This window comes from Asparagus officinalis, chromosome 3 (assembly GCF_001876935.1).
Source record: "Asparagus officinalis chromosome 3, Aspof.V1, whole genome shotgun sequence".
Taxonomy (NCBI): Eukaryota; Viridiplantae; Streptophyta; class Magnoliopsida; order Asparagales; family Asparagaceae; genus Asparagus; species Asparagus officinalis.
The window spans coordinates 862748-924718 of NC_033796.1; the positions used below are offsets into that span (position 1 = coordinate 862748).

Consider the following 61971-nt stretch of genomic DNA (forward strand, 5'->3'; position numbering starts at 1 on the left):
GACATTCCTAAAACTGCCTTTAGAACACACAGTGGCCACTATGAATTTTTGGTAATGCCTTTTGGGCTCACTAATGCTCCTTCAACTTTTCAAGCCCTGATGAATACTATTTTTAAAGACTTCCTCAGGAAGTTTATTTTGGTTTTCTTTGATGATATATTGGTCTACAGCAAAGGGTGGCATGATCATCTGTCTCATCTAAGGCAGGTATTTCAGATAATGAGGAATCATAAACTAGTGGCCAAAATATCTAAATGCAGCTTTGGACAGACACAAGTGGAATATTTGGGTCATATTGTGTCTCAGGATGGGGTTGGTGTGGATCCAAGGAAAATTGAAGCTATTGTGGACTGGCCAAGACCCAAAACACTGAAAGGATTGAGAGGGTTCCTAGGATTAGCAGGGTACTACAGAAAATTCATCAAGAATTTTGGATTTATAGCTCAGCCCTTGACACAGTTGTTGAAGAAAGGAGCCTTTGGTTGGGGGGAAAATGCTGAGAAAGCCTTTGAGGCTTTAAAGAATTCTTTAACCCATCCACCAGTCTTAGCAATGCCAGATTTTAATCTAACTTTTATTATTGAGTGTGATGCTTCAGGTTCAGGGATTGGTGCAGTATTGATGCAAAATGAGAGACCTATTTCCTATTTTAGCTCTGCATTGAAGGGGAGGAACATTACACTGTCGACCTATGAGAAGGAGCTCTTAGCCCTTATCCTTTCTACAAAGAGATGGCAACAGTACCTCTTGGGAAGAAGTTTTGTGATTAGGACTGATCATCAAAGTCTTAAGTATCTACTGGAGCAAAGAATTCACACTGGAATCCAGAATAAATGGCTTGCTAAGCTCCATGGTTATGACTACAGGGTAGAATATAAGCCAGGAAGACTAAATAGAGCAGCAGATGGATTGTCAAGAATCCAGGAAACTGAAGAAGATGCCTCACCTCAGGAAGTGGAAGCTTCAGCCATTACCATTCTTAACAATGATTGGTTGGAAGAAATCAAGCATATGTACTCCACAGATGAGTATTTTGCAGAGCTTGATGCCAAATTATGCAAGGGACAGTTGGAGGATAACAAATATCACAAGAAGGAAGGGATGTATTATTATAAAGGAAAATTTCTGATTAGTCCTACAGCTCAAAATATTAAAACATCCTTACTTAAAGAGCATCACGACAGCCCTATAGCAGGTCATTCTGGAATTGTCAGGACCTTACACAGATTGCGGAGATCTTTCTATTGGAAGGGGATGAAGAAAGATGTTCAGAGATATGTACAAGCTTGTGATGTTTGTCAAAGAGCTAAGGGGGAAAATGTGGCATCTCCAGGACTTCTACCAGTTGTTGAAGAAAGGAGCCTTGTGGGGGAAAATGCTGAGAAAGCCTTTGAGGCTTAAAGAATCTTTAACACATGCCACAGTCAGTGCTTAGCAATGGCCAAGATTTTAAGACTTAATTTTATTACTTGAGTGTAGATCTTCAGCGTTTCAGCGATTGGTGGCAGTTTGATGGAAAATGAGAGACCTATTTCCTATTTTTAGCTCTGGCATTGAAGGGGAGGGAACATTAGCACTGTCGACCCTATGGAAGAGGAGCTCTTAGGCCGCGTTATCCTTTCTACAAAGATGATGGGCAGCAGTAACCTCTTGGGAGAAGTTTTGTGATTAGAACTGATCATGCAAGTCTTAAGTGAATCTTACTGGAGCAAAGAATTCACACTGGAATCCAGAATATAATGGTGCTAAGGCTCCATGGTTATGACTACAGGGTAGAATATTAAGCCAGAAGACTAAAATAGAGCAGCAGATGGATGTCAAAGATCGCAGGAAACTGACAGAAGATGCCTCACCTCAGGAAGTGGAAAGCTTCAGCATTACATTCTTACATGATTGGTTGGAAGAAATCAAGCATATGTACTCCACAGATGAGTATTTTGCAGAGGCTGATGCCAAATTATGCAGGGACAGTTGGAGGATAACAAATATCACAAGAAGGAAGGGATGTATTATTATAAAGGAAATTTCTGATTAGTCCTACAGCTCAAAATATTAAAACATCCTTACTTAAAGAGCATTCACGACAGCCCTATAGCAGGTCATTCTGGAATTGTCAGGACCTTGCACAGATTGCGGAGATCTTTCTATTGGAAGGGGATGAAAGAAAAGATGTTCAGAGATATGTACAAGCTTGTGATGTTTGTCAAAGAGCTAAGGGGGAAATGTGGCATCTCCAGGACTTCTACAGCCGACTTCCAATTCCAGATTATGTTTTGGGAAGATCTATCTATGGATTTTATTACTCATCTTCCAAAAAGTGGGGACAAAACTGTTATCTTTGTAGTTTGTTGACAGCTTTCTAAATATCCGCATTTCTTCCCTCTTTCACATCGCTACACTGCTCAGATAGTTGCTCAGGTCTCTTTGAAGGGGTATTCAAGTTGCATGGGATGCAAATCTATTGTCAGTGATAGAGACTCCCTGTTTACAAGCGTTATTTTGGGAGAGCAATTATTTCAAATTACAAGGAAGCCAGCTGAAATTTAGTACAGCATATCACCCACAAACGGATGGACAGACTGAGGTTAGCTAACAAAAAATTGGAAGAGCTACTTAAGATGCTTTTGTTCTCACAAACCCAAAGAATGGAGTAAGGTGGTTAACCTTGGCTGAATTTTGGTACAACACTACATGGAAAATTTCTAACACAGTCTACTCCTTTTGAAGTAGTATATGGTAGGCCTCCTCCTTCTTGCTTTCATATGTCCTAAGAGCTGCAGGTTGAGGCGTGGATGAAGTCCTTTCTCAGAGATATAGCCTTGCAGTTCATTAAAGATAGTTTTGAAAAATACAGCTGAACAAATGAAGAGACATGCTGACAAACAGCAGGAGTTACAGAAGTTTTGAAGTGGGAGAATGGGTTTTCCTTAAGCTACAACCATATAGCAAGTCAGTGTGTCTTCATACAAAACCCACAAGCTCTCTCCAAAGTTTTATGGACCATACCAAATCTAGAGAAAATTGGTGAAGTAGCTTATAAACTGGATTTACCTGATCAGGCAAAAATTCATCCAGTTTTTCATGTGTCACAATTGAAGAAAGGATTGGAACTGATCGTTGTTGTCCAGGTTGATATTCCCAATTATGTAGCAGAAATTGTTGATGAACCTGAAGCAAATTTTGGATAGGAGTCAATTATCAAGGGTAAACAGGTTGTGTATCTGAAGTTTCTCATTAAATGGAAGCACGTAGTTCTTTGGATCCACCTGGGAACCATATTGGGACCGTGGTTAAGAAATTTCCTTCTTTTGACTTGAGGCAAGGTCCAATTTAAGTGGGAGGATTTGTCAGGTGCTGATATTTGTCAGGTGGCTGCTGCAGATGCTGCTGCTGGAATACAGAAAATGAATCATTCAATAGATGCTGAAGATGAGAGCTGGGGAACCCAAGGAAATGTCTATCGGAGCTGAGATGGAATTACAGGAGTTGAAGCTAGGATTGAGCAAAGTGGACTGATATGCAAAAGCTTGACTGATACGGGGTTGATTTGCAAAGACCGCAGGTTATTGGACATGAGTTGTTTTAGTTCCAGGACTTAGTGTATAAATGGATTAGTAGTTAGTCGTTACTTGAATTCAGTTAGTCTGCTAGACAGTTGCCAGCACAACACTGTACGTGCACGTGCACAGGCCAAGTTTCAGCTGTAAATTGTATAAAAGAGAAGGTTGTAAAAGATCAAAATGAGGAAGAATGAGAATCTTTTCTTCTCCTAAATTTTGAACCTGTTTCTTGCTTCCTCACTCAATTCTTTCCTTCACTGTTTCAATTTTCTGTTCTATCTGTATCAAGACCAATCATGGCTAGAAATAGCAATTTGAGGTCCAATAGAGGTTCTAGAACCTCTCAGCCACTTCTACTGAAAAGGTACCGCCTTTTTATCTATCGGATGATTTAATTTCTGTTGCGGATCAAAGATCATTTCTTGTTACTAAAAAGGAAAAAAAGAAGAAGAAAGAATACAAGTCGTTCTTTGCTGTTTTGTAATTCGGTGAAACCTGTTATACGAGTGATCATGTGCAAGACTCATTTCTAATTTACGCCACACGCGTGATCGTTGTTTGCTTTCACTCGGGGTTTGATATGGATACAAGAGGCAGTCCCCATATACGCGTGATCGTTTGTTACTTCAGAATATATTTAACTTTTTACACTTTCGATTGTTTTCATCCCTTTCCGTTGTGTAACACTAACACCCTGTCTGGCTTGGTTTGCCCCTGGGTGGTTTTGGGGTGGAACTCGTGAAGTTCAAGTTATTGACCAACACCACTGAAGATTGTGGCAATCTAACCACTTATTTTAAAGGTCTAGAGATTACCCTGAGGTCTATCTCTAGCAATGATAAACTTACTCGAAAGTTTTTTTTTTTTTTTTTTAAATTCTCTCTAATTTACGCAAAAAGACATCCTAATCTTTAACTCACTTTTAATTCCTTCATGTAAATTTTAGCTACAAGGAGATTGGGTGATATGTGACTGAACTCTCCCCAGAACCTAAGTTCACATTAGGACTTGACCACTTTCTTTTTTTTTAATAAGATTATCTTGAGTACAAATGACATTTATGTTAGTGACAACTGATTCAAAGGAAATTTATTTCCAGAGGAGTCTTGACCGAGATGGGTGTCACTCTAAGTGACGTGTAATGGCCCCAAAAGGTAACAATCTTACACTAATCGTGTATAAGAAAGGTGCTTTGAATGTAATGTTTTCAATAATTTCAAGCAAAAAAGCATAGGAACCATGTAAAAATCTAGTAGTTAGACATGCTGGATTGGTGGTACTAGGACGATGATACATAGAAAATTCTCATATTACCTTATTATGAATGGATACTTGTGCTTGTGGCCAATTATTCAGCTCGCTAGGAGATTGAACATAGAGGGAGTATGTGGCAACCCTTGATGTGAATAGCCACACATTACTACAGTGCACCTGTTCATTTGATATTCCTCATTTAAGCCCAAGACTCAATAAGTTCAATCCTGTTGCTTTACCTGGTAGCATTAAGGGTTTGATAAACCTTCAAGTTTGGCTTCGATTTCTCCATACAGCACTAGTGGATTTCTTTTTTCCTTGAGCTCCCTCATAAACTCTAGGAGACATATGCCTGCATGGAGTTTCACCTCCTTATTAGCCTCTCTAGATGCCTGTTGTGCGATCTACCAACAATGGGTACGTGCTTCTGAAGGAGTCCCTGATTTTTTTTGTCATGCTTCTTCCAGAAGGACAACGTTTAAAGTTTTGAAGCATCTTGCATTGTAAAGGTTTTAGCATTTCATGTTTCAGGAGTGACTTGCAACTTTGTGAAGTGCTCATTTCCATTTCCCTTTTGTGCAGGGCTCTGATTTAAACTGGCCCATCCTTGAGCGTTGGTATGTTCCTTGGCAGTGGCAAACTGTTCTACTCACTATGGTTTCATGTGGAGTAAGGTATCTCATCCATCTATGTTCAAACACACTGAATGAGGGTTTCACGAGTAACTTAAGACTCTCCTCTTTTTCTTATATATCATTTCTTTTAATGATTATTATCCTAGATGGTTTTTAATCTTTGGTTGATATATAGTGGAAGAGAGTGTGAACCTTGAGTCTTTCACATAAAGATAACTCAAAAAATAAATTCATATCCAGATGCTTGAATTTGTTTTCCGCATTGCCTTGTTTTTTTATCCATTATTTTTCTTTAATTCATAGTTGTAATCCAAGGAATTTCTTCTGATATAAGGTGGTCCACCTCCATTTATAGGAGAGAGAGTTCCTCTGACAATGTTACTTGTAGTGTACTTTGAACTTGTGTCCTGACTATTACAAGTTACGTTAGTTACAACATCACTCTCCTCATTTATTCAGGAAATTGTTATCATATCTTTCGAGATTGTCATGCATTGCTGTCATTCTTAATCATTTAGTTGTCTGAATATATTGATTATTGAAAAATATTACCTGAAGATTCTCCAGACAGCTTCGCTTTGACAGGGTTGGTTGAAGCATCGGCTTTGCCTTATCTAGGTTTCCAGGGTGGTGATGTGAGTTTAGATGAGAAGGCAGAGATTCTTTTTGCCGGCCAATTGTATGTGCTAACATCCTTTTTTTTTGGGGTGTCTAAATAATAATAAATCCTTGTAGTTTCTTAAATATACCTAATCTGCTACATCTTGTTTTTTCTTTCGCTCTCTAGTACCGTGACAGCTGTTGTCCTAGGAGTTGTCTATGGCATTACCAACAGATTTCAGCCACTCCCTGATGATCTTTTTCGCTATGGTATGTTTCTTCTAGATGTAAAGTACATATTTCATGTATGAAACCTAGAATCTATTTCAATTGGCAAATTAAGCTCTTATAGTTGTCTATATGCCACAGCACACGGATTTGCTAGTTTGTTAGGTATATGTTTTGAATACGAAACAGGTTGTTTATTACCAATAGTTTATGTTAGCATGTTGATGCCATTACCATCATATCTTATTCCTATTGTGTAGTAGATGTATCTTTTTCCCCTTGATTCCATGCTAGGCCTGTCATTGCCTCTCCCATAACATTGTTAGGGGTGTGCGTACGTTCTTAGGAAGAGCCATGTCAGAGATTTTTCATGATAACTCATGAGTGAAATGTGAACATGCCATCTGTTAAATTCTCATTCTATCTCTGGATAGTCTTGACTTAATTTTATTTTGGAGAGAGGACATTGTATCAGATAAGGCCCTCATCTGTTTATGAAACTCTCATCCTTGTCAGTGTAGCATCCTCCCTTTTTCAGAGACCCTAACCACATTCCCTTGGTCTTCTAGAGGCATAATCTCCTTCTCACCGCTCACCGATACCCCCCCCCCCCAAAAAAAAAAAAAAGGAAAAAAAAAAGAAAAGAAAAAAGAAACACCCCCACACCCATCCACACACAAAATCTCCTCTCTGCCACAGGAGAAGTCTTGTTATTCTATCTTTTAAAGAACGTTATGTTTGAGTCAATTTGTAGCTCTCCATAACCCCGATCACACACACAAGTCTCCTCTCTCGCACAAAGAACATTGTGTTTGAGTCAATTTGTAGCCCTTCATAAGCCTAATCACTTTAAGGCCGAATCTGTTAATCAATATTCTGTCTCATTGGGATTCTATTTACTCTGAACCTTAGCTAAATTTCTGAAATTCAGACATCTGGATCATAGGTCTGTCACATGCTGGTTATTCCATCCAGAGAATTTTTCTCTGTTGAAGGTACTGAAGTCTTAAGACTTATTTATGATATCCAGTTCTGCCTGATCCTCTTACATAGACAATAACCAACAAGGTGAACTTGCAAGTTATGAATTGCAGAAATTAGAAAGATTTTCCAGAGGATAAGGAAACTGATGATTCGCTGCTCGTGATGGAAAATTTTCAGATTGGAAGGAACCTTTCAGTTTGCGAAATGGCTGGCTTTTATGGGCAGGGATTGGCCTTGGCGGGGCAATTATTGCTGTTGCATTAGCAGGAGCTGTCTTGACCACTTTTAATGGAGACCCACCACAAAGAGAGGTTATAGGCAGTATTCACATCATATTAAAATTTTTATTTGTGTACATTTGATAAATGTGATGGTTGCATTATGTTTTGTGGAATTAGGGCCGAGTATTCACTACTCACTGCAGCCTTAATTTGATGGCTGTTATCTAAACATATTTTTGTGCCATATTTCCCTATCAAGTTGTCATATAGTCTTGTCTGGGCAAGATTATGGCCAGTTAATTGATCATATGGTCTACTATTTCTCACTTATTACTGTATAAACTGCCAGTAATGTTGCAACCTCATTAAATTCATCTCTTGATCTGGTTATCTGCTTTGCATTTCTTGACAATAATGTTGGTAACAATTTCAAGTCCATAGGAGACAATGTAACTGTAAGAAACAACTGTACTTTAGATCTACGGCAACCCAGTCTGTTATTGAGAAAAGGAGAATAAAGGAATCACATTATCTGTGGGCTTTTAGGTTAGATGCATGCTACAAGCAATTTTAGAAGATGAAGTGGACAAGTAAAGTACTTTCATATGGCCAGCTTAGGGGTCATGACGAATGAATACAATTTTCTTACTTCTATTGTAATGTGATTATGTTTTATTTGTGACTTTTCAGGCTGATGCCCTAGTTCAGTTGTTACCCTTGATTGGCTCTTCTGGTATCAGGTATTTCTTTCTGGCTTTTCCGAGGATGTGAAAGAAAGTAATAGGGGGTGATTGTGCTGTGACTGATATTTCTGATATATTTAGTTTGTTGGCCTCTGTGGCAGTACTGCCTGTTTAATAGGCATTACAGGTGTTTTAGCACCAGTTCTGGAGGAGACTGTATTCCGGGGTTTCCTAGTGGCCTCACTGACTAAGTGGTAGCCTTCTTCTCTTTACTTGAAAATTTAAGGCTCTGAATCCTAAAATAGATATGGCAACCTCTTTAATTTAAAAAACATCCGCCACAAACTTCCTGCTAATACTGTGTAAATGACTAGTCATTTTCTGTTCTTTACTTTCTAGTCGACTGTTAGTTACCTCCAGATTCTTCAAGTGAAAACTGTGTATCTTAATATATAACATTCAGCTTGCATTTCAGTTAGGCTTGGTTGTGTTGTTATGGTGAACATGTGTAGATCTTGTTATGGTTTAATCTGTTTAGTGTTTAGACTTTTTTGTTGGCTCTTCTCAATGAATATGTGGATCCCTCTAGTTGGGTGCTCTTTTTCAGTATACTTATCAGGATATAGGATACTGTAAGAGTCCTGTCTCATTTCAGTTATATGTTAAGAGCTGTGACTCCATCCGTAAGAAGTCAATTTTGCCAATTGTGTTAGTGTGCATTTAGATGCATGGATTAGAAAACATATATAATCCTTGGTGGCTTCAGAAAAGTGCAATCTGTGATTTGTATATATCAGGTGAAGGACTGGGGTAAAAGAATCTCAGAATTCGTCAAAACCAGATACTTGAGTTTCTTTTTTATTACTTTTGAGTGTAAATTTTATGATTTTCACTTTTGATTAGATTATAGTATTTTAAGCCCACGCCTTTTTCCTAGAATTGACCAGAAAATACTCAAAACCTTGAAAATTTTAAACTTCCAACTCTAAAGCTTTCAAAATTTTACTTTTTTAAGGAACAATAAAAAAAGTGCTATGAATCATTCTATTTTACATGCTTGTTCTTCTTTGTTGTGATGCACTGATTAACTATTTTTGAAGCCTTCTAATGTTTTTCGTACTCTTTTCTTTTTATAGGTTTCCATCACCAGTTTCTATCCTTATCAGTGCAGCAGTATTTGCTCTTGCTCATCTCACACCTGGAGAATTTCCTCAGCTGTTTGCGTTGGGTAATGTTTTCAAGCTTAACAATATTCATGTAATTTCATTCATAAATTTCACGGTTTATGGACAGCAGCTGATTCTTTTAGTTATTTCCTTTATTTAACTCTCTATACACTGTGATCAGGAAACTTATTCTATATGATCAATTTTCTTGAGAAATTGGAATTTGTAAGCTTATATAAAGAGGGCCTAATAAATCATTGAATGCATTCTCTCTGTGTTGAATTGTTAAGTATCACATGTCCATAAGAGAACTTGCACATAATTTGAAGAGGAATAGACAAAAAAGATCATAGATTTTGGTGTGTGAATATCTCATTAATTTCAACTGTAGGCTAAGTTGATCTTTGTAAGATTCTTTTACATAGGTGTCATTCTTGAAAAGCTAAATACTTCATTGAAAGCTTGTAACACTGTTAAACAACTTTTAACGATATGCCCTGTTTTCCCTATAATCTCATTCCTTTCTTTTTCTCAACTTGCTAACTGTTACGTTTCTATTTGTTACTTCAGAAGGTGTCAGCATTTTGCAGCAATATAAAAAATATGCTTTTTCCTGTATGCTTTTTAAAGAGAAATAAGGAACCAACAAGTAGCTAATAATTGCAGTAAATACATGTGATTAGAATTAGACTTATAAGAACCCACTCGTCACATGAGTTAAAAAATCTGCCATGTACAGGCATGTACAATTTTCCTAGTATACTTTTCTACTTCTTTAAACTTTCCGGGTAGTCCTTCTTGGACTTCTCTCACCTTTGTATGCATTATTTTTCTGTTGCGATGGGAGGGATTTCTTCCTTTTATGTTTCCATAGATATGAGATGAAACCATCAAGAACATAGTCTATAATATCGCTTGCCTTTCTTGACATGAGATCTGCAATCTGCATTTTTTAATAAGCGGCCCAATGACTATCTTAATAAACTGGTTTAGTTAAACACAAGCCTTTTAATTCTATTCAACCTTTTGATTTCATGTTCCATGTTTATTGTACTCCATAAGGAGGTCAGATGACAAATGAAGATATCAGTTCAGGATATTATCTGTAATGATTGAAAGCTTATCTATATTTTACTCGGTTCTGCATATGAGTGCAATTACTCAAAACTATACACGTTCGTAGAGATGATTTTGTCTCAACATCTTTTCATAGAGATGTATCATAAACTAATGAGTGACTCACTTTATCATCATGTATTAAAACAGGGATTGCTCTAGGGCTTTCATATGCTCAGACTCGAAATCTTTTGACTCCCATCGTTATACATGCACTCTGGAATTCGGGTGTGATTTTACTCCTAACTTTTCTTCAGGTAAATTATTGTACATGGTTACCCATGTTTGACTTTAGTAGTGTGTGAATAATGTTGCAAAAGGTGAAATACACAAACCTGTTTAACAAAAGAAGAGACTGTTAAAATTTTGAATTCTGTGAAGGGTTAAGGAAGGTATTGTAAATATAAGCTTAGATTTGTCTGAGTCCAGAATGCTTGAATTCTACATACAATGGTCTTTTGGTGTTGGTAATTCTATGTGTACATGTAAGCCTTATCAAATGTTTCGCGATTTCTAGTAGTAATTGGAGTTTATCAAGTAATTATCAAATGCTTTCCTTAATTATTTGTCTAAGTATTTGTGCAATTGCAATTTGGAAGTATCACATAAGATAAATTCAAATACTTATTTGGTGTTTGTATAGTAAATAACTTGAGTATGAGCATTTACATATTCAATTCACTTACTTATAACATTTCTTTTTATATACATTTAATTCCTTATATTAATTATGTCATTACATAAATGATGTTATGTTTTGATTTTCTTTATATTTTTTAATATAGGTTCATTTTGAATTTCGTAGTGATGTTATGTTTTGATTTTCTTTATATTTTTTAATATAGGTTCATTTTGTATTGCGTAGTGATGTTATGTTTTGATTTTCTTAATACTTTTAATATAGGATTCAAACGTATTGCAAGAAACTTGGTGACTCAAATCAAATTCTTAATCAAACATAAATTTATGGTTTTATACATCATTATAAAGGATCAGTTTGCAACTATGAATTTAATTATTATTAAGAAAATCTAAATCTTTAATCAAATGTAAGTAAGTTTTTAATAAGATAATTATATATACGTAAACTGTAGAATATTTAAATAAAATATATTTTAGTACTCGAAGAACATATGAAGGATATTTGCACTTATAGTCAGATTCGAGAAGAAATTTTGAATTCGGATTTGGATTTGACAATTTTAATGTTCCATTTGGTTACGGTTAGGGTTATTTCTTTTACAGCCCTACTTGCAGGTTCATTGTAACTATATTACGTGCTCTTCTCAGTAAGCAGGGGTCCAACACTGACTGCTTCTAATTCTGGTGTTTTCAGCTCCAAGGATATGATTTGAGAGAGCTGTTGCAGGCATCTTGATTCTTGACATACAGCATGCCGAAGCTGCGTGTTCGATTTGGTATCGTTTGGAAAATGATTATTTACGACACGTGGGGTTACCGGGCGCACCTGAGATGATAAAGTATCAATGTAAAACTAGAGCTGGAAAGCAAAATGGGCGTGACTGGCTGCTCGCTCTTGAAAGTGCAGGTACCCGATGCAAAACAAAGATGTTTCTTCTTCTTCCTTTTCCCCTCCTCCTTTGCCAGGACTCTCGTTTGGTATCACACTGTAATTTAACATTGAGATGCTGAAGCATAGAATAGTTCAAAGTAGAGAAATGAAAGTGCTTCCTATGTTTTTAAATAGAAATTGAAGAAATTATCGGTGAAAAAGAGAAACTGTATCTGCGGTTGGTACGCGCATATGTATCTATGTGCATCTTTTGCGCGGTCATCATCGTCCATCGATCCACGGTTTAGCCTTACCCCATGACACAGTTTTTATTTGAACCGGCTGTTAACAAAAAAAGCATGCAATTTCATCTTATTACCTTCCTGAAATGACCAGCTATTTCGTCTAGCTGCAACAAAAAGCGAGGCGCTTGCAACTTGAATGAAAGTGGGTGTGAAAGTTTACCAATCCTCGTAACATTTTGCTGTTAATTGTCAAAAAGAAGTTAAAGACGCCACGATAAATGGTGAAAGAGAGTGCAAGGGCACCCCCAGTATTTTGCCACATAAATCTATTGTATATGTATATATTATCAGTCTTAAAAAAAAGGACAAAAAACAGGCAAGTAAAGAAATGAAAAGATATTTCTGTGATACTTTGCGTGTCCCCAAAAGAAAGGTGTTGAACTTGGAGGGACTAATAAATCTGTTTTATTTGAAGCATCCACCAGAATGATCTGATGCATTTCAGTGCGGGAAAATTTGCAAAATAGTCCGTTTTTGCTAATTATTTAGTAAAATAGAACGTTTTGCTAAATAATTAGCAAAATAGACATCTTTTGAAAAAAATGGTCGATTTTAAAAAACAAGACTCAGAAAACATATGAAGAACATTGGTATCAAGTTGCTCTATGGAACTTGGTAGTGATATGGACTGATCTGGCCTCTACATCACTACTCGAAAATAGAGTCTTAACCATTTTTTACCTACTCCAATGTAAATGTAGGGATCGGATCAATCCGCATCACTACCAAGTTCAATGGAGCAACTTGGTACCAAGTCACATTTATCATCAATCTAGAAGAAGAGAAGTCATTGGCACCTGGCTTAGATACTAGGTTATCGACATGATCCAAGTTCAATGTCTCAATTGAAAAGAGAGGGGAATAATGGAGAGGGAAAAAAGCAAACAATAAGAGTTTGATCAGTATTATACATTTGATATTGAGACGTGCTAATCATTGCTACAGGCCAGCATAAAGGAATCTAACCAGTAGAGTGAAAAAACAAAGACCAAAAAAAAAAAAGAAGAAAACATAATGTCAAATTCTAATATCGCAATCAGCATCTATATCCATAACTTTCAGGATTAATATTGGATTTCAAACGTATTGATCTGAGCTCATGTTATTCTCAAACGGAATTTATTTAATAGGACTAAAACGTGTAGTATACGAACCAGAACAAACCGTGTCCGTGCATGTAGAATTATGCTTAATCATACTCTAATCATACGTTGGCGCCGTATAAATCCACAGTCCCTGTCATGCTGCAAGGGGGTTTCTTTCTGAATTAATTGCAACCCAGTAACTAATTGAATTAATCCCCCCCGTGCCTTTCATAGATTCCATCACGAAATCTATTAGTCATGAGGTTTAAGATGCTTTTGGGCCCTTGTCCTTCTTGGTCTGCATAATGATTTGGAAAACAAAAAGAATAATATTATAAGGAGAAATCTTATTATTCTCGGGTAATTCAAAGGGGGGGTTGTTGTCAAAGTGATGTTTTAAAAATAACAAAAAAAATATGGCCCCAATGGACGTTTGAGTGAATTGAAAGCATCGTAGCATTTGAAGTCATGGACTTCAGAGCATTGCAAAGTGATGACTAATCTTATTGCAGTATAAATTTGGTGTTAGTAGAGAGAGAGAGAGAGAGAGAGAGAGAGAGAGAGAGATGTCATCGTACATTGAAACATGTATTGTTTTGAGTGTGAGCACTAACACCAAGCACACTAATAAATGGGAAGACTTCACAATTCATGAATTGGATTTGGGTATAGAAAATTTGTACTCAACTTGGCACATAAATTTATTACCATTATAGGCGTAATTAGACTATACTAGACATAGATGCCAGAATGCAAGTTATGTATTTCTTTGAATGGTTTAATCTAGATGCTTTTCTTATTGCTTGTTATCGAGAGTTAGGGGGTCAACAATGGTTTGGTAATGTAAAGCGCGAGGATTAGGGAGGATTTAAGCTTGATTAAGAAATACCAATTCATATGTTGATATTCTGCCCGTTCATACACGCATAACCTCCTCTTTCGGGTTCTTCAATAAAAATATGTCATTTTCTTTTTTTTTAATGCCGGTATTATTAATTGCCTCGTGCACACAAACTGTGTCATTATTAGGATTAATAAATACGAGTAGAATAAATAAATAATTTAATCATTAAAAATATCATTAGATGACCTATTTACATTTGACGAAAGGATTGGTGGTTGTAAACGGATATTAATACTGAGCATACATAATTCATAGTAGTCTAACCAATTCAAATCACTAATTCAAATCAAAGTACTCTCACCAATTCAAATTTTAAGATAACTCACTAACTATAATACCAAACAACATCAAAATGATCATGATGACTGCAATTTCCCCTGCACTAGTTAAGCAAAAGATGATCTATATTGATCAGCTGTCTATCGTTTTGACCAACTACATGGCGATCGTCGTTCAACCAATCCATTTCTCATCAAGATAAGCCCAGACTCCATGCTATCTAAATTAATTCGTAGTCCCTTCTCATTCTCCTAAATAATTGGTAAATCACGGACATATCCCTTCGTGCTATTGTGGTGTAATACTTCCATCATCTGAACCAGGTAGATATCCATGTCTAATCAAACAGGAGAAAGCAATGTAAGCTGGAGTTCTGAAGTGTAAGTGCTAATTAAAATTAGCTTAGGGTGTAGAAATAGTTACACCCTCATAATACATCATGGAGTGTGTCTGCAATTAACCATAACAATAACAAATAAGAACCTAACCTGCCCACATCTGTTACTAATACTTGTCATGAGCAGACGTTCTAATTAAAAGATTGTAGATTAGCTTTGATTTGCATCTCAAGTGCTGATGTGAACAATCAGGATAGAAAATAGAGACCAAGTATCCAATAGCTTTGATTTGCATCTCAAGTGCTGATGTGAACAATCAGGATAGAAAATAGAGACCAAGTATCCAATCGCTATCAACTGCAGTTATCAATTTTACTTCCGAAATCAACTACTGAGGGAGATTGGTACATAAACCAATCCCTGTTCTACGAAGAGAATCTTCCTGATGTGTTCTATTTCAAAAAGTACTCCGAAAATGAACATTCACACGATGATGACTATGTACATACTAAGCAAAATAGATGGGAACTAAATGTGCATACAAATCTTTACCTGATGATGACTATTCTTATTAGAGGTAATGTTATTTTCCTCTTAAGAATGCATGTATCATATATCAATCAATCAGCACCGAATCTTATCTACTTGGTAGTTTTGTATGGTACATCCTTGCCTAATCTCATTTTACGTTTCCACTATTAAAAGAAGAAAAGGAAACACGAGCATACGCTCAAAATGGAAGCTCTAATCAATCATCACGTATCGCTGTAAAGAAAATGACAGTATACACTCAGACCATTTAGCCCGCAGTCTTCATCTAAATCTTGACAACACGCTGCCATCCCAAACAATTTGCACCATACTTGGTGTTTGGAATCCAAGATATAATCCTGAACCCCAAGGTCACGTTTAATTATTTCTAACTCTACGGCGCTACGTATTCATTTATAGCAAGACTACGATTTGAGCCGACTGATGATAAATTAATCAGTTTGATTAAATGAGGTGGGTTTTCTACATTGGAAACATGGTAATTTTGAGAGGGGATGGTGATCAGAAACCAAGAGAAGAGAAAGCTTAGGTTTGAAGGGTTTGACTCATTTTTTAACTTGGGTTGCACGCCTGGGTGGTGTTGGATTTGTCCAAGCCCAAGGTCAAGCAACAGACAAGAAGGGTTCAAAACGAGGGCAACACTTGGGGAACTTAAACTAGGGTTTGGGGTCCCCATAATGGAATTTGACCCTTAACCCCACCATTAATTAGAAGCTTCTGTCCTTGTTCACCCTTTGGCAGACATGGTTAGCAAATCTTGGTCCCTAGAAAACTGCTCAAAATGGTTCCTGCCCTCTTTCTGGCTAGATTTTCCTCAAAACACAACAGCGGTAGATCCAAATGAATCCATTAACGAAACAGTTAACTAGGTTAACCTTTCTACGGACAAGAAAGTGCACGCATCAAGCATAGTAGCATACTGTGTGTAACTGTCAAGCTAGACCATAAACCCAATAGGTTAACGACTATGGCTGGGTATGTTTCATTTTATTTATAAACGGGAAGTTGGTCCTGTAGGAAATGCAATGGTGCAACATGTCGAGTCATTAACCCTTTCATCCCATTAGTATACATTCTGCATTGAAGTAATAGCACGATCGAAGAAGATAGGGAATCAGAGCACTAATGAAGAAACAGGTCTTAAGTGCAGTACGAGTGTTTTTTTGGAGAAGTCAAAGGCTTCAACTTTGCTGATATTAATTGATATAGCATTTGATTTAAGATGATCATTCATCAAATATTGAAGTTTACAGTTAGTAACCAGGTACCCTGTTCAGCTTATCTTTTCTCCCTTGATTTTCAACTACTCATCCATGTCCTTTCTGCAAAAGATTAGACCATTACACATTACTGCTGCTATACAGCCATTTCATGGAAATATGGTCTAAACAGAGGGAGATCCCCATAAATATCCATGAGTCAGATGTCCTTGACAACAGCCATTTCATTAGGTGGCCTTATTTGTAAACTTCCTGTGGTGTAAACTGATGAATTCCCAAAAACAATGAAGAAGAATGACAAGAAATATAGGTATCAATTTGATATTAATGGTCCTCCAAGCTCAAGCACTTGAATAAAAAGGCAAACATGACCGACATGTAGAACAGTAAAATTTCTACTAGAAGATTAAAACAGTAAAATATTATTTTACTCGTTAAAGGCTTAAAATTTTGTTTAATTAGCTCCATTCAAAAAGTACTTCTGCAGTCAGCTATAATATACTATTGGAAAATTTCAGACAAACCCTGATGGAGAAATGTTATTTATATAATGCTCGAGGCAGCTTAGTTGACACTCTCAAACAGATGCTTGAGTCGCCAAAATAGTACACTAATCTGTATATGGTTATAGACCATGTAGTAATACATAAAACAGATATGACTACAAATCTGTCAAATTGACAAAGGTCTCATTTAAGTATAAGTAAGTTTTTGACCCTTTGGCAGTATGTTGTATGCCAACAGAGAAGAAAGCTACAGGTGAACATCACTTTCCCATTACCTCACCTCCCCCATCAACCTTCACTTACAAAATTACTATCCAAGGACATCGATCAATTAACGCCTTAAACGGCTATAGACACCTATAGACCAAAAGTTCTAAGAAAGTTTGTCACTGTAACATTATTGGTTTAGTTAAAAGAATTGGGTATGTGCAAGTTGAACAGTTCTCATATAGAAGCCCACTTGATTTGTATTACAATACAAACTTAACGGTCTCTACATTTGTAGTGTTTAAATCATTTCCTTAAAGTTTTTTTTTTTTCATCTGGAGTTGGAGAATCTCCACAAGCTTCCACATATCCACTGAAAAGAAGAGGGCATGTATGTGAAAACAAATGAGGATTAGAAGCCCATTTGAAGGGGGGAAAAAGTTTAAGAAATATATGTCATGGAATTCTGGATCAGGAGAGACTAAAGGGATATCTCAATTGATAAAAAGAGTATATCAGAGGAATTTGAAGTGACCCTTGGGATTGAAATATACATTTAGACTATTTTATTGTGTTGGGAGGTGTAGCTGTTCAGTTCCCATGCACAGATAAATCAAGGATGATTGTACAGCAGGCGTGCCTAGAGGCTAACCTTGTCTTTATATGTATTAAAAATCTGTTTAAACTCCATTGAAAAGACATATTATAAGTGTGAAAAGGGAAGGATGAAAATCCCCATATGCTGCTAAATTTGTAGCCTTTGAGATCGTTTTCATGGGATTTTAAACAATAAAATTGGGTAGAAGGAGAAATTTTTAAGATGAATTTTGCTGATCTGGCACCTTGGTATTCCTTCTAACCAGCTGGACCGTTTGTTTATAAGAGCAACTGCTTTGGCTTCCTTCTTCGACATTAATCACAGAAGACCAAGAAGTTCGCCAGGTTATTAGGGAGCACATGAGTTCATTGAACTGAATGAGCTGTGGTCTTGTGGGAGTTTGGTTTCTTGAGCTCATCACAGATTCCTCTGAGAGTTTCAGCCATCTTATAGAAAATTTAGAGGTTTCCATTAGTTGGTCCTGTCTAGTTTTCTAGGTGATGTCGGGCTAAAAGATTTGTAGTCAAGATCTTGTAGAGAGCTCAAGTCATTCCCTTCTTAATCTTTTCCGTTTTTACACTACCACTTGAGGGTCTTGTTTAGCTTAGAAGAAAATCTTATCAAGGGAAGAAAGAGATGGATGAGAGGAGTGATATGGAGAAGGCAGATGAAGTGATGATGCCAGGTTTCAGGTTTCATCCGACAGATGAGGAACTAGTTGGATTTTATTTGAAGCGAAAGATACAGCAGAAGCCTCTTTCCATAGAGCTAATCAGGCAATTGGATATCTACAAATATGATCCATGGGACCTTCCAAGTAAGTTATAATCTATCTCTAGCATAGCTTATGTCAACTTCTTTAAAATCATTGAACTTTATCTCCCTTAGTTTTTATCTCTTTTTCTTGTCCTGTGTACATGGCTTTTATATTTCATGTCCTACTACACATGGCTGTCATCTTTATCATGTATTCTTCTTTCATAGACATTTTATAAGGCTTACGACTACTTCCCCTTCATGTTCTATTGTCGGTATAAAAAATTGATCTTTTACTTGGTAAGTGTTAACTCCTCCATATCCCTACCCCATATCCATCTGTCTGTCTATCTAACTGTCTGTGCATCTTTTACTTAATGTTCACTACTCTTTTCAATTATCCTTGAAACTGGTTCCTAGTTTAAGGGTTTTCTATCCATTAATAATATATGTCCTTTAGGTTCTTCGCATAACATATTTTTAGAAGTGTTGTTTTCAGTCCTTTTAGTGAAGATATTTTTAAAGGTGTTGTTTTCAGTCCTTTTAGGGAATCTACTACCTTAGCAAAAAGTTTATTAATAGTTTCTGCTTGATATCAAGTCAGAATATTTTCTCAAAAGTATTGGATAATAACCAAGTGTTTCTTTTTATCAGACAAGCTCAACGAGCTTTCCCAATCACAAGCCTTCTTCATTTCAAATACCTTGAGGACTTTAAGGCAAACATAGTTCAGAGTTTCGATAGAATACATCTATAAAAGAGTTTTACCATAGTTTAGTTCTCTATAGTTCCTCCTCTTAGACATGTTTAATTATCTTTGAATCTATTCGACCTTTATGATGGGTCAATAAGTTACCATGCAAATAATAGACGCAGACACTTTATTTTGTTTCCCTAACATCTTTTTCACAAATGCAGAACTGGCGACGACCGGGGAGAAGGAATGGTACTTCTACTGCCCAAGAGACAGGAAATATAGGAACAGTGCGAGACCAAACCGAGTAACTGGAGCTGGATTCTGGAAAGCCACAGGAACAGATAGACCCATTTACTCCTCTGAGGGAACCAAGTGCATTGGCCTTAAGAAATCACTAGTTTTCTACAAAGGCCGAGCTGCGAAAGGCACTAAGACAGACTGGATGATGCATGAGTTCAGGCTACCTTCACTCACTGATACATCACTGCCTAAAAGACCTTTGGACAAGAACATCCCTGTCAATGTAAGCCTTAAACTTGATGTAATTACTTCTCCAATTCAAGGAAAAACATTAAAAAGTTGTAGCGTTCCTAACGCTAAGGTATCTAGTTTCAAGGTAACTCGAGTAGTTCTAGACAAAGAAAATAAATCAGAACTGAACAAGTCTGCAAAACATTATAACTAGTTTGGACAAAGGTACATATAGGCTCAGAGCGTTAAAGCAATTCTTTACCAGGAAAATAGAAGCATAAACACATACGACCATGTGTATAGAAATGCATACTAGAAGAACACTAGAAACGGAACTTACTTTCCTCTTATTTTTTTCACTTTGATCAATCATACATAACCTTATCAGCTATGTTTCTTATATGTATTAGAAATGCTTAATTGATCACATAATTCATCAATAGAAGAACCACCTGGCTTTTCAGTCAGAAAAAAAAGTATTTATTTCGCAAGTGCATGACTTACCTGCGCATAGCAGGTTACTTGAGAGGTGAGCATGTGATAAAGGATGTGAGACACTGACCCTTCTTTGTATGATGAAACACAGGATTCCTGGGCGATCTGTAGGATCTTCAAGAAGACAAATTCCATGGCACAGAGAGCACTGTCCCAATCCTGGGTATCTCCGCTTCCTGAGACCAATGAACCGGACTTTTTCTCAGTTGCCCACACTATGAACGCCAACCAGTTTGGATCAGAGAACATCTCATGCACTACTGAATCTGGTTCATCGATTCAATTCAGCTGTAACAATGGTTTCCAGCAACAGCCAAGTGGCCTCAATTACGCTCCTCTAAATGCAACAAATTACAATAAGCCCAATAATCCAATGGACTGCAGATCATATCCCTTTCCATTTTCAGGTGTTGATATGTCCACAAACTTCATGTTCTCTGGAAGTGAAATGCCACTGGCATCCATGCTCCTTAACTTATCACCTTCAATACTTGAAGAAGTAGAAAAGTCCTCCGCAAGCATAGAATTCGGTCAGCCACAACAGTGTAATGGGTTCACTGTTGATTTGCCTACAGAGATCAATAGCAACTTGGGAAGTGGAGAAGAGAAGAAGAGTTCAAATTCGATGATTGTTAATAATAACCAGTGGAGAACCATGAGGACATTTCCCTTCAGCCTGCCATCAAATATCTCTGATGAGTGGAAGCTTAACTTGCCATGGGATTCTCCTCCGTGCCTGAGTGAGATGTCAACAAGCTTCTCCACCAACAAATTGTATACTTGATTTAGATGTAGTGTAGGGTGTGAGACTCCTTCATCTGTTAGCATTTCTGTTAGCATAAGAATCAAAAGATGGGATAGAAACTTTTTCAAATGTATTCCTGTACATCATCATAGAAATGCTTGTTAACAGCAAAGCTAACAGATTGAGAAGGAAAAGATTTTCTATGTCAAGTATTTATCTTTCCTATGACATGTTCTCTCTCTCATGTCATCTTCTCTCAAATTTCCCATTAGTTCATACCAACAGACAATCTCCTCTGTTGTTTCTTTGATTATCAGCTAAAGAGATGGGAAGATTCATGCGGAGCAGTGAAACATTTCACTCTAATCAGATCTAGCAAACTCAGTTACATAACTATGTGCACCATTGGCAATGAGATTTTCACAACCAATCAGAAGAAGCAAATTCAGTTGCATAGATACTTGAACCAAGATTTAGGCCTTTGCCTGTTCTTAAAATCCTGGCTTGTTCCGCTTCAAAAGGAATCTGGTCTCATACTAATTGCTATTAATCGCCAACAAAAGCCAATGAGATTGACAAAAAATATATAAGTATGCCATTCTTCATTCTTAGCCGAAATGCTTGAAAGAATATTCTAGTAGGACAGTGAAGAGATTCCTCCTTCAGGATTAGTACTTCTGTAAGTATATTGTTGCTCAAAAAAAACTCAAACCAGGTTCCTTGTTGATACCATCTCCTTTCATTGCATTTCTTATCCTCACAGCTTCCTCCCAGTCCCCCACCTGAGAAGAGATTTTTGAGGCAGAGATATAAGGTACTGACTCATGAGGTGCTAGCTCGTGAATCTTTCTAGCAGCTAACCTTGCTAGCTCAACATCACCATGTACTGTACAAGAACCAAGCAACGCGCTCCACACCAACCAGTCCGGTTCTACAGGCATTCTATCAATAAAATTTGCAGCCTCCTTCAGCCTACCTGATCGACCGAGTAAATCAACAACAGAAGCATAGTGATGCTGCTCTGGTTCAATCCCATAATCTTTTCTCATGGAATTAAAGTGGGCGACACCTTCATTAACCAAACCATTATGGTTACAAGCAGATAAAATACTCAAATAAGTTACTGAATCAGGTTTTACTCTGTTAAGTTTCATCTGTTGAAAGATACCCAGGGCTTCCAAACCCCTTCCATGCTCAGCATACCCATCAATGAGAGCTGTCCATGCTACCAAATCTGGTTGTTCTATCTCATCAAATACTTCATAAGAATCATCAATGCTTCCACACTTTGAGTACATTGTAACTAGAGCACTGCTCACTGCGCATTGGGACATTAACCCTCCTTTGATTCCATAAGCATGCAACTGTTTTCCCAAGTCTAGTTTTGACAAGTTAGCACACACTTGAAGAACTGATGAGCATGTTACATGGTCTAATCCAAAACCAGAAACTACCATACAATGAAATTCAGAGAGAGCTGCTTCGCTATAACCATTTGTAGAATAACCTGAGACCAAGGAGGAGCACATGGCCTGATCTTTGCATGAAATTCCGTCAAAAACTCTTCTGGAACTTTCTAATATCTTGCATCTGGAATACATAGACACAAGAGCACTAGCAACAATAGTTTCATTTCCAAGTTCATGACGAAGTGCATACGCATGGATTTGCTTCCCTTTCATCAAAAACTGAGAATCATAGCAAGCCATCAGTACAGCAGAAAGAGTAGTTTGATCAGGGTGAACTCCTTCAAGAACCATTTCCCTAAATAGCTGAAATGCCTTTTCAGCGTGCCCATGGACAGCAAAACCTGAAACCATCGAGGTCCATGATATGCTATCTCTTTCATCCATTTGTGTAAACAATTCATAACTATCTTCAATGCTTCCACATTTGGAGTACATGGTGAAGAGTGCGCTAGCTACCAGAACATCACGTAGCAACCCTGCTTTTATAGAATAAGAATGAATATTTCTTCCTAATTCTATGTCACCAACAATGCTTAGAACACTGGAGATACATTTCTTATCAGGTTTTAAATCTTCATGAAATATCCTCTTGAGGAGCTCCACCGATCTTCTCAGCATCTGATTTTGAACAAGACCAGAGATCATAGCCGACCAAGTGCTCAGGCTCTTCGTCAAGCCCATCTCCTCAAATATCTTCAATGACATTTTAAGCTCTCCAAGTCTGGCATAAGTATTGATGAAAGCCTCCTTGACTACAAAATCCATAAAAAATAACCCGTTCTTCCATGTCCAACAATGGATTTGCATTGTCTCTTTTACCATGAAAGATTTAGAGAATGCCAGGAGTACACTGGTAAGAGTGTACTTATTGACCTCTACACCATTCTGTATCATTTCTTTGAAAATTTTAACAGAACTATAAGCATCTTCGTTGTGAACAAAGCCTGAAATCATGGCAGTCCACGAAACAACATTACGTGCTGGCATCCGTGAAAACTCCCTTACTGCATCATCCATATGGCCACATTTTGCATAAAGATCAACAACACCGGTTCCTACAAAAATATCATTCTTGACATTGCATTTAAGCACCCATCCATGAATAGCTCTCCCCATCTCGAAAAGCCCAGACACAGCACAAGCACTCAATAAGCTCGAGAATGTAAATCCATTTGGCATACAAAATTCACATACCATCCTTCGAAAGAGATCCAGAGCAATCAAATTCTCCCCATTCCTCACTCCCCCAGCGATAATAGCATTCCAACAAACCACATTGCCACCATAATTCTCCCCAAACACTCTCAAGGCATCATCAAACCTACCGCTCTTTGAGAACAAATCTATTAACCCGGTAACAACATACCCGTCGGAAAAGAAGCCATTTTTCATCACAAGGGAGAAGATCTGTTCACCGAAGTTGAGGTTCTGGGATGCGGCACAAGTCGAAAGTGCATTCCCATAATCGAATTGATCTGGGTCGAGACCAGATGCTTGCTTTCCGGTTAAAGCGCTAAGAGGGTCAACGTATTCAGAGTTGAGGTTTGGTTGGGGAATTTTATCAAACTGATGGTGTGCAGATCTCGGGAAGTGATGCTTAAAAGATTTGGAGAAATGGGCATTGTTGAGATTGGTGATCTGTCTGATGGGGGGACTGTTGGATGATTGAGGAGGAGGAGGAGGACGGGGGTTTGGGCGGGGATTGAGATCGGGGTTTGTTGTCAGGGCTTCAGAGAGGGAGGAGAGAAGTTTGATTGAGGGGATTGGATCGGTTGAGGATCGCTGAAGGCAGTGATGCAAAGCTCTCATCTTGTCGCTCTCTGATATCGTTCTTTTTGTGCATCTGGTGGATTCAAATATTCAAATATCGGTTCCCGGTTGAGAAATATAGAGCTGCATGAGAAATGGTAGAAATTTAGAAGACGCTTTGCTAAATTAAAACGCATTCCATATGTTTTGCAACCTTTATTAATGATATTGGTTGTTGATATATTTCTAGTTTCATGATATGCTCTTATTCTTCTTCTCCTCCTCCTCCTCCAAATCTTTAGCATAATTTGAGGATACTGAATGAGAAATAATCATTGGATCACGATCATTTATGAAGTTCTTTTATAACTACGGAAGACTATTCTCAACTTCATAGTTTAAACCACTTCAAACTTTGGCACCTAATATTTTTTGCGACGCGTCGATACCCCCAAATTTTGAAACATTAAAAGTCTGAAATATGTAAATTTTGGGATATCAAAATTTTGGGTTGTAAAATTATATATATACACACGCGCGCACGCTGGTCTGGCGGAGATAACGAACTACCATTCCATAAAGAATGCTGACAAACTCAATGCATATAATTAATTGCATATGCATATGCTTCTTCCTTCCCAAGCATGCTACATAGTCAAAATCGATCCGAAGTTGACCAAAATGTTAGGCTTGCTCCCCAAGCTCACAAACAAGACTACACAACTCTTTAAATACTTCAGATTGGAAACCAACTTCAGAGCGGAAGCCAATATTTCTTAAGTATGCAGACAGAAGCCAAGGAGGAGGTGAAGTTGCATGGATTTTGGGCCAGTTCAGATTGCGCTATGGTTCGTCACGCACTCAAACTCAAGGGTGTGGCCTACGATTATGTGGAGGTCGATATCGACATCAGGAGCGACTCCCTCGTTCGGGTCTATGAAAATGTCCCGGTCCTTGTTGTGGATGGACAATCTGTAACCAATCCCTTGGTAATCTTTGAGTTCATCGAAGACAACTGGAAGTATCCCGCTCTTTTCCCAGAGGATCCTTACATGAAATCTCGAGTCAGATTTTGGGCTGGTTTCTTCTACAAAAAGGTTAATATAATATGGGTAGCAAGTAAGCGAATTTTACTCAAAACATCCATCGTCAAATATATGACATGCTAACAGTAGTCTGCATTTTTTCGTCGCAGTTAATGCCGACTAGTTTTGCCATCATGTTTTCAGAGGGAGAGGCACAGGAGAAGGCAACTGAAGAGTTCATAGAGCACATGAGGACGATGGAGGATGGAATTGCTGTGGACTTTGCAAACGGAGGGCCATTTATCAACGGCAAAGAACCCGGGCTGCTGGATGTGGTGATGGGCTCTTGCTCAAATGGGCTCAAGGCCCTTGGAGCCGTTCCTGGTGTGCAGATGCTTGATAAGGAGAGGATGCCGGTTCTGTCGTCGGCGATAGAGGCCTTCATCGGCTTAGAGACGAGCACGGTGATACCGTACGATGAGCTGCTGGAGCTGCACTGGGTCCTTCGAGAGATTGGCTTGGCAACGGCCTCGTCGAAAGCTTGAAATAATTAGAGACGTACTACTTCAAGAAATAATTAGAGACGTACTACTTCGATTCTGTATGCATGTGAAAATAAATGAGTTGTCTTAATGTCTTCTTAATTACTGAATAAAAACTTTACACTCCATCATAATTTCTTCTTTATTGCTGAATAAAAACTTTGCACTCCACCGATCATGATGCCTTCTGAAAAGATGTTACAGAAAATGGAGAATAAAATATTTAATTGAGATATCAAAAGTTTCCTAAAAGATTAAAGATGGGTTACACGTATTTTTTTTTATAAAAAAACATAGAGGCAGAATCAGAATAAAACCTAACCTTGATTGTGCAACAAGACAAAATCTTAATATGATTAAATAAATGTTTTTGAATTCTCTATTTGCACAAGTTGAAAGCTTAATATGATAAAATAAATGGGGTGCAATCGAACAAATAATCAAATCATATAGCGCCTATGAAGCACGGACACGCATAACATGAAGCCGTGTCGTGTCGTGTCCGTGTCGGACACACGTGTCGAACACACGTATCCTATGTATTTTTTAGGATTTGTCTAGTGTTGGCGTGTCGGATGGCCGTGTCGGATCCGTGTCCGTGCTACATAGTATAGCGCCAAATGCAGATAGTTCAAAAGACTAGGTAAATAAAAGCAGCATTTAACATATAATAATTCAAGGAACACCAAAATGTGTACTGTTGAGACCTAGAACAAATATACTCAAAAGGAAACAAACTAGAAATTCCGCGATATTTGAAGACGTTCAAGCCAAGGATAGAAGATTTGCCCAAAGATGCAACGAGTACTGTGACAAACACTACCGCACCGTTGCAGTAATATCCAAGAAATCAAAAATTCCTGCCAAGGTGAACAAAATTAAAAGGCCACTTGATTTTCCATTTCCTGGTTTTAGCTCTTTCCAGCCTGCCTTTCCTTCACCTTTTGGATCTTCAAGACTTTCTTTACAATCTTCTGCTCTTCAACCAAAAATGCTCGAATAATCCTAAACGGATACAGCCCGAGATATTTCAAGATACATAAAAAAAAGGTTAACAAAAATAAATAACTCGATGATTAAAATGCACTGACCTCTCCTTGACTGCACTTCCAGACAGAACACCACCATATGCACGGTTCACAGTCCTGCGGTTTCTAGCCAATCTGGACCTCTTGTACTCAGTAGGCCTCAGGTGAGGAATCTGTAAGAATATAATTCAGCAATTTTATTTCTGAAATAATAAGAGACATAAAAAGAACTAAAGTTATTGCACAACATCACAAGCCAATTGAATCATGTATAATCTTTAAATGCCCACTGAGAATGACAAATGCATACTGTACACTTATAGGAAGTAGGCAATCACACTTACAATATTCCAGAGAACAACAATACACATAAATGGCCGTTCTGCATATATCTACATCAGTGAGGAACATTTGAGATGTTGCATACATTGATTTAGTTTCTAAAGCACTGGAATGGAACTTAATGGCGGTTGGCTACAACTGAATACGCAACATGAACAAACCATATTACACATAGGGAGGGTAGACGGTGAGGGGTTCGAGTGTGGAAAATTTTGTAATAGTCTCTCCAAATGGAGAGGATGGCTACTCTTAATTGAGAAGACCTTCCAAAATTATAAAAATTGCTTGTAATTAATAAAAACAATTTTCCCCCCACCTTTTAAATTAAGCATTTCAAATGCTACCAAATCCAAAATTGCTCAATGTGCTTTCGGATGGACATGTTAGTTTTGGAATGTGTGCGTCCGTGCATGGGAATCTGGAGGAATCAAGGCGACTACTATCTAAAAAAATCTAAGACCAAACAGTATGGACTTGACTTCTACATCCCAAGGCTTTGTAGCAAATACATACAGAAGTAAAATATGGTGACAAACATGAAATAAAACAAGCCACCTTAAGCAAAGCAATATGAAGGTCACAAAGCAAGGTCCAAAAGAACGACAAAGGTTCCGATAGCGAATATTCTGGGTATACGACATCTACCGAACAACAATACAACGCAAACTACCAAATTATCAAATGTTTAGAGATCACATACCCCCTGGATACGCTTACCGGTCACGGGACATCTCGGGCCCTTCGCCCTCTTCTTAGCAGTCTGATAAGTGAGCTTTCCACCTGATTACACGCATGAAACCAAACCAACAAACAAATAAATGAGCTGCATTGTCAAATATATCCACGATTTTCGACGCCCCTGCAACTTTCGATGCAAAAGATTTCCGAATATATCCGCGATTTTCGACGGCAGAGGGGCAGGATAAACCCTAGCGATAAAAGAGGCAGTAGCCACACAACAAGATTTGATTTTGAGACAAAGCCACGGGCTAATAGGAGGCAACGTTGAGCCCACCCGAACGGGAAAAGAAAAAAAAATGGCGATGGAATTATCCTGGGGTTTGGAGGATTAAAAAGTTGAATAAACCCTAACTTGGATTGAAAAGGGAAACAAGATGAGATCTTTCTAACCTGGGGTCTTAACAACCCTAGTCTGGTTGGATTTGGTGGCGTAGCTGTGCCGCTTTCGGTATGTTAATCGCTGCACCATTTTCGATTGCTCTCCTCTCCTCCCCTCCCCTCTTGCCGCCGCAGCCCAAGCAAAGGATCGTGAAACCCTAGATGACGACGCAGCGGCGAAAACCGATGACACGCAATTTAGCGTTAAATAGGGGATAAAACTGAACCTGGATCGGACGGTTGCTATTTTATTTTATCGTATACCCGAACCGATTGTGCTTCTCGGTTTCGGGCTTAGGACAGGCTAAGAGTCTTTTGTCTTTTATGGGTCCATTTTAATTAATCCGCGTAATTTAGTTTGGGTTTGGGCCAAAAAGAAAAGGCCTTGAGGCATGAGGTCTATAGCATGAGGGGGTCTAATCGATTCTTTTTTATTAACAAGTTCGCTTTCAAAGCGAAGAAGGCTTAGGAGCTTAAAAAAGCCCAAAACAGCACCACGGAAACCTAAACCGCTCCTTTCTTTCCTTTTATTAGTCCGTGTACGTCATTATCGTTGTTGAAGAAACATGCCATTTGCAAACTTGTTTGGAGTTGATAATTGCTTCATACTATTTATACACTATTTGGTTGGTATGCACATTTTTATACTAATTTCAGTAGCTCTCAAAGATGGGAAGAATTTGATGCTCCACTGCTTCACGAGCAGTGAATTAGTGGTCCAAACAACCAACCAAGCGTGTCCTTATTACAATTAATAAGTTTGTTAGATTACCAAATACAATACCTCCAAAAATTGCAGTAACATTAATGGTATTGACCCAAGTACAGTACTCTCAAGCTTGACAGTATCCAAAACTACTGGGGGAGGGGTCCCCTCCTACTGTTGATGTTATTGGGCTCTCATGAATCGCATCCTTACTAATCGTTTCATGCGCTCTTGCATCTCTGTACTAGTTAGGAAGCCTATCAAAATTTCTGACAGCAAAGTTTTTATAACCATTATTAAAAAGTACCAATGAAAGAAAATTTGGTATATGACAATCTGAGGTTCACAGTTGGATGTGTTGAATTTAATCATAGTTCTAAAAGTATTTAAGTTAGTTATTTCTACGAATTGTAGTCATACTAGAATTCTATTACGAAACACTTTGTAAAGCCTTTAAATAGGCATTCATGCATCCTTGTACCTAAGAGGAAAAAAGGAGAGAAAAAAGAAAGGTGCAAAATACTGTAGCTACAGTAACCGAGAGTTTAGAAGAGCTTTTTTATTTGTTTCTCCCACTAAATCTCTCCTCATATATATTATACTTCTATTTACTTTGCCGTTGATTGCTCCAACAGTAGTATCAAAGCCGTGAACAATCTAAACGGGACGACATCGTCTTCTATTCCTATATTGAATGGAAAGAATTATCACCGGTGGAGAATGCAGATGAATGTGTTGTTTGAATATCAAGATTTATTGGGTGTTGAAGAGAACGGAGTTGCCAATTTCACAGATAGCGCAAGTGAAGCCAAGAAGAAAGCCCACAGTGAGATCAAGAATAATGATCAGAAGGCGTTAGTCTACATCCATCAAGGAGTGAATGATTCAGTTTTTGAGAAGATCGACGGAGCAACTATAGCTAAACAAGCATGGGAAATTTTGGAGATATCGTACCATGGAGTTGAGAAGGTAAAAACAAGTTAGGATTCAAATATTGAGGCGTCAATTTGAAATTTTACAGATGAAACCCGCTGAAAATATCACAGATTACATGACTCGAGTACTTGCTTTGACAAATTAAATAAAAATAAACGGGGAGAAGGTTGTAAATTTAGCAATTGTGGAGAAGATATTGCGATCTCTTATGGCAAAATTTGATCATATCGTGGTGGCAATAGAACGATTTGTCCAAGATGGCAGTTGATGAGTTGATGGGTACCTTACAAGTTCACGAGCAACGCATGAACGAGAGATCAACTAAGATGCCCCTTGAGAAAGCTTTTCAAAGCCAAGCTTTTATAAAAAATAATAAAGGAGCGTAGTACAAAAGAGACCAAGATGAGGAAATTCCCGTGGCAGAGGACGAGGATACGGGAATTACAACAACCGAGGACATGGATATTACAATAGTCAAGGACGTGGCTGTTATAATAACAATCAAAGAGATGACGACAATTAGAGAAGCAATTATCAATTAAATTTAAATTATTAAGGTCGAGGTCGAGGCTTTGGACATGGTAGATAAAATTTTAATAAATTTAACAGTGAATGTTACATATGTCACATATATGGCCACTATACAAATGAGTGCAAGTACCAGGATAATTCCCAATCCGGAGAAGAAATTTAATTTGCACAAGAAAAAGGTGATGAAGACAACCACACTTTATTAATGGTCACGATAGCCGGTGAAGAATTAAACTACAACACATGGTTTCTTGACACTGGGTGCTCTAATCACATGTGCTGAAAGAAGGAGTTGTCCATGGACCTGGATGAGTCGATGTGATCCAAAGTCAAGTTTGTCGATGATAACACTATACCAGTGATGAGAAAAGGGCGAGTTAATCAAGCTGAAGAACGGAGACCATAAGTTTATTTCCAATATATTCTATATGCTGAATACGAAGAACAATTTACTCGGTATGGGCCAACTTCTTGAAAAGGGGTATGATATGCGCTTCTCTGATAATCAACTCCTAATCTTTGATAAAAGAGGCGTATTTATCCTTAAAACTCCTATGACAAATAATCACATGTTTCGAGTTGACATCCAGAACGATGTTTATCATTGCTTCAATGCTATTATGAAAGATTAGTCTTGGTTGTTGTTTATGGAAAATTTGCAATAAGAAAATGAAAGAATTAAATTTGATTTTTATTCTCTCAATCTCGATTATAATTTGAATTCCCGATTACAAAAAAGAAGAGAATTGATGCAAATCCTCCCCTTTGTTTAAAATTGGGTTCTTCACGGTGGCGATGAGATGCCTCCCTCGAATGCTCGCATCGAGTTTGCTTCTCGTTGATGATCCGAATGTCTTGTTTCACTGGAACATAGTCTTCTCCTCACGATTTGACGCAGTGGAGAACTTGCGTGATAAGTTTTAAAGAACTCTTGATGAGTTAATAACTCTGAACGAGTTTAAAACTCTATGAAAGAGTTGATTTAACCGAAATCGGTTTGTAAGTCAAGGATGAAGAAATCTCCTGTTTCCGATCTCCAAAGCTCCAGCAATTCCCCTAAAAAGCCAGCTGAAGATCTCTTCTTTTCTGCCAAAACCCAAGGCCTGAACTAAGTTGATTTTCCCACTATTTATAGAGGATTAAGGAGTGTAATCGCCCCCTTAATTCTCTCCATAATAGGGTTGAGTGGAGTGTAACCGTCCCCTTAATCTGCTCCTAAGTGGGGCGAAAATCTCTCAAATCGTGGGGAGAAAACGTTTTTTAGAACCGTTCAGTTCGTGCTTTGAATGAGTCAAACACTGAAAATAGCATTCTGGGCCCGAACTCTGTGTTTTATACTTGAAACACAGAGTTGGGCCTATTTTGGTGGCTGAGAGCATATAGTTCACTCTGGATCTTAAGTCTGAGACGCATGAATGAACTCTACGTTTGGATCTGGAACGCAGAGTTGGGTTCTGCGTTTTGGACTGAAAACGCAGCAATAAAGTCTGCGTTTGGATGTTGCAACGTAGGGAGGACCTCTGCGTTCTGATGTTGAAACGCAGGGAGGACCTCTATGTTTTGATGTTGCAACGCAGATCTGGCCTATGCGTTTTGATGTTGCAATGCAAGTCTGACCCGTTCGTTTGGACTTGAATGCTGGGGATGAACCCTGCGTTTTGATTTGAAGAGACCGTCAATTTGTAGTCTCTTTTGCTAGAGCGTTGTAAAGACCGTCATCTTGTAATCTTCGTCTTAGCTCTTTAAAAATATAAGAGTCATTAGATTGTAACTCCTGACATTGATTGTGAAGACTGTTGATTAGAGCTTTCATCAGTTATTACGAAAATCGTCGGATTATAACTTTCATCGATCTACGTGAAAGTCTTCAAATTATAGCATTCTGGAAGTCGTCAGATTATAACTTCCATCATCGGTGTTTAATGAGGGATCAACTATTTGTAGTGATTTTTAGACAGCCTACAGTTGTGGCATCTTCGGTTTGGACATCTGAACTTTCGCAGTCTGAAGTTGCTTGCACAAAGAAATTTGGTGAGAGGCTTGCCCGTGATAGATCATCCCGAACAATTATGTGAGGGTTGTATTCTTAGAAAGTAACATAGATCATCCTTTGGTATTGAAAATACTTGGCGTGCAAAGAAGCCTCTTGAGCTCGTTTATTCAGATGTGTGTGGTCCTATGAACACTATATCCAATGGCAATAATCTCTCCTTCCTTACTTTTATTGGTGATTTCACAAGGAAAACATGGGTCTACTTTTTGAAGCAAAAATCCAAAATATTTGATTATTTTAAGAGCTTTAAAGCCCTAGTTAAGAAGGAAAGTGGTTACTTTATCAATGTGCTATGAACAGATGGAAGAATATACTTCTAATGAATTCAATAAGTATTATGCAGAAGAGAAAGAATAAAGCGTTATGTCACTTTTCCCTATACACCTCAACATAACGGCGTCGGTGAACGGAAAAATCGGACGCTACTTAACATGGCGAGAAACATGCTAAAGGCCAAAGGTACGCCCAACTATTTTTAGAGTGAAGCTGTCTCATGCATTGTATACTTGTTGAACAGGTCACTAACAAAGTGTGTTGATAATCTTACTCCTGAAGAGACATTGACTTGTTATAAGCCAAGTGTAAGAAATCTCAAAGTGTTTGGCTCCATTGCTTATGCTCATATTCCAGCAGAAAGAAGAAAGAAGCTTGATGACAGAGGCGAGAAGACAGTTTTTATTAGCTACAGGTCCGGGGGCTACAAACTCTACAATCCTACTACAAAGAAGGTGATTGTAAGAAGAGATATTATGTTTGCTGAAGAAGAAGCTTGGAATTGGGATGTAGAAGGATAAAATAATTCAAGGCATACTCTCCTTGATATTCTTGAAGATAGTGTCCCTGTTGCAACTGAAGAAGCACCACCAGCTAATGCTCCTGAAGCTCCAACCCTACAAGTTTCATTAGAAGTTGAAAGACCAAACAAAAATTGCCAACCATCAGCTCTCTTGAGAGATTATGAAGTAACTTCAGATGATGATGTTGATGCAGATGAAGATATAGTGCATTTTACAATATTTGCAGATTGTGAGCCAGTTATGTTTGAAGAGGCTATTCAAGATCCTAAGTGGATAAATGCAATGAAAGAAGAGATAAAGACGCTTGAGAAGAATGACACGTGGGAGTTTACTAATATCCCACAAGGACATAAAGCAATCGATATGAAGTGGGTTTTCAAAATAAAGATTAAAGCGAACGACGAGATTGGGCGGCATAAAGCAAGATTGGTGGCAAAAGGCTACGAGCAAAGGCCTGGTTATGATTATCAAGAGATATTTTGTTGGACCCTAGAGGGGGGGTGATTAGGGTCAAGAGGCTCTAATATGCAATTAAAAAACAGTACAAGCAAACCACAAAACAGTAATGCGATAAAAGAAAGAGAGATAGAGTTAGGAGTTCGTTATCCTTGACGCGCGATGTGTTAACGAGGTTCGGCCCTCTGGCCTACGTCCCCGCTCCCCACTCTCGAGGAGAAATCCACTACACACCCGGTTTGGAAGGCGGAACTTCGTCTACACAGCGATCTCCACAGATCTCTCTCACTACACAGTTTGATCTCACAGATCACTCTCCCTCACAGTTGATCTCAACAGATCTCACTCACACAACAGAAGAAACAGTGAAAGAACCTCTCTTTACACAGCCCCTATAGCAAAGAGAAGGCATACTGAAGCTGGGAGGTGAATCACACTTGAAACAGAGAGAAAACAGACTTTGAAAATTTTTCTCAGGAAAACAGAAAGCTCTCTGGTTTTCAAAACGTTAGGGTCGACCGGAAAAAGCCTTCGGTCGACCGAAAAAGTGCTTCGGTCGACCGCGAGCAGCTAAGGAAAATATGGAAAACAAGCAGAGACTCATCGGTCGACCGGCGCGGTCGACCGATTTAAAGATCGAAATTTCGGTCGACCGTACTGGTCGACCGACGACTCTCTGGAAAAATACTGATGAAAGGTCATAGGATCGGTCGACCGGACCGGTCGACCGATTTCTGATATTTTCTGAAATCTGATTTTTGACCAACTTGAAATATTTGCAAAATATTTATTTGACCTCTGAAAATTCTGAAACTTTGTAAAATGTTTTTAATACTAAAAACAAACTGCTTGGAAAAAGAATTTTGCAGATAGGTACTCATACTTGTGAAAAATAGTATTTTGTGAAAAACGCTTAAAAGCACAAGTCTAAAAACGTGTGTGTGATTCCCAATAGCTTCAAGTAAACTCAGTAACTCTTTGCCTACATTCTAGCACTAGAGAGAAAAACAAAAGAAAGCTAATATCCTCATATAGAGAGCAATATACTTGAGCTTTGATATAGCTTGAATCGGATGAAGCTTTTTTTTCGAATTTGTCGTTCTTGAAATAACGTTGCTTCATCTCTTGGCCTCCTCCTCCTTTGGATATCTTCGTTGTAGCATATATTCCATCCATCCTCCATTAATGGCACTAACGAGCTTGACAAATGAATTTACTATATTTATACTCAATAAGCCATTAGTACCGATAATGGTGGTTGTAAGAACATCATCAAAACATAAGGGCTAACAATCTCCCCCTTTTTGATGATGACAACCAACCATTATATAAGAGTAAAAATAAAATAGCTTATAGATAGATGCTCCCCCTATCTATGAGCTCCCCCTAAATATATGCAACAAATGAGGAGATTTCTCTCCCCCTTTGTCACCATCAAAAATGGGGTAAAGAGAAATGCCAAATGCAACATGCAACTAATCAAGCAAGCAATGTAGAATGTTCACATAGTGCATAAGACCAAACCATTTCTTATGCGACTAAAATCATCCTCTCCAAGAGGCTTAGTAAATATATCCGCTAGTTGAGATTTGGTGTCAACAAATACTAGGGATACATCTTGTCTTTCTACATGATCGCGTAAGAAATGATGGCGTACATCAATATGTTTAGTTCTAGAATACAAAACCGAATTTTTGGAAATATTTATAGCACTTGTGTTATCACAAAAGATTTTAATATTTTGAAAATTCAAATCATAGTCAACTAGGCTTTGTTTCATCCATAAGACTTGAGCACAACATAAGCCGGCGGCAATGTATTCCGCTTCCGTAGTGGACAATGCAACACAATTTTGTTTCTTGGAAGCCCAAGAGACAAGGGAATTTCCTAAGAATTGGCATGTTCTACTAGTACTCTTGCGATCTACCTTACATCCGGCAAAGTCGGCATCACAAAAACCATATAAATCAAAAGTGGTGCTTTTTGGATAAAATAAACCAAGGTTAAAAGTTCCATTAACATACTTAATGATCCTTTTAACCACAATTAAATGATACCAAGAAATCTCCTTTTGAAGGGCTCCCAATGATTTGTTCCTTTGGGTGGTTTGATGTGAATTTCTAAGCTTTTGGTGGGTCAACTTGTTCTTGAGCATTGGTGCTATCCACATCCTTTTGAGCTTCTATAGAGGGAGTGTCATTGATTTGCAACAAGTCCAATCCTCCCTCAATATCATCATCATCATCCTTCCTAGGCAAAACAACTTGAGAGCCAACATTAGTCTCATCAAAAGTAACGTTTATAGACTCTTCAACAACGAGGCTTCGTTTATTGAAGACCCTATAAGCCTTACTTCGAGGTGCATAACCCAAGAAAATACCAACATCAATTTTGGAATCAAACTTATCATGGTGATCTTTTGTATTTAAAATAAAGCATTTGCAACTAAAGATACGAAAATAGCCAATGAAAGGAGTTTTTCCATAATAAAGTTCATAAGGGGTTTTCTTAAGCTTTGGTCTAATCAAAACACGATTTAAAACATGGCAAGCCGTGTTGACGGCTTCCGCCCAAAAATATTTTGGCAAATCAAAAGAATTAAGCATAGTGCGTGCCATCTCTTGTATGGTGCGATTTTTCCGTTCAACAACACCATTTTGTTGTGGTGTTCTAGGAGCGGAAAACATATGAGTAATACCATGATGAGCACAAAAATCATAGAAAAATTCATTTTGAAATTCACCACCATGATCACTTCTTATTTTAACAACTTTCAAATCTTTTTTATTTTCAATTCTTTTAACATGATTAGCAAATTCTTCAAAACAATCATTTTTCTTAGCAAGAAATATTGTCCATGTAAAACGAGAAAAATCATCAATAATCACAAAAACATAGTGTTTGCCTCCAAGAGAGGTAACACGCATAGGACCAAATAAATCAAGATGAAGTAATTGCAAGGGTTTAGAAGTCGATACCTCATGGATGGATTTGAAAGAAGATTTTGTTTGTTTACCTTTGGCACAATCCTCACAAATTGTATCTTTTATGAAGTGCAAGCTAGGTAGCCCTTTCACAAGATTCTTCTTAGACAATTTTGATATTAACTCCATATTTGCATGTCCAAGTCTCTTGTGCCAAATCCAAGGATTTTCATCAATTGCCGCAAGACACTTTACATCTTGATTCACTAACTCATTCATCTCAAAAATGTAAACATTAGACTTAAAGAGAGGTCCGTTCACCAAAGTTAAGACCTGTTCAACAGGGAGCTAAGTGACACTCATCTCATGCGAGAGTGAAGTCGATTTTTTTCTAGGAAGTGGCTCATTCTCTGAAGAAGAATCTCTAGACTCATAAGATGACAATGAAATTTAACTTCCCGATCTAACAACCACAGTTTCCTCGTCGTGTAAGGTAAACTGTTTGAATGCAATGAACCAGGGTCACATCGGCTAAGGATTGCCCTAAGCTCAAAAGAAAGTAATAAGTAAAAGAAGAAGAAGGGTAATGTATGCCGGTGGGAAGATCGCAACGACCAAGTGACTCGGGATAGTGATGAAGAAGGACCAAATCTTGCTGCTATCATGACCCAAATGTTTGTTTCCATTGGGCAAATGAACATGAAGGTAATATCCGAACCAGAAAGTGAATCTTCTATATGCAATGTGAACATAGCTATTGGCTTTAGAGAGTTGCACTTTGAATTTAGAAGAATGTCTAAAGAATAACTCTTCTTTTAAGAAATTGGCATGGCCTCTTGTGATATTAAGCTAGAACAACTAACACTCTCTTGCTCTAAAAAGATTGAAATTGCTTGGAGATACTCGTTCGGAGAAGCAGCATTCAAGATCAAAAGAATTGGAAAGACTAGATTGATGGTGTAGGACTAGATCCACTCATTCTTATGCCAACTATAATCACCATGGTAGAAATAGTTTTCATGTTTCTAACAATCCGTACAACAAAAGAAATTTTGTATGCACCTATTGTATGAGACATGGAACATTTCTACTCATTGTAGAATTAAGACAATGAAGATTTTTTATGGTTTGATAGGGTAACGGCCAAGGTACCAAAACTACTAACACACCAAGGACCGCAAGACATGGATACCTAACGCCACTAACACCGTTCATCTTCTTCTTTTGTAGGTAAACGTCACGGCAGACGCGTAAGGAGAATGTGGTACCTTGATAAGTGGTTGCTACACATCAATATGACGGGGCAACAAAGAGTTTATTTGCAACCTATCAAGGGATTGAAGGGGCCAATGTCTCCTTCGGTGGGTGGTGAGAGAATAACATCATCGTATCGGTTCTATTGGTAAGAAACCTGCACCCATAATAGAAAGATGTTTACATTAGTAATGCTTGAATCAATAATCTTCTTCTTAGCATTAGCCAATGAAGTGAGTAAAGGTTTTGATATTATTTAACCGGAAAAATGCATCATTAGTATGGATTGGAAAGAAAATTGTTTTTATTGGGGCAATCGGCAAGTGCTAATGTTTAACATCGTTTGAAGATGAATGAGTTAGTAATCAAGATGTGAAGTGTCTTGGGCGGGCAATTGATGAAAACCCTTGGATTTGGCACAGAGAGACTCGGACATGCAAATATGGAGTTAATATCAAAACTGTCTAAGAAAATCTTGTGAAATGGGCTACCGTAGGCTTGCAGCTTGCAATAAAAGATACAATTTGTGAGGATTGTGTGGGCCAAGGTAAACAAACAAAATCTCTTATAATCCATCCATCGAGGTATCTGACTTCTAAACCCTTGGCAATTACTTCATCTTGATATTATTTGGTCCTATGCGTGTTACCGTCTCTTGGAGGCAAACACTATGTTTTTTTGTGATTATTGATGATTTTTTCTCGTTTTACATGGACAATATTTCTTGGGTGCTAAAGTAAAATGATTGTTTTGAAGATTTGCAAATCATGTTAAAAGAATTGAAAATAAAAAAGATTTGAAGTTGTTAAAATAAGAAGTGATCATGGTGGTGAATTTCAAAAATGAATTTTTCTATGATTTTTTTGTGGGCTGCATATGGTAATTACCTCATGATGTTTTCGCTCCTAGACACAACAACAAAATGGTGTTGTTGAATCGGGAAAAATCGGGCACCATAGCAAGAGATGGCACGCACTATGCTTAATTCTTGTTGATTTGCCAAAATATTTTTGGGCGAGCCGTCAACATCTACGGCTTGCCTATGTTTTAAAATGCGTGTTTTGATTTCCTTCTAACATATGCATATTCAAAGAGGCCTCCATTAGATCTTTTCTCTAAGGTGATTAAACTAAAAAATTAATATAGAGACCAAGCTCTGATACCAATTATTAGACCCTAGAGGGGGGGTGATTAGGGTCAAGAGGCTCTAATATGCAATTAAAAAACAGTACAAGCAAACCACAAAACAGTAATGCGATAAAAGAAAGAGAGATAGAGTTAGGAGTTCGTTATCCTTGACGCGCGATGTGTTAACGAGGTTCGGCCCTCTGGCCTACGTCCCCGCTCCCTACTCTCGAGGAGAAATCCACTACACACCCGGTTTGGAAGCCGGAACTTCGTCTACACAGCGATCTCCACAGATCTCTCTCACTACACAGTTTGATCTCACAGATCACTCTCCCTCACAGTTGATCTCAACAGATCTCACTCACACAGCAGAAGAAACAGTGAAAGAACCTCTCTTTACACAGCCCCTATAGCAAAGAGAAGGTATACTGAAGCTGGGAGGTGAATCACACTTGAAACAGAGAGAAAACAGACTTTGAAAATTTTTCTGAGGAAAACAAAAAGCTCTCTGGTTTTCAAAAACGTTACGGCTCAGGTAGAAGAAGAGGTCTGGGGGGTTTTTATAGAAAAGTTTAAATCATTTTAAAACAAAACCCAATCTTCCCAAATGAGATAATAATCTCTTCTTCAGACCCTCATCACAGACTGTGCCAATCACTAACAAGTGAAAGCACATTGTTCGATGTAAATGACCGTTTAAAAAAGTCGCGACTGACAAAAGACAAAATCCGATTGACCGAAGAGAATTTCGGTCGACCAGAAAAAGCCTTCGGTCGACCGAAAAAGTGCTTCGGTCGACCGACCGAAAAGTTCGGTCGACCGCGAGCAGCTAAGGAAAATATGGAAAACAAGCAGAGACTCATCGGTCGACCGGCGCGGTCGACCGATTTAAAGATCGAAATTTCGGTCGACCGTACCGGTCGACCGACGACTCTCTGGAAAAATACTGATTAAGGGTCATAGGATCGGTCAACCGTACCGGTCGACCGATTTCTGATATTTTCTTGAAAAAGGATTTTTGACCAACTTGAAATATTTGCAAAATATTTATTTGACCTCTGAAAATTCTGAAACTTTGTAAAATGTTTTTAATACTAAAAACAAACTGTTTGGAAAAAGAATTTTGCAGATAGGTACTCATACTTGTGAAAAATAGTATTTTGTGAAAAACTCTTAAAAGCATAAGTCTAAAAACGTGTGTGTGATTCCTAATAGCTTCAAGTAAACTCAGTAACTCTTTGCCTACATTCTAGCACTAGAGAGGGAAACAAAAGAAAGCTAATATCCTCATATAGGGTGCAATACTTGAGCTTTGATATAGCTTGAATCGGATGAAGCTTTTATTCGAATTTGTCGTTCTTGAAATAACATTGCTTCATCTCTTGGCCTCCTCCTCCTTTGTATATCTTCGTTGTAGCGTATATTTCATCCATCCTCCGTTGATGGCACTAACGAGCTTGACAAATGAATTTACTACATTTATACTCAATAAGCCATTAGTACCGATAATGGTGGTTGTAAGAACATCATCAAAACATAAGGGCTGACATATTTTTCCTTGTTGCTAGAATTGAAACTGTTAGATTAATAATTACCCTGGCTGCACAGAAGCATTGGAATATTCATCAGATGGACGTGAAGTCAGCTTTTCTTAATGAGCCACTTGAAAAAAAGTTTTCATGAAGCAGCTACCTGGATTTGTGAAAAAAGGATACGAGCATAAAGTATACAAATTGGAAAAAGGCTTGTACAGACTGAAGCAGGCGCCACGAGCATGGAAAAAAAGAATTAATTTTTCTTTCAAGAAAGTGGATTTCAGAAGTGCCCCTCCGAGCATGCCTTATATGTGAAGATAAACAACTTTGTTCAAGGAGATGATGTGATTTTCATAATGTCAAAGGAGGTATTGTGCAGAGTTGTTGAAGAGATTTCAGATATTTTATTACAATCCTGTTAGAATTTCTGTGGAGGTTGATACTAAATTATCTCGAGAGGTGATGGTGCGGAAGTTGATCCTATATATTTCAATCAAATTATTAGGAGTTTGAGATATCTCACATGCACAAGGCCTGATATAGCCTATAGAGTTGGTTTAATCAGCAGATATTTGGAGGCTCCTTGCCAATCTCATCTATAAGTTGTAAAGAGAATTATATGCGGTATCTAAAAAGGACTTATGATCATGGTTTGTTTTATTCTTCATCTAACAATTGTGATATTGTAGGCTATTCTGATAGTGATTGGAGTGGAGACCATGATGATCATAAAAGCACTTCTGGTTATGTCTTCACTTTTGGCACCACCGCATTCTCATGACCGTCGAAGAAGCAGTCTATTGTTGCACCCTTAACTTGTGAAGTGGAGTATGTAGCAGTTGCGTCGAGTGCTTGTTAAGCAATTTAGTTGCTTAATGTGCTGAGTCAGATTCATTTTCAAGTTCAAGGTCCTACAAATATTTATGTTGACAACAAGTTTGCAGTTGATTTGGCAAAGGTTCCAGTCACTCATGGAATTGAAGGAGCAAACATATTCATACTTGTTACCATTTTTTACGAGATAATGTTGAGAAGAACGAGATCGTGTTGATTTATTGCAAGTCTGAAGTTCAAGTTGAAGGCATCTTCACGAAACCTTTGAAGTTTGAAGCGTTTGTCAAGTTGAAGTACATGATGGGAATGAAGACCTTACAAAATTAGGATTAAAGGGGGATGTTGAAGTTAATCTCAATTCTAAAAGGATTTGAGTTAGTTATCTCTAGGAATTATAGTCATACTAGAATTCTATTATGACACTTTGTAAAGTCTTTAAATAGGCATTCATGCATCCTTGTACCTAAGAAGAAAGAAATAAGAAAAAAAGAAAGGAGCTGAGTACAGTAGCTATAGTAACCGAGAGTTTAGAAGAGTTTTTTTATTTACTTCTCCCACTAAATCTCTCCTCATATATATTATATTTCTATTTGTTTTTCCATTCATTGCTCCAACAGTATGCCACCTTTCAAATGGTTTTGCCACTCCAGCCTATTAAAAAGTAATCACGCTTTGGTGATTGATCCACCATATATAATTTGGACTCATACACAATTAATGTAATTATTGATTATGAAAGCTTATCATTGAAAATATGATTGCCTTTACATTTTTTTACACTTCCTGTTCTCCACTACTCAGTTGAGGATACTGTAACTATATATAAATCACAAAGGCGTATGTAAAAGCAAGAGACTGAAGAGTTGAACAAGGTGTTGGGGTTGTCTCCCCGCCTACTACGATTTGCACAACTTGAAATCCAACCCACAATCAATAATATATAAAACAACCGCAATCAAGAAGAAGGAACAACGAGATTTACGTGGTTCAGTCGATCAACTTCGACCTACGTCAACGGGGAAACAATACAGGAAATCCACTATGTATAAGGGAGAACTACAAAAGGAACCACTCAACTCTCGTCTCTCAATCTCTCAACCTCACTTACATAATCAACTCTCATATTCTCTCCAAAACCCACTCCTTACAATCTTTTGAACGAACAAAGATTGCGAAACCCTCTCCCAATGTTGTAATCTTAAGCACAGACAAAGACTACGAAACTCTCACCTCTTATACAATATTCTTAAATCAGGTTACGCCCTCTGCTAATCCTATATTACAAGAATATTGGCTCTCTCTCATCTGCTTGGTTTTTAGGCCAAAAATAGAAGAATATATATAGGGAAACCAAAATCCAATCTCTAGCCTAACTTCCTAATTAGAATAGGATTCAAACTCCTAATCATGATGAGACCCAATCTCCTAATCATGATAGGTCTCTAATTCTATCTAATTCGTGATATCTAATTCTCACGAAGTTACAGAAAGAATCAAAGACACAAACAATCCCAACAGAAGGAGCACGAGCCATTTGAAAGAAAATTACTAACACCACATGTAACTTTGTGAGTGACAAACTAGCAAAATCTTTTACAGACCTTATTAACCTAGACTCGCTCTAGAAATTAATTACACCGAGAAATTTTAAAAGGGAAAATTGAAAACCATGCATCGTATCTCAGCACGGGAAAAGCAAAAAAGATTGTTCCCTGTGGATCTTTCTATCTGCGAACGTGATCTTGCTCAATTTCATATGGCACCACACCAGCTGATCTGTTGTAATCCTCGACATCTTTAGTACTCTTGATATCAGCTTCATGTCTACCTGAGAGAAGAAGAGATCTTGATTTGACCGGTCTTCGCGAGGCTTCTTGAATTTCTTAACTAGGCAGTTGCCCGTCTTCAAGATATCCTTCAATTTCTTATCTTTCTGCATTCAGGGGGGGAGAAAGATTAAAAAAAAAAAAAAAACATAAGTCAGTTGCTTCACCTGTACGTCATAAGAAGAAAATCATGGAAAAAGCTGGAGATTTTACTCTCTGCAGGCTCGCTTGGATTTCTGACAAGAGCTTGAAATCTGATGGATCTTGGAGTTCTGCGTGATTTCTTAGCAGACCCTTTAATATGGTCGGAGTTTCATCCTTGTCCGCCTTGACAAATTCCCAGAAAACTCTGATGCACTCCTCCATTATGTCCTCCAACTTCTCGCTCGTGATCGCTTTCTCCATCTCCTCCATCTTGTCCCTTACGTCTTCTAACGTCTCGCGCGTCGCCGCGTAATTACCTTTCTTTCTCTCCTCCGTTCTGTCCTTCAAACGATCCTCTGCGGCATAGCTACGTTAGTAAAGTTACGTGCTTGACACCAAGACATGATAAGCATGCAAACTCACGCCTTGGGGGCATGAGCACAAACTGAGTGATCACATATATAACTGCCATACCTCACATTGAAGTAGTTGGGAAATGTTAGGGTTGCCTTACCTCTTACGACAGGAACTTCGAGGAGATTTCTCAGCACACAACGATTCTTGACGTAGTTTTGTAGTCTAGGCCCTTGAAACGACTCGTTCTCTACGAACCTTTGAACCGTAACTTGAAATTGTTGGAATTCTCCGGCCACTTGATTGTATCGATGGCTTCTATACGGATCAGAATCCCGACGCTCTCGGGCCTTTTCAAATTGCCAGTGTAGAAATTCCCATGAGAGGCATGTTTGGCCTACGTATACTGTTTCTAAGTCGACTTGGAGTTCTTTCAAGAATTTCTCTGATGGGTCGGTGATGGATTTTCTGCGGTGTCTTAAATTTTGAGAGACGTGAGAGATTATTGTTGGAATCAAGGGCTTTGAAGCTCCCAAGGATTCAAGTGGATTCTTCAGCTGGAGAAAGCCTGTCATGATTCAAAAACAGGACAACATTATCAGAAGGAAGTTGCTAAATGAACCATTAGTAGAAACTAAGATTTGGCATCTGTACGCTTATATCTTTCAAAAGAAAAAGAAAACTTTTATGCCTGATGAACAGTAGCATTTAGCCTTTCTTATTTGTCGAAAGGGGGAATTATGGTCAATTTATATGATGCGGTCGTAAGCAATATGAAAATTCTGAGCATCCGAGCACATAATTTTCCTACAAAATAGCATACACATATAACTTAATGAAAACAACTCACCAATTGCATACATCTTTTGATAGTTGAGGATATCAAGCTTTCTCATTCTTTCTCTGTAACTCTTATAGAACTTGTGCATCTCATTCAAGGGGTCCTCCTTCATGAACTTCTCGTCAAACTTCCATGGCTTCAGATCTTCCATAGTCTTTGGGCTCTCTGATTCCTCAGGGATAGTAGGAAGCCCAATAGCTCTGACTCTCTTCAGTTCCATCCTCAGCTGCTCTATCAGATCCTGATGTTCCCATAGAGATTCCAACTCATCAAAGTCATCGTAATCTAAATCCTTCATCTTGGTCCCGTCAGAATTTTCTTCCTCTGTTCTCTTTTCACTTCCTTCATTCGAGCCCCCGTTTGCGTTTAGACGATCAAAATTATAACTATTGGATTCACCCTCTAAATTCAAATCCTTATGTCCGAACTCTGAACTGTCAAATTTGTTGCTATCCTTTCTTGAATAAGAAAGTTCATCGTCACTAGAATCCATGAACTCCATTTGCACGCTGAATTGTGGCGAGGGGGCGTCACCAATTTTGCCTGTGTTTAATTCCTTCAGCTCCAATTCAGGATCAAGGGATTCATTTTCAGACCAAACTTCGTCCAGCTGGCTTAATTTATCAGTGTAAGGAGAGTAATTCTCGTGAAGCTTTTCTTCTGAAATCCTCTCAAGCTCATTGAAGCCTTTGTCAGAAATAAAGCCATCATAAATGTTTCTGTAATTGGTTTGACTCGAAAACTGGCCTTCTTCGATTTTCTCCATGTTCTCCCTTAGTTCCATCTCAAATGTACTAGAAACTAAAGAACTCTCTTTATCACCAAAATCCCTCTCCGACAAAAATCCATCATTCTCTGAATCTACTTCAAGGTCCTTGACAGAGTAGCCATCACTGAAGCTTATTGAGTCAGAATCCGAGTCAAAACCGGAAAAGTTGCTTATAGCTTCTTTCTCATTTGATCTTTTCCCCTCCAATTTTTGATCCTTTAGGAACATGACAACTGGGGATTGAATACTAAACTTCTTAAATTCTTCGGATGATAAGAATCCTGATTCGAAATTTTCTTCATCGCTACCAACGAAAGGCTCTGGTTCTAATGTTTCTTCGCAACTGTCAGAGAAATAAGCTTGAACTCGAGCGGACATGGCTTCTGGATCCTCTACAAACGGACTGTAATCTTCATCTGATAAAATTTCAGACTCCATTTTCTTTTCGCTGCTATTGGCAAAAGATTCATGAACTTGAAAGACCTTAGCTTCGGGCTGTTCACCAAACCCGATAAAATCTCTCTCTGGCAAGAACTTAGCTTCTAATTTCTCCTCACCGATATCAGCAAAAGACTCATGAGCTTGAAACGGCACTGCTTCTGGATTTTTAACGAGCCTGCCAAAATCATCGTCGGCCAACAATTCACCTTCTATTTTTTTCTCTTCGCTACCATCAGCGAAGGACTCGTGAGCTTGAAAAGTTGCAGGTTCTGGCTTTTTTACGAACCCCTCAAAGTTTTTTCCTGACAAGGGCTTTGAGTCTATTTTCTCTTCACAGCGATCAACAAAAGACTCGAGAACCCGAATGGTCACGGATTCAGGCTCTTCAACAAACCCACTAAAATCTCTCTCTGATACGACACGATAATTACTGATATTTGTGGTCTTCGTCTGGTAATTTTCCTCTGTGATAGGAACTTCGCCCTCCTTATTGGTTATAGTACTGATCTTAGGAATCTGATATTCAAATTTGAAACTGAAACTTGAATGCTCTTCTTCCTCCTCCTCCTCACCAAAGCCATTGAAATCTCTCCCCTCCATCTCATTCGGTTCGGACACTGGCTCTAACGAAACAGAGTAATCCTCAATTACTTCTTCAGAGCCCTCTTCCATTTTAATTCTACCAGAAAAAAAAAATGGAACGAACATCAGAATGAAGAACACATGAGAGGGGAGGTGGGTCAAAAAGAGTTGAAATTCAAACTAGTTTTCTTGGATTCAACTTACCTAAAAACACGCCGGGCGGTGAATCTAACCAGAAAGAAGACGAATCGGGCAAAATAAAACCAGCAAGAACTGATGAAAAGAGCCATGTTTTTGTAAATAATATGATCAAATAATGGCTCCTTGTTCAAAACACGCGAACGGGCATCGGAAAGAGCAATTCTTCTGGCACCCATGGCTTTAATCCCACCAGCCCTTTTCTCTCAGTTTGAAGCAATCGCAAAAGGGCAGCAGTAGCTGAAGACCCCCGTCACTGGAGACTATTCTGCTCGAAGAATAGACCTCCTATCTGCAATTAACGAAAACAAGGGGGAGGGGGAAAAGTGGGATTAAGCAGAAAAGAACGAACGAATGGATGATTCCGGTTGAAGAAACTGAGGGAGATAAGAGGGCGAAATTCCACCTAAAAATATGTTGGGAAGTTAAGGAGGGAGGAAAAGCACGCGAGAACAAACTGGGCTCTCTGTTTTTGTTTGTTGAGCGAGGGTCGTGTGCTGAAAAATCTGGGGGCTGTTGCGTTTTTGAGATAACAGAAGAAGGGATTTTGGTGCGGCTAAAGCAAGCCCGCTGTCTTTTTGCCAAGTGGCCTCAGTTTTGGAAATCTGACTAAGCTTTTGTGGGGGCACTTGGATCCTATCAAGAGTGGGAAATTGACCAATGCAACTCTCTCTTCGTGCTGATTTCCTCAATCTATTCATATTGTTGGCACGTTAGCATTATAGAATAGTTAGGCGTTATAGAATACCGAGCGATGGAGTTCGCATTTAGGTGCGCGTCCACCGTCAGGTGTTATTGTTGGGAATTCAACGCTGAAACCCCTAATGCAACGGAAACGCGGTATAGAGAACAGTACACCAAGATTTACGAGGTTCGGCAGCTGCCTACGTCCTCGGAAGCCACACAGTAAATTTCTTATTAATCCAACAAGAAATTACAATTTTAGGAGCAGATCCCTAAACTGGGATTTCTCAAATAAACACTGTAGCTACAGTGTTAATAATAACAGGGTATGAACCCTTTCAATACCCACTTGAGAATAAATACCCCACAATCAAACTCCTCTTTAATTCTCTCTCTCTCTCTCTTAATCTCTCTCCTTCAAACACTGTTCGACAGCCTGTCGCCAGCAGCCCGCGAACGCAAAGGTGGGCATCGCTGTGACGCAGGGCTCGCCTTCGCCAAACGCAGAGTTCGCCTTCGCCAAACGCAGAGTTCGGAAGGGGTTCGAACGCAGAGCAAAGGTGGGGGGGTTCGAACGCAGAGCTCGAGCTGGACCTTGCCGCCTGTCGCCTGGACTACCGGAGCTCGCCTGCGACCATCGAACTCGTCGGAGCTCGTCGGAGCTCCTCTTCGCCGGCGGAGGTTTGTTTCCACCCCTAATTCTAACAATCTCCCACTTGGAGACCAAACCGACGTCAACAGGCTATCTCATCAAGCTCCTCTCCTGTGTGGCTCCGCCCTCATCATCTATGCATGAGGGCCAACTGAAGTTGCACACAACTTCAGTTTCTGAAAGGTCGCTGCCTTTGTCAACATATCCGCTGGATCCTTTCTTCCTTGGATATTCTGTTGAAATCCTTTGACAACTCGTCGGGCTCTGTATCTTCTGGAACCACCCTGTTCCTTCTTCACTCGATACACCCACTTGTTGTGACGTGCCTTTTTCCCCATGGGCAACTCAGCTAGTCCCCATGTCTGGTTGGAGATCAGAGATTTCTTCTCTTCTTTCGCAGCAAACTCCCACTTGCTCGCATCTCCACTCTGACAAGCTTCATCAAAGCTTTCAGACTCTCCTCCATTTGTCAGCAACATATAATTCATGTATCTGCTGTTAGGCACAGGAGGACGAGTACTTCTCCTTAACATCGGAGCTGGTGCGTCGGGCTTCTGCGCACCATTCTGTCCAACAGTCTCTTCTGGCTGAGGATCTTCTGCATTGGGTTCTTCCGAGAGGTTATCCGGAACATCATCTGCATCTACAAATGTTGACTCGCTCTCTGAGTCACCGTCATCTGTCTTGTGCATGTCCTTGTACATCACCTTCTCGTTGAATGTCACATCTCTGCACCTGATCACCTTCTTGTTTTCGTTGTCCCAAATGCGGTAGCCGAACTCGTCTTCACCATACCCGATGAATGTGCATTTCTTAGACTTGGGATCAGGCTCATTCCTGCCTTGATCACTTATATGCACATAAGCTACACAACCGAAAACTTTGAGATGTGAGAGGGTTACATCCTTTCCGCACCATACCTCTTCTGGTATTCTGTTCTCCAATGGAACCGATGGACCTCGGTTGATCAAGTAAGCTGCTGTGTTGACTGCTTCTGCCCAGAACTGCTTTGGTAGACCTGACTGCATCCGAATGCTTCTGGCTCTCTCTGTCAACGTTCTATTCATGCGCTCAGCCACAATCCGAATGCTTCTGGCTCTCTCTGTCAACGTTCTATTCATGCGCTCAGCCACACCATTGTGCTGAGGCATGCCGGGCACGGTCCTCTCCATTCTGATACCGTGCTCATAGCAGAACTTCTTGAATCTGGTGTCTTCATACTCACCACCATTGTCTGTTCTGAGTTTCTTTACCCTCAAACCGGTCTCATTCTCGACCATGGCTTTCCATCTTCTGAAAACTTCAAACACTTCTGACTTTTTCTTCAGAAAGTAGACCCATATTTTCCGAGAGTGATCATCAATAAAAGTCACGAAGTAGTGTTTCCCACCAATTCGCACGCCTCGCCGGCCCCCGCGCCCGGGCGCGCTGCGTCTGTTCCGGTGCCGCACATCCGGGTCAGTGAACGAGCTCTAAGCTTCTGCTTCCTGGGGGGTTGGTACTTGCCTGAAGCTAACTCTCTTCTGCCTTTAAGTATGCATTTCTCACGACACATCAATCTCTTACTGATTATGTAAACCGGGGAGTTTTCTTCTTTCTGTGTGCATAACCTTCATCCACTTTTCACTCATATGACGCAGTCTCTGTTGCCACAGCTTTTGAAGAGTCTCATTGTCCTGCCGCAACTTGAGATCGAACAACGTGCCCGCACCCGCTGTCATAATACAGCCGACGTCCACCAGGTACCAGTCTCCTGCCGTCTGGCCCAATCGTCATTGCGCCTTCTCTCGAAATCCGTTCAGTCATCCCTCTCATGGAAAGTCGTCGACGGCAGGGCACGGTCGCAGTGTATGCCTTCACTAGCTAGCCTGCGCTTTACTGAATTAAGTCTCTTCAGGTCACGGGAATATACCTGACATCCTTCAGCTCCCATACTGACCCATTCAGCTTTAATCTTCACTTACACCTGCCAATAATGGCCACATGCGCTGATCGGTCACAAGATATACATTTCCAAGCGTTCTTCGGGGTTCGGGGATATGTACTTCTCGAGAATTCTTTCTGAGAAGTAGCCATGGGAATTGATTGGCCTCCGAGTCCACCAAGACTCCTTGCTTTGCTCTCCAAGGTAGCATGATCAGCGCATCATCTCTCCTGAGTGGAGGCAACGGTTCACGTCTGCACTTTGCCTACCCACTCCTCCCTGCCACTTCCTGCCACTTGATTCTTGTATTGCCCGGGTTTTTCCCCACTTCCAGACACTCGATTTAGCCTTCGAACTGCTTGGATTTCTGGCATTTGGATCTCCCTATCATCTGGATCCATTTTCCTCTTGGCTTGCAACTTTTACGTCTACTCTGTAATGTAATACTGAAGAGTTGTAAGCTTCACCCGAACTGACTCTCCATCAGGATCTCCTCACTGAGACCAGATCCGCACCCGAACGCCTGCTTCAAATTTCACACTCTAATTGCCGCGCTCTCAGCTGTGACCGCGTAGCGCTCCACTCCTCTTGCGGCTTTCAGCGCGAAGACCACGCGCCACCTTGCCCTTTCCACCTCCATCACCAGCTCATCCTAATCGCTGCGCCGCCCCCCATGCCTGACATCTCTACCCATTGCATCCTTCCACTCCGTCCAACCGCCTCATTCAAATGGACTTATTTGAGCTCCGGGCTTCTCCCCTCGCGTCCTCTCGCTTCCGCTCAGGACAACATTGCGACGCTGTAGTTAACGTTCCACAACGAGCATAAACTCCGAGCGGCTTTCTCGTGTCCAAGATAGATTCCCAATCTACTCTTCCTTCATACCCTCGCCGGGCTCCCCCGAGACAAGGTTTGATACAGATTTTCCTCGCTCACGCTACTCTCATCTGCATTTTTCCAGAATCCGAAGATCTGATCCCACTCAAACTTCTTCTAATTCTCGACCTTCCCTTTCTATTCTGCGGCCATGGCTTCCCACCTTGAATCTGACCGTTCCTCGTCAAGATCGTTTTCACGTTCGTGTCTGATACCAATTGTTAGGGCAATTCAACGCCTGAAAACTCCTCACACCCTTGCACAACTGGAACGCGCGTATAGAGAACAGTACACCGACCAGCATATTACGAGTGTTCGGCAACCTCTCCCGTACGTACCTCGGGAGCCCACACAGGTAAATTTCTTTATTAACTCCAACAAGAATCTACAATGTTTAGCGCCGACGATTCCCTAAACTTGCGTGGATAAAATCTTCTCAAATAAACACGTGTAGCTAGCAGGTGTTAATAATAACAGGCGTATGAACCTTCTTCAGATACCCACTTAGAATAATATAACCCCAAATCAAACTCCTCTTTAATGTCTCTCTCCTCTCTCTCTCTCTCTCTCTCTCTCTTAAATCCCCTCACAACACTGCTTCCAAAGCTGGGATTAATCAGAAAATCGCTTGCTACGACTTTTGTGTGAGAAAACGCGTGCCTGCGTCTTTAGTCGGCAGTTTTCCGCCCGCCGCTATCAGAGAGATCGCGAATAGGAGGAGTGCCGGGACAGCTTCCGAGCACCGAAATCCCTAGGGATGGGTTTCTTTTATAGGCGGATGAGGAGAGACGAGCTCCCCCCCGCGCGCGGCGGGCCGGGCCGACCGTCGCCTGTTCGCCGAGCGTTTGCGTCGTCGATGCGCCAAACTCACGACTGCGAACGCCAGGAGGTCGGCTTCGACGCCAGCTTCGCCCACGAACGCGAGTTTCGGTACCTCCCCCGCCCCCAAAAAAAAACGCCATAGCTCGCCATCGCTGCTGACGCAGAGTTCGCGGGGGGGACGCGAGACGCCCACAGGTTCGAGCTTCTCGCCTGCTACCGTTCTGAAACTCGCCTGCGGCTACCGCTCGGCCTTTGCTGAACAACCCGTGAGTCTCGCCCTGTGCACCATCGAATCGTCGGACTCGTCGAAGGCACTCCTCGTCGCCGGCCGGATGTTTGTTTCCACCCCCACTCTTCTAACTAGTCATCCGGGGTGAGTCAAACGAGACATCCTCATGTCTTATGCGCCCTGGCGTGCAGTTTTTGGCGTACTGGCAATCGCCCAAAGCAATAGAGGCGTCTGGCATCAGAATAGCGTGATGCATTTAATGTCATCGAGGACCCGGTCCCAAGGGGTAGGCGGGACAGGAGGCGGTTGCCTAGCTGGCCCCCAAAAACAGGGGCCCCATTCTCTTCCTCACTTTCGCCTACCTGCGCTCTCCCCTCAGACCCTCTCACATAACAAAAAACGATAAGTCTCTCTCTCTCTGACCTTCAATTCTCAAATGGGTGGATTCTTGCATGCCGATTTAATCAAATTCTTATTGTTTGGCGTTATGGCAAAAGACCGCGGATTAGCACGGTACGGCACGGGGGACGCGGCCTATTAATGGATTTTGGTTAATTTGTTTTGCTTCTCTCTTTATTGTTGGTTTGTCCGTGTTCCTTGATGGTTCTTGTTTTTTTTGGAGAAAGGCTGGCATCTTTATCGGGTTTTGTTACATTGTTATTAAGGGCCTTTTGTTTTTTGTTTAAGCTTTGCAAAGGAGTTGTGTAGTTTATTTTTCATGGTTTCCTGGAATTTGTATTCGCATAGTTCCTGCGATGCCTCAATTACGTTCCTGTTGGACCAAAGAAAACGTATTGTCTTCGATACACTAAGAAAATATACGGCAAAACAATGCGTCTTCCAGCTGCAGCAAACCAATATTTATGATCAGCTGTCCTATTTTTACCAAAACCTGCACATATTCAACCTCCATATTCATAAATTAATCATGCTTTACAATCTGTGTTGCCAAGATAATAAGTTTTACTTGAAATGTGGATTGCACATGAGGATTATTGCCCCACAACGTGGTGGTGAGGTTAATCGACCGAAAAGGAATGATTCTGTTCGGGCTTGGCTATCATTTTTTAGTTGCCTGGTTTATAGTTAGTTTAAAGCATTTATTTACTCTAAAATCTCTTCTTTTTACTTGAACTATTATCTGATATTTGCGATGCTCCATTCCGCGCATGGCTGCAGCTGTCGTTGCTGCGTGTTTGCATCTGTGAAATTTGGTTTGAATGCTGAAACTATTTCAAATTTCATGGTAATTTTATAACTTTTGATAAATTATAATTTTGCTTATCTTTATGCTATTTTTAGTATGTGTATTTATAATCCTTTTTGCTAGATCCTTGAATAATTCAGCATTGTTGATTTGATCATATTTTCTCCATGCCGTTCATCAAGCTTCCTTTTAGCAAAATAGGTATAGTTCCTCTTTTCCTTTTTGGATATGAAAAAAGCCAAAAAGAAACAAAAAATTGGCCGAGGCTGTGGGTAGCTTAGTCGCCGAGAACTACATTGGTGTTTTGATTCCTATGGAGGTTAGTTATATTCATCCGTTGGTATGTAGCAGCCCTTTAACAATTACTTTGGAGTGCACACAACTTTATTTTTAAAAAAATTTGCCAGTATAGAGGGGGCCCCTTTAGTATTTTTTTCAAGTTTTTGCCTAGGGCCCCCTAATGCTCAGGACCGGTCCTGTATGTCATTTGACAGCCTAATTACACAATTTATTATTACTAATTAAAATGCGGAGTTATTAGACTCTCTGTCACCTTTCTAAATACCCAAATGCGTAGAAAAAAAAATATGTACTGCTTGGTGGATATAATAACATCTCTCTCAACTTAATCGACTTCATTAAGCCGCAAATCACCAACTAAACATAAAAAAAAAGTCAGTGCTCCAGCTTCTCCTTATGCTAAACAGCTAAGAATCTTCCGTAAGAGGAATCTAGCGATGCATGCTTCTAATTAAACTTTCACACTTTGATAATTTTTTCTAAAGGGAAAAAAAAAAAAAATCTAGCGTACACTTGGTGTCGACATTACATGATGAACATAGAATCGGACGGTGGAGAAGTCATGCTTTTTTACGGTTCACCAAGAAACCAGCAACATGTAACTATCATGAAGAGATTGAAATGGGTTCAGAAAATGAGAACTTTATGGAAATTAATTCAACCCGCTAATTACGTTAACATTAGTGGAGTAATAGGATTAAAAGTTAAAAAAAAGTCTTCACCTGTCATCTTTCAAGGACCCGTCATCTTGTAACATACTTGCAATGCGGGCAATGCCGCTAAAAAAATCAGAAAACGAAACGAAAATGATTTTTGGCCTATACGGCTGCCACGTTGTAAAGAATTAAGGACAAAATAAAAATAAACATGACCTTGTAGATGATGGTATTGTTAATTGATCAAGGAGAGTTTAACAGGTGGGGATCTTAATTAACCAAACTAAACGTTTGATAATGACACATATAATATCTTATTCAGAGCTTTGAAGAGACATATATATGCCTCCATTATAAGTGGCCTTTTGTGGTTTTAGAATAAAATTTATTAAACAAAAATATTTTATTTCTCATTCTTTTTTGGTACGTGGAAGAACAATTAAGAGCGCTACTTTGTAGGGTCGTTTTTTTTCCTTGCTTAGACTTCTATTGATGATCCCAAAGTATAAATGAGGGTCATGAAATGGACTTTGTTTTTGGACAATAACACGTTTTCTTGGATTTAGTCTCACATCAATTTTGTTTTTCCCCCTAAAATTCCAAAAGCATGGGCGACTTTCTTTGTGCCTTCATACTTTTGAGTGCAATTGACTTGTCTTATTAGCGAAATAAAGGAATTGGATGCTGATGAAGTGATCACTATACACCAATTGGTGTGGTCTCAATCTTCTCATTCTTTCGGTGTTTGATAGAAATTCCATCTTAAAAAATAAAAGAAAATAAATAACAAGATATAATCTAACTATATATATATACCCTTTTCGTTTTTTTCTCTTTTTTTTTTAATTTTGCTAAAAATATGTTATGTCTCTTCCTCATTCTCTTTCTAAAATTAGGAACCTTATAGCTCTAAGGTCAAGCCATGGTAATTTTGCTAAAAACAAGATATATTATTCTCTTCCTCATTCTCAAAGAAAATTAGACCTCTCTTTTTAAAATAAATAATAATAATAATAATAATAAAGCAAATGAAATCCGAGATATGTTTTTAGAATAAAGAGCCAATTGGGAATACTAGCTAAATTCTTGGATAACAAAAGAACTAATTTATCAACAAGAACTCAATAATAGAACAGAACAACTCATATATGATACATTGTACATTGCACTTTAAGATAATACAAAAAAAAAAAGATTTTCTTATGGCGAAATCATCAAAGTATTCATTATTTTTTAAAAGAATGAAAAGGACGTCATCCAAGATCGATAACATAAACTCTACACACCAGATTATTTATTTTACTCTGATCGGCTTACTTTGAGAAGAATAATCACATCAATGACGCCCTATGCCATGAGCAATTTTGAGTTCATACTAGAATCATTATTGTTAAGATCTTATCTGTACAATTTCTTTTGTTTAAGTAATAACAAACATGCATTTATGTCTAATTAGAGTTTGAGATGACTTGTGCAGGGTATACAAGATATAATCGATAACGAGTTCAAATGAAGTCGAAATCAGCTCAAAACGATGACCCTGCAAGCAGACTTATTGATAAGCCTTATGAGCAAGAAATCATCGATGAGGAGCGTAGTTCCTCATTGACAAACCTACTGCTGAGTCCATCGATTTCTTAACCTCCTATCAATGAAAATTTTGACAAAGACTTTTCACTCATTGATGGGCAAGCTACTCATTGATGAGGAAAGTAAATGACCATTAATTCGAAGTTCCCTCACCTCATTGGTCCAAAAATTACAGGAGTATGTTACTCATCGATGAGAACTTGACTCATCAATAAGCATTTTCTGGTCGACGAGCAAGTTGCCCATCGATGAGCCTAGATCGATTTTGTAGTTTTTTGAGATCTAATCTTAGTCATTCGTTATAGCCGCTATACCCTCTCTCCTATCACGTTTGAGATAGATGTCACTTACCTAAGTTAGAGAAAGAGGGAGAGGAAAAGAGAGAGAGAGGGGCTAGGGTTTAAAGGTTGGAGTTTTTTTTCATCATTGCGATCATCATGTAAGACTTCTTGATCATGTCTTTGTTGCATAATTCATCCTTGGATCAATATCCTTCAATGGATGTTGCCCTAGGATCATCGCCTTGACCTCTGTTTTTTCTAGAATCGAATCTAAAGACTTCGAAGAACAGTTTGATCATTAAGGGCTGTAAGATCTTTTCATTTGCACTTAATTGATATTTGTTGATTGTAAACAATATGTAGGCTATCTAAAAATCACAATAGATACCTGATCCCCCATCAAACACTGATGATGGAAGTTACAATCTGACGACTTCCTAAAGGCTATAATTTAAAGACTTTCACGTAGATCGATGAAGGTTACAATCTGTCGACCTTCACAACAACTGATGAAAGCTCTAATCAACAGCCTTCACAATCAACATCGGAAGTTACAATCTGACGACTCTCATATTTGTAAGGAACCAAGATGAAGATTACAAGATGACGGTCTTTGCAACGCTCCAGCAAAAGAGACTACAAATTAATGGTCTCATCACATCAAAACGCAGAGGTCATCCCTGCGTTTCACCATCAAAACGTAGAGGTCTCCCTGTGTTATACCATCAAAACGTAGAGGTCATACCCACGTTCCAGAGTCAAAAAGTAAGGGCCATCCCCAGCATTCAAGTCCAGACGCAGAGTTCGTGGACTCAGAAAAGCAGAGTTCATACAGAGTCCAACTCTGCGTCTCAGGTTCAAAACGCAGAGTTCATGCAGAGCCCAACTCTGCGTCTCAGGTACAAAATACGGAGTTCATCTCTGCGTCTCAACTCTGCGTTTCAGATTTACAACGCAGCGCGACCTGCGCGTTTAGCCACCAAAATAGGCCCAATTCTGCGTTTTTAGTCTAAAACGCAGAGTTCGGACCCTGAACGTTATTTTTTAGCGTTTGACTCATTCAAAGCATGAACTGGACGGTTATAAAAACGTTCTCCCCACGATTTGGGGAGCTGTTTAAGGGGGGCGGTTACACCCCATTCAGCCCCACTTAGGAGCGAATTAAGAGGACGATTATACCCCTTAATCCTCTATAAATAGTGGGAAACTCAATTGAGTTCGGGGGATTTTTTGGCTCTGGGATTGATCCTTCTTTTTGACAGCAAAGAAGAGATCTTCGGCTGACTTTTTGGGGGAATTGCTAGAGCTTCCTATAGCGACAAAGTTCCTTGGAGCCTTCGGCCTTGGCTTGTCAAACCGATTTTCGGTTAAATCAACTCTTTCATAGAGTTTCAAACTCGTTCAGAGTTCTAAAACTTGCCACGTAAGTTCTTCACAACGTCAAATCGTGAGGAGAAGACCACGTTCCAGTGAATCAAGACAGTCAGATCATCAACGGAGAGCAAACTCGAAGCGAGCATTCGAGGGAGGCACTCCATCGCTACCGTGAAGAACCCAGAATTAAACAAAGAGGAGAATCCAAATCATTCTCCTCTCTTTTGTAATTGGGAATTCAAATTATAATTAAGATCGAGAGAATACAACTATCTTTCATTTTACTTACTTCAAATTTTCCACAAACCACAATACTTTTATATGATCATTTGCTCATCGATTTTATGGCATATTCAAGTAGGTGTTAATTGAGGGTGAGATTTACTAGTTAAGAGCTAGGGTACACACTAGTGATTGGATTGTTTGGATATGGATAACTAGATTAGAGTTTGGTCTAAAGAGCGGTCTTCTAAAGCCTAATAGATTAGGGGTTTATAATCTAGGAGAACAATTATATAGTGTGGAAGCCCATTGAGAGGAGGAAGAACGAATGTATGGTATATTCTGAACCACTATAAAAATTCTCTTATGCTCTGTTTTTGAATTTTTCAGTGATTGGTTGCTCATTGTTATGGTCAGTCACCATACTAAGTTAGAGATGTCGGAAGAATGTCAGCGTAGATCCAAGAGAGCTATAGTCCGAACCAACTTAGACTCAGAGGCCCAGCCAAGGTCAAGTCTCTCGGCCAGTCGAACAGACAAGCCATCTTTCGATCAAGGGTCATCATGATTGACTCGTAGCGCGGGATCAGTCGTCCCCTCGTAATTAAGACGACTCCTCGAGCAGACGACTCGACCATATACTCGACCCGAATCTCACTCGACTATCGAATCGTTAAATCATAATGAGGGCTCGCAGATCAAACCCACCTCGACTAAAGGGATAAGACCCGACCGAGCTCACTTCAGATGTCAATCGACACAACAGTACCGATTAGTCCCATCAAGATCTTCATTCTGACAAGCCTCGTGCCCAAGCTGCTTATTCTGCTTATAAGTCACTTCTCAAAGATTGCCATGATGCTCTCCTGTGCACGAGTGACCTCTCCTCCAATTGCCAGCCGCCATCTGAAGAAAGAAGGACGACTAAGCAGCTGACCTATCATATGCCCTGCCCCTTCTGACAAATCTAGGGTACTGAGAAGACAGATCTCTCATGTACCCGAATGACTTCACTTCCAATCGCCAGCCGACATCTGGAAGGAGAAGGATGACTCAGCAGTCTATCTGCCCGCCCAGCAATCGCCCTCCTGTGCAAAAGAAAAGCCAAAATCTCAGAGGCAATGGACTATAAAAAGGAGGTAAGGAGGGTAAGGGCAAAGAGGCTGATCTCTGCTTCTTCTTACACCTGAATTTTACTCCCTTTTGGATCTTCTTTTTACATAAAGAGAATTTAATAACTCTTAGAGAGGAACCCCTTGCAAGGACCCCAATGGCCTAGGGACCTCTCAAAAAACCTCCCTCAAGCTTCACAGCTGACTTGATCGTCGGAGGTACCACGGGGGAAACTAGTCCCGTACTCCTGCGATTCTTGCATGTGTAGGCTATCAGTCCAACCCGCGTGCTCAGAATCGGACATAAAGTCGGAGGAGGAGTCGGCCCTAACATTCATCCTCTCCCTCTTCCCTACCGACGGGAGGATCTAAACTGCATCCGACGGCGGAGGACCCCTATCGACTGTTTGTTCACGAGCATCAACACTCATTATTTTATCTCTTCCACTGCATTGTTTTAATTTGTTGAAATATTTGTGCAACCATATTCAACCCCCTCCCTCATCCAAGCTTGCGCCTCAGATCCCGAAAATTATAAACTTTACCCATTTCTCTCATATCTGGAAATCTTTTTTACTACTAAGATTTTTTTATTGGCTTCTTACTAAAGGCAAGCTACAAGCTAAAGCTTAGTTGCTCAAAAGAGGATGACAGGGTGATCCTTCATGTGTTCTATGTGGTAGTAATGTTGAAGACTAAAATCATCTTTTCTATTATTGTAAGTTTGCAGGTGTTATTAACTTATTGACTTTGCTCATTTCTCACATATTAGGAAATCGTTTTTGCCAATTAAGACTAAGATTTTGTATTGGTTTTTTTTACTAATGGCAAGTTGCAAACCAAAGATAAGTTGCTTAAAAGAGGATGACAGTGTGGTCCTTTATGTGTTCTGTGTGGCGGTGATGTTGAAGACTTAGATCATCTTTTCTATTATTGTAAATTTGCAGCTAAAATATGGGATTTCCACAAGGACAAGCTTTCTGTAACTTTTGTGAAGGAATAATTTAATTTTCAACAGTGTTTCCTCGAGTAAAGCTCCTATAAACTTAAGTGAATAGGAGCCATTTGTCCACCAACTTTTTTATCCATTGATTTTGTATTGAGATTTGTGCTAGCATATAATACAAATGAAAACACAAATCTCAAAGATAGCATTGATGTGTAGCACTAATCTCAAAGCATAATGAAGGGATAAAAAAGTTTAGTGGACATGTGTTCCTATCCATTTGAGTTTATAAGGGGCTATTTGTTTCTTTGTTTTTGGGTGGGAAAGAGCCCGAAAGGTGCCACAGCAGTCCCATCTGTGGCAGTTTTCGAGCTCCTCAGTCTCCAAACAAACGGACCCTAAGAGCTTTACTCATGTTTTCTCTACTCAAGTAGATGTTATAAACAGTGTAATTCATTTTGTGTCGGAATGGGCTGATGACTCGTCAAGCAAATCTGCCAGAGCCTTAAAGTTGGCATCGGAGGAGAATCCTCTGCATCACAATCAGGAACAGCGGAGGGAAGCTGGAAGAAGGATGAGGAAAAGGTGGAGACTGAGGTTTTGTTGGCTGCTGGCAAATAAATGAACAAGTTAATTTGATCTTAGTCTTGTAATTTTTTCCACGTGGCAGTAGGTATCTCTAACAACCTGTTAATATTTGATCGCGAAAAAGGATGTCCTATTAAAGCTTTCCATGGTCCTTTAATTTGTCCCATAAGGAATCAAATTTGTTCATTTATGTTCCATTATTTTATTTTTATTTATCTATTTATTTATTTATTTAAATGTAAGTTAGGAAACAATTGTTGAGCATCCACGGTGAACTAGGAAAGGAAATCAATGACTAATATCACAGCACAAAGGAGGAGGAGGTAAGGGGTACGTACCTCTCACAACATGCGATTGCAATTGGATCCTCTCCACTACAAAAAAGCAGTGGAGAGACCACTGTTTTTAATCTTAATCGTTGATTATTTAGTAGGCGGTTATGATACAATCTAAATCTAACACTTATCATACCCCCGTGTATTGCACTCATTCTTAATTTGCATTAAAAGAAAAAATCACAACCATTAACTAGATAATCAATGGCCGTGATTATGTAGTGGTCCCTCCACTGTTTTTTTGGTAGTGGAGAGGATCCGAATCCATTGCAAAGGATCTTTCATACGATTTTCTTAATTTCTTCTTTTTTTTTTAGGGGCTGTTTGGTTCGTTTCCTTGATATAGAGAAATGTAATTCCATGTAAAGAAACACAAGTTTTGAGTTTTCCAAACTTTTCTAAGAAATAGATTGTTTTGCTTTGGTTCGCACATAAAAAATGGTGGGAAACTAATGTATTTATTTTTCTTGTGTTTGGTTCGCATAGAAAAAAAATAAAAACTTTTGTAAATAAAGCAGAGAAGGAAAAAAATCTGACGTGGCAGAGTTTTCATCAATTTCACTTGGTTGGGGAAGGAAATCAGAGAGGGAAAAAAATCTTAGTTGGCGGTGATTTCAGCAGAGTTTTCCCTCTTCCATTCGAGCGAACCAAAGCGGCACAAAGAAATGGACGGAAACAAAAAAGCTGACGTGGAGGGCTAAAAATCTGACGTGGAGGGGTTTTCTGAGTTTTCCACCCCTTATAATAGCGAGCCAAACAGCCCCTTAAGGTAAAAGGTTTTCATGCCTAAAATATTACCAGTAACTAAAGAGTCTCGTATAGGGGGTTATTTCTATAGATCCTAAACTAGGACCTGGCGAAAGAAAAGAAAAGAATTTAAAGTAAGAATTGCAATACCAGATGCACAATAAAATGATTCAAAGAATTATGCCAAAAAATATGTATATGTTTTTTTTTTATACAAAGCCCTCAGACCCCCAGATTAAAATTTCTAAAGTTTGCCCCATGTCCGGGGGCTCATCGGGCCGCGTTTCAGCGCATGTCTGGCCCGGCGTAATAATTGGGCCGAAATCGAGGGGTTCGTCTCATTTATTGAGCGCGATACCCGCCGTTTAACCGTTAAAAAAATATGGGCTAATTTCATAGAAACCCACGGAACTTTATTTATCGCACGTAACACCCCTGTCTCGCAAATTTAACCCCATCCCACTTAAAAAAAGTTTTAAGTATGGAATCAAAGACTGGCGAAGGATATTTTTCTCCATGACCCCGCCCGTTTCCCGTCAATATTTTGAAAAAAAGAATGCGAGAACAGAAAATCTTAATTTTATGCCGACGAAAAAAAGAAACATATATATATAAAAGTATTAGTGTGACTCACAAATTAATCTTTCATTGGCGATCCGAGAATATATTGATCTTCTTGATTGAGGCTCGAATCGCACATCGGTGATGAAGAGCTCACCGGAAGC

General features: G+C 39.2%; 6 protein-coding genes across 7 annotated transcripts; 3 read left to right on the forward strand and 3 right to left on the reverse strand.

The window, feature by feature from the left end:
• On the forward strand, positions 3824 to 12152 carry LOC109832007. The gene is made up of 10 exons (XM_020399462.1): positions 3824 to 3924; positions 5397 to 5488; positions 6021 to 6128; positions 6237 to 6319; positions 7439 to 7572; positions 8173 to 8222; positions 8327 to 8419; positions 9302 to 9393; positions 10598 to 10704; positions 11784 to 12152. The coding sequence occupies exons 2-10, from the start codon at positions 5469 to 5471 to the stop codon at positions 11823 to 11825; spliced, it is 729 nt and encodes a 242-aa protein (XP_020255051.1). The 5' UTR covers positions 3824 to 3924; positions 5397 to 5468; the 3' UTR covers positions 11826 to 12152.
• LOC109832569 (protein FEZ-like) lies at positions 18384 to 21179 on the forward strand. Its single transcript, XM_020399915.1, has 3 exons — positions 18384 to 18771; positions 19629 to 19930; positions 20465 to 21179. Exons 1-3 carry the CDS (start codon positions 18591 to 18593, stop codon positions 21155 to 21157), a joined length of 1176 nt encoding a protein of 391 aa, XP_020255504.1. The 5' UTR covers positions 18384 to 18590; the 3' UTR covers positions 21158 to 21179.
• Positions 21796 to 24760, reverse strand: LOC109832568 (pentatricopeptide repeat-containing protein At1g74600, chloroplastic). The gene is made up of 2 exons (XM_020399914.1): positions 24551 to 24760; positions 21796 to 24480 (listed from the first exon to the last, which is right to left on the reverse strand). The coding sequence occupies exon 2, from the start codon at positions 24394 to 24396 to the stop codon at positions 21814 to 21816; it is 2583 nt and encodes an 860-aa protein (XP_020255503.1). The 5' UTR covers positions 24397 to 24480; positions 24551 to 24760; the 3' UTR covers positions 21796 to 21813.
• Positions 25033 to 26079, forward strand: LOC109832572 (glutathione S-transferase U10-like). The gene is made up of 2 exons (XM_020399916.1): positions 25033 to 25433; positions 25532 to 26079. Exons 1-2 carry the CDS (start codon positions 25119 to 25121, stop codon positions 25904 to 25906), a joined length of 690 nt encoding a protein of 229 aa, XP_020255505.1. The 5' UTR covers positions 25033 to 25118; the 3' UTR covers positions 25907 to 26079.
• Positions 26548 to 28588, reverse strand: LOC109832573 (60S ribosomal protein L34-like). The gene is made up of 4 exons (XM_020399917.1): positions 28405 to 28588; positions 27974 to 28053; positions 26995 to 27104; positions 26548 to 26908 (listed from the first exon to the last, which is right to left on the reverse strand). The coding sequence occupies exons 1-4, from the start codon at positions 28481 to 28483 to the stop codon at positions 26815 to 26817; spliced, it is 363 nt and encodes a 120-aa protein (XP_020255506.1). The 5' UTR covers positions 28484 to 28588; the 3' UTR covers positions 26548 to 26814.
• On the reverse strand, positions 43080 to 47217 carry LOC109832574. 2 transcript variants are annotated; one of them, XM_020399920.1, is made up of 6 exons: positions 47108 to 47217; positions 46708 to 46993; positions 44721 to 46600; positions 44031 to 44438; positions 43586 to 43872; positions 43080 to 43479 (listed from the first exon to the last, which is right to left on the reverse strand). In XM_020399920.1, the coding sequence occupies exons 2-6, from the start codon at positions 46878 to 46880 to the stop codon at positions 43228 to 43230; spliced, it is 3000 nt and encodes a 999-aa protein (XP_020255509.1). In that variant the 5' UTR covers positions 46881 to 46993; positions 47108 to 47217; the 3' UTR covers positions 43080 to 43227. The 2 variants fall into 2 exon arrangements, with proteins under 2 accessions (XP_020255509.1, XP_020255507.1); XM_020399918.1 differs by having other exon boundaries at positions 46708 to 47193.

Bases quoted from the DNA above. Each gene is read 5' to 3' on its own strand.
- LOC109832574 (XM_020399920.1), bottom strand. From the start codon at position 46,880: ATGGGTGCCAGAAGAATTGCTCTTTCCGATGCCCGTTCGCGTGTTTTG. The intron at 46,601-46,707 runs GTAAGTTGAATC...TTTTTCTGGTAG, and splicing joins ACCGCCCGGCGTGTTTTTAG to AATTAAAATGGAAGAGGGCT. The intron at 44,439-44,720 runs GTGAGTTGTTTT...GAATCATGACAG, and splicing joins TCAAAAGATGTATGCAATTG to GCTTTCTCCAGCTGAAGAAT.
- LOC109832569 (XM_020399915.1), top strand. From the start codon at position 18,591: ATGGATGAGAGGAGTGATATGGAGAAGGCAGATGAAGTGATGATGCCA. The intron at 18,772-19,628 runs GTAAGTTATAAT...TCACAAATGCAG, and splicing joins TGATCCATGGGACCTTCCAA to AACTGGCGACGACCGGGGAG. The intron at 19,931-20,464 runs GTAAGCCTTAAA...GATGAAACACAG, and splicing joins ACAAGAACATCCCTGTCAAT to GATTCCTGGGCGATCTGTAG.
- LOC109832572 (XM_020399916.1), top strand. From the start codon at position 25,119: ATGCAGACAGAAGCCAAGGAGGAGGTGAAGTTGCATGGATTTTGGGCC. The intron at 25,434-25,531 runs GTTAATATAATA...TTTTCGTCGCAG, and splicing joins CTGGTTTCTTCTACAAAAAG to TTAATGCCGACTAGTTTTGC.
- LOC109832568 (XM_020399914.1), bottom strand. From the start codon at position 24,396: ATGAGAGCTTTGCATCACTGCCTTCAGCGATCCTCAACCGATCCAATC.
- LOC109832573 (XM_020399917.1), bottom strand. From the start codon at position 28,483: ATGGTGCAGCGATTAACATACCGAAAGCGGCACAGCTACGCCACCAAA. The intron at 28,054-28,404 runs GTTAGAAAGATC...GCGTGTAATCAG, and splicing joins TAGGGTTGTTAAGACCCCAG to GTGGAAAGCTCACTTATCAG. The intron at 26,909-26,994 runs GTCAGTGCATTT...GTATCCGTTTAG, and splicing joins GGAAGTGCAGTCAAGGAGAG to GATTATTCGAGCATTTTTGG.
- LOC109832007 (XM_020399462.1), top strand. From the start codon at position 5,469: ATGGTTTCATGTGGAGTAAG. The intron at 6,320-7,438 runs GTATGTTTCTTC...GAAAATTTTCAG, and splicing joins TGATGATCTTTTTCGCTATG to ATTGGAAGGAACCTTTCAGT. The intron at 10,705-11,783 runs GTAAATTATTGT...TGGTGTTTTCAG, and splicing joins TACTCCTAACTTTTCTTCAG to CTCCAAGGATATGATTTGAG.